Source organism: Xenopus laevis, chromosome 2S, assembly GCF_017654675.1.
Source record: "Xenopus laevis strain J_2021 chromosome 2S, Xenopus_laevis_v10.1, whole genome shotgun sequence".
NCBI classification, from domain to species: Eukaryota; Metazoa; Chordata; class Amphibia; order Anura; family Pipidae; genus Xenopus; species Xenopus laevis.
In genome coordinates, this window is record NC_054374.1 from 71,424,380 (window position 1) to 71,487,755 (window position 63,376).

At 37.9% G+C, this 63,376-nt stretch overlaps 3 protein-coding genes across 4 annotated transcripts; 1 reads left to right on the top strand and 2 right to left on the bottom strand.

Moving 5' to 3' along the window:
* The first annotated feature begins 16,344 nt into the window (after positions 1 to 16,344).
* pnrc2.S (proline rich nuclear receptor coactivator 2 S homeolog) lies at positions 16,345 to 20,926 on the top strand. The gene is made up of 3 exons (NM_001094782.1): positions 16,345 to 16,472; positions 18,182 to 18,370; positions 19,265 to 20,926. Exon 3 carries the CDS (start codon positions 19,283 to 19,285, stop codon positions 19,688 to 19,690), a length of 408 nt encoding a protein of 135 aa, NP_001088251.1. The 5' UTR covers positions 16,345 to 16,472; positions 18,182 to 18,370; positions 19,265 to 19,282; the 3' UTR covers positions 19,691 to 20,926.
* Positions 20,927 to 27,280: 6,354 nt separating this feature from the next.
* Positions 27,281 to 39,181, bottom strand: srsf10.S (serine/arginine-rich splicing factor 10 S homeolog). Of its 2 annotated transcripts, none has more exons than XM_041583946.1 (6): positions 38,943 to 39,181; positions 35,687 to 35,791; positions 31,504 to 31,607; positions 30,329 to 30,494; positions 30,173 to 30,220; positions 27,281 to 28,656 (listed from the first exon to the last, which is right to left on the bottom strand). In XM_041583946.1, the coding sequence occupies exons 1-6, from the start codon at positions 39,005 to 39,007 to the stop codon at positions 28,371 to 28,373; spliced, it is 774 nt and encodes a 257-aa protein (XP_041439880.1). In that variant the 5' UTR covers positions 39,008 to 39,181; the 3' UTR covers positions 27,281 to 28,370. The 2 variants fall into 2 exon arrangements, with proteins under 2 accessions (XP_041439880.1, XP_041439879.1); XM_041583945.1 differs by having other exon boundaries at positions 30,173 to 30,223; positions 38,943 to 39,177.
* A 6,529-nt stretch (positions 39,182 to 45,710) lies between these two features.
* Positions 45,711 to 49,433, bottom strand: XB5907626.S (provisional ortholog of fatty acid binding protein 1 S homeolog). The gene is made up of 4 exons (XM_018241315.2): positions 49,347 to 49,433; positions 47,816 to 47,988; positions 46,675 to 46,764; positions 45,711 to 45,851 (listed from the first exon to the last, which is right to left on the bottom strand). The coding sequence occupies exons 1-4, from the start codon at positions 49,411 to 49,413 to the stop codon at positions 45,801 to 45,803; spliced, it is 381 nt and encodes a 126-aa protein (XP_018096804.2). The 5' UTR covers positions 49,414 to 49,433; the 3' UTR covers positions 45,711 to 45,800.
* Positions 49,434 to 63,376: the final 13,943 nt, after the last annotated feature.

Below are 63,376 nucleotides of genomic sequence, written 5' to 3' on the forward strand. Positions count from 1 at the left end.
GCTCCACTGACAGACTTCCTATTTCTGAATAAGAGTCTAAAGGTAAATGGCTCAAATGTTAATTGGTATCCTGTATAATAGAAAGCCTCACTTGTGAATGTGTCCAGACAGACCTTCTTGACCCGTCCTATTCTGGTTCACAGATCCAGCAAGTTTCATAGGAAACTATTATTTGCTCAGCAAGTAATCAGTCACACGGACTGTTCCAAGTGATTACCCAGCAGGTTATTTAGTGGCCAAATAAGCAGACATTTCCATGTATAGGCAGGTTAAAACTTATTTCCACTGACCACTCTCAAGTTTAATGGTGCTCCACCTGTGAGTTTAGACCTCATCTGTGATCATGAGCAGGATCTTCTATGTCACACATCACTCTCATGCTCTTAGTTATGGCAGACCATTACATGCAATGCTGCACTACTCAGAAAAGAACCATACTCTCATACTCATGTACATAGAGGAGGAAAGGTAAATACTTTAGCTTGAGGAAAAAACAGGGTTTGTTGGACTGCGCACAACTAGTTGAATAAATCTGACTATAAGTGGGTTGATATAAACTGCTGACTTCACCCATTCAGCTTATTGGGTACTATGTGCCATATGGTGGGCTGCTAGAGTAATTTAACCAAATATCTGCATGCCCAGTTTAATATAAATAAATAAACAAGTACGTGACACGGCCTTCCTGTTACCAAGAAGGAATATACACAATCTGTCAATCTCATTTTACAAAAATAAATAAATAAATGTCATACCCAAATTTCAACAGCATGTTTCACAATCTATGTACAGGGTGGTAGAGGGGGTAATGCAGTCAGGGGTCCCATGCAACAACAAGGGGTATGACTGCAGTGGATCAGGAGCCCCATTCTGCTTGATGGCAGTCAGGCCTGGACTGGCAATCTGTGAATTCTGGCTCTCACTATTTATTGGGCCTCTGTATACTTGAAATGTCAAGGCTTATTTTGAATCTTAGTCCTGGCATGAATAAAGTCCCTGGGGTGCCAATTATGGGCTGTGATTACCTATTTGGTAGCCCCTATGTAGACTGGCAGCCTACAGAAAACTCTGTTTGGTGGTACACCTGGTTTTTATGCCACTAAAGCTTGCCTTTAAGCCAGGAATTCTAAAAATAAGCACCTGCTTTGTGGCCACTGGGAGCAACATTCAAGGGGTCAGTGAACAACATGTTGCTCACAAGCCAATGGTTGGGGATCAATGTCTATAGCATTAAAATCCCCCCTCCAGTGAGGGAGTTGGTTGTGGGCCAGGCCCGGACTGGCAATCTGTGGGTTCTGGCAAATGCCAGAGGGGCTGCTATAAGGTGCCATAGAAAGTCAGCATTTAGTGGGCTGGTGGAGGCTGTTTGGGCCTCTGCGTGGGCTGATTGGGCCTCTGTGTACCTGAAATGCCAGGGCCTATTTTCATTCTCAGTCCGGACCTGTTGTGGGCAGGATCAGCTATGTGCTCCAGGCCCCTCTGAAGATTTTTTTTGGCAGGGGGGCCCAATGCGCTCTTGCCAGTTGGAAAGCCCTGCTAGCTTGGTAGAATGGGGCTCTGAGCTTTCTGATGGCAGCTATAGTCTATGTTGTAATAAACACTTTACACTGTGAATGAAGTAGTCGCTGTTCCAACAGAGCTTGCAATCTACAGTTTCTATCATTTATCGCACAACACACACTACCAATTTCACATATTCTGAATGTTGGAGGAAACCCTAAATCAAATAATTTTTTTACCCCTAGAATATTCTCTCTCTGTATATATCTCTGCTGTACTATTTTGCAGCTTGTCCATTGTTATCTCATATATTTTGCATAGAGTTTGTGTCCCGTGTAAGCTAAATTCAATTCTAAAATGTTTACGTTTCTATTTTAACTGTGTTTTCTTCACGTTGCAGTGATCTCTTTGTGTAGCTTTTCTGGGAGAGGTTTCAGGTTCTGCCGCATCTCAACTGCCAGCAGCGCATGACTTCCCCCTTTGCTCAGAAAACACAGTGACATCATCATCCTTTTACTGCCCTGGGTCACCATGAAATCTGTTTATGTTGGAGCTACTTGCTCCCCCCCTCCAGCAGCTAAAGTAGGTCATTAAATATAGAGCACAGCTAGAATTGAAACCTATACAAGCACAGACTAGGTAAATAATATGACCCTTTACATAATGATTCCTTATGTATTTCCTTTATTCACCCAGCCATGCAGTGTGTGATAAATGTACTGTGCATGTGGTAATTTCATTCACAATTATTTTCCATAAACTTTAAAAAAATATATAGGTTCTTTTTTACAATCAGCTTAACCTGATCATACAAAATGGAGCTTCTATTCTCTTCTACAACAGGTTATATGTAATCAATGAACTGCTGTATAACTGGGTTTTGATGGCTATAAAAATGAATTTATCAATACGATTTAATGTTCCCCCCTTTACACATGGAAGCACCTTTTCTTTACTCAGCAATAGACGCTTCTGAATGTTTACTAGCTTGCCACTTAATCTTTAAAAACAAGGAGAATAAGCTTTATAGAGGCCTATTATTTGGGATTCTTCAGCCAGAGTTCTGTTACCTAACCCTGCAGTTTTATGCTAGTGTAATATCAGCATGGTCAATGATCCCCAACCCCTGGGATGTTGCACCTAGTGGCCTCAAGTAGGTGCTTATTTTTGGATCCCAGGCCTGGAAGCAATTTTAGTTGCATAAAAAACAGATGTACTGCCAAACAGAGCCTCCTGTAGGCTGCCAGTCCACATAGAGACTACAAAATAGCCAATCGCAGCCCTTATTTTGCACCACCCAGGAACATTTTTCATGCTTGTGTTGCTCCCCTACTCTTTTTACATCTGAATGTGGTTCACAGTAAAAAAAAAGGTTGGGGGACCTCTGAGCTAGGCCAACTGCAGCTGAACAGAAATATAGAAGTGTACATGTGTTACTTACAAGCTCAATAGTACATAAGCCATCTGATTGGTTGCTTTGAAATTATTGACAGTAGCACCATATATTTCTGACCTTTGTCAGTTCACTTTTTTGTGATGGGGGCACTGTACATGCTCAGTGTTCTCTAGGCTGCTGTAAATACATATTGGGCATATTCAAGTGAGGATCAGCACACATTTTTCAAGCTTGATATGACTATTAAGGGAAACCAGGGAAAAAAAGGAAAAAGACTAAAACTTCAAGATAAAGGGGATAGATAGGAATGGAACTCCATTACCAGATGTGTAGAGACTTAAAACGACACTATAAGCACAAAATGCAACATGAAAGAGCTGAAATTATAACAGAATAAAAGGGTTCCTTTTTTTTGTACACTGCATGTTGTTTTTGTCTACTTTTTGTTAAAATATGCAGCTTGTGTTGTCTTCTTTTGGGCCTGAAATTCAGTAATTTCATCCCACTGTGTTTGTTATGCAGTTAAAATGACAATGAAGATCTGAACTGAACTTGGTGGTGAATATAGGCACTGGGGTTTCGATTACAAGGATGAAGATCTAGGACTAATGATTCCACATATGGACCTCTACCCTGGCTGAGGAGGATTAGAATTAGAATTCAACAGCTGTTGTCTACCACTGGTCTCAAAGTTTGCCAAAATCTTACAGTAAGTTATAATAAATAACCTTTGTTTTACATTTAATGGCAATTACTGAAGAATACCCTTGACTAGCTCACCTATTAACTAGACACACAGACCAAGACAAAACAGATTTTTTTCAGGTCATGGAGAACTTCCTTAATTAAAAACAAAATCCAAACAGTCTAGGTCTACTGATCAGAGTGTCTGAACATTAGATATGTACACAATACATTTGGCAAATACAATCAACCGGCAAGTATGTAGAACAGAGGTCTATTTAATTCTTATTAACTGCTTATACTTTTTTTCCCCACTGTTTGCTGAGCAGATTTTAACTCAAGTTGCTATTGTTTGCAAAGTAGCGTCTACAGTCTCTGTGATAATAGATAATGGAGTCAGATGAAGCTTTTCCACTAATGGAAAAATCACTTTATGCCACAGAAATGGCACTTACCAGTCACTACAAACACAGGGCAGCTTGCATCCTGAAAAGGCATTTTTTGGGAGATTCGGTGGTTTCTCTCTTAGCATTTTACTATTCATGCATCATGGACTCATGGGCCTTTGTCATGGTGCTTGGTGTTGTCTGTCATATATTTTTCCACATTGCACCAACACAACATGGCACCAGTAGTTCTCTTACAATTTTCAGTCTTGATCTGGGGTTAAGAATCGCTTAAAAAAAGATCCCCTTGGCTAGTTATTATCTTTATACCTCAGCAGGTGCCACAATGCATTCCTGCTCCAGGAAATCACCCAACTTTCTGAAAAGAAATTATATCCCATTCATAAAAGGAGTTTTACTTTCAATTGATTTCTATACATACTCTTTAGAACACGGACATTTACATTCTCACACGAGAATACCCATTATTATTATTATTATAACTATTATTATTATTATTATTATTAAATTACATACAATGCAGCCACTAATGTATATATGAGATAAAAATGTCCTATCCAAAAGAGCTAAGAGCATTTTCAGCCCATGACTGCCGGCAGAGGTTAAAGAAAGCCAACAGGTGAAATGTTAAATAATGGGCCAAAGGCTTGGCTTTTAACAATAGCTGTTAAACATACAGTAAATGGCAGTGACAAATATGACACCTAGCCAAGAAGTTCAAAACAGAACACAGGAAAAGACTTCCCGCTGTTTTTCTGTTTCAAGTTGAACAGATAGATATCAGTCAGGCAGGATGGAATATCTGGTAAACCAATTATCATATTGGCCTATGTATGCTATAATCTCTTGCTGTAACTGCCTAGGACCCCCCTGTAATCTGATCATGTGTGGCTGACTCATTATCTAAGAACAGGGCAAACAGGAAGAAGCTCCACCCACTTTCTCTACCACAGCAATGAGCTCTCTATTTTGGCCTCATTGTTTGATTATAGCTACATGTGTGTGTCTTATATGAGCCAGTCTGCTAGGACAACAAATACAGTCTACTGACAACCATGTAGTGGCCTGAGCTTTACCTTACTCCACCTCTTATTAAGCTGTGCATGCTCAGCAATGTCTTTTGTCTGTTAAATTAAAATCCTTCGCCTCAAGGCATCAATTATTCTGGATATAAAATACCAAGGCTGAGATTAGGATGGCTGATGTTATACCCGAACACCCCCTTTTTTGCATACTTGTTTTGATTGTGTTTGCTATAAGTAGTGTGTACATATTTGATCTTCACTGGCAGGTGACACTCTAGCATAGAGAGCATTGACCTGTAGTTTTCAATTAAAAGAAAGGTTCCAGTAACCTAGAAGTAAATGTCTGTGGTACATTAGCCAGGGTATTCAGTTAAAGGACCTCTGCGCACTCAATTCTTTCTGCAAAATTGTTAAAAGTACAGAGAAATGTATATGTTTGCATAGTTTTATGGTATCTCTCTGTACAGGCAATGAGAAAGTATATGAAAAAACAGGACCGGCACACAAAATGACTTGTGGTTTAAAAATGAAAACCACAGGGGAACATTTCCATGAAAGTGCTTCTGTGTACGGGTCCTGTTTTTGTATATACATTGAGGAGGGGGCCACTCCCGCCAGGGTGTACCTGCGGACATTGCATATTACAGGCTATAAGAAAGCCCATGTACTTGTTCCTTCTATGGAGATTTCTATTTATGGCTGCTGCCACTGCCCCACTGTTACTACACTATGCCCTTGGAGTACTGTATCAAGAAGCTTGTTGACTGTTTTAGGAGACACAGACAATAGCAACATACGTCTGGATAAAAGTGTAAGACGACCCAGTAGTAAATGTATATTAAAAGTTATCTGACCAAACAAGATGGTCCAGCAAAGTTGAGAATTAATAGTGTCCAGTCATGATTCATAATACTGTTATCACAGATCAATCCTTGGCACTCAGAATGACAATGATTGGCAGAACTGTGACCTGCATATATGTCATGTGACATTAACGCAGTTTTCTACAGAAACTTTTTTCTTTCATTTTAGCTTTGAACCAGATGGTAGCAGGAAACACCTGTAGAGAGAACTATGCTGCTTAAAAAGATAGGGTATAGACTCTATTTTACTGGGTAATGTTGTTTTTGTTAAATGGATATATATTTTTATCTGCATGTTTATGGTGAAAATGTACATTAGTCAGTATCTACCTTATAAATTGTTCTGCTTTCAAGTTGCTATGCATCATACTAAATAATTCTAGGTACACTTAGGGGCACATTTACTATTGGTCGAATATCGAGGGTTAATTAACCCTCGATATTCGTCCTTCGAACTTAAATCCTTCGACTTCGAATATCGAAGTCGAAGGATTTAGCGCAATTCATTCGATCGAACAATCGAAGGAATAAACGTTTGATCGAACGATTAAATCCTTCGAATCGAACGATTCAAAGGATTTTAATCCATCGATCGAATGATTTTCCTTCTATCAGAAATTGGCTAGAAAGCCTATGGGGACCTTCCCCATAAGCTAACATTGGTGCTCGGTAAGTTTTAGGTGGCGAAGTAGGTGGTCGAAGTTTTTTTTAAAGAGACAGTACTTCGACTATCGAATGGTCGAATAGTCGAACGATTTTTATTTCGAATCGTTCGATTCATAGTCAAAGTTGTAGTTGAAGGTCGAAGTAGCCAAAAAAATAATTCAAAATTCGAAGTATTTTTTATTCTAATCCTTCACTCGAGCTAAGTAAATGTGCCCCTTAACCTAAAAGATATTTACTTAGATTTACATTCGGTTTAGACTGATAATTCAGTATTATGGAACAAAAGGAGCCTGCCTTTTGCTTACTTATAGAATATCCAGAGATCTAAAATGATTTGCAACATATGTTGACATCTAGCCAGTGTTTTCCTAGCCTAGTTGGAAAACGTACACTTGATTCCAATGTTAAGTAAGAAAGATAGAATTAAAGGAGGTGGGTTTTTTTGCAACTGTATCACAAAAGTAACTAACGGCAGGAGTCTACTCACTGAGATATGTTTGGAGCTCCACCCCAGCACTAAAGCTCTACCCGACAGGCAAGGTTGCTGAACTGAGAAAAATGTAGTGCAAGGTACAGTATACGTGACTCATGCCATGTATTGCAGATATTAAAAACAAACATTCTAGGAAGGGCCGTGGTGTAATATCTCGTTCTTTCTACTGCCTGGCTGATTAAGCAGTACTCTGTACATTGCTAATATAATTATATCCTGTATACAGTATGACATAGGCCTGTTAAACAATAACATAGTGTTAATCTATCCATTATAAGTAATTATAGAATAACTGGACTTGCTGGGTAATTATTGAAGATGTTTCACTACTCATCCGAGCAGCTTCTTCAGTAGAACTTCTTCAGTTGTTTTATTTTTACTTAAATTAGATACACCATGAACTGGATGAATGAAAATCTTAATAGTCATAGTGTTAATCTAGTTTGCAGCAGTAAACAATATGGGTAAAGCATTTATAAGATTACTTGTTAGCTAGACAAACATGGGGTAGCCAGGGTCTGCCTCCTTAAGTGGCAGATTGGCTCTGGGCAGAAGACCTGGGGTTGACATAGTAAGAACTGGTGCAAAAATCTACTACATGGTTTTTATTTTGTCTAGTCTTTTCGTTCTTTTAGTTTGGGAAAGGGTATGTTGCAGGATGGGTATAAGAGATATAAATGTTCTACAGATCAGGTCTATAATCTGTTTGCCAGTCTCACTCTGATTAAAGGGATTTTGTCATGAGTTTTATGATGTAGTTTTCATTTTTAAATTACACTGTTTACATTGCAAATAATTCACTCTACAATATAAAATTTAATTCCTGAACAAGCAAGTGTATTTTTTTAGTTGTAATATTGGTATGTAGGCAGCCATCTCAGGTCATTTTGCCTGGCCGTGTGCTTTCAGAAAGAGCCAGCACTTTGGATGGAACTGCTTTCTGGCAGGCTGTTGTTTCTCCTACTCAATGTAACTGAATGTGTTGCAGTGGCACCTGGATTTTACTATTGAGTGCTGTTCTTAGATCTACCAGACAGCTGTTATCTTGTGTTAGGGAGCTGTTATCTGGTTACCTTCCCATTGTTCTTTTGTTAGGCTGCTGAGGGGGGTGATATCACTCCAACTTGCAGTACAGCAGTAAAGAGTGACTGAAGTTTGTCAGAGCACAAGTCACATGACTGGGGGCAGCTGAGAAACTGACAATATGTCAAGCCCCATGTCAGATTTTAAAATTAAATCTAAAAAAATGTGTTTGCTCTTTTTAAAAACGGATTCAGAGCAGAATTTTGCTGGAAAAGTACTTATTAACTGATACGATTTGAAAAAAAAAATGTTCCCATGACATAATCCCTTTAAAGGAAAACTATACCCCAAAAATGAATACTTAAGCAACAGATAGTTTATATCAAATTGAATGACATATTAAAGAATCTTACCAAACTGGAATATACATTTACATAAATATTGCCCTTTTACATCTCTTGCCTTGAACCACCATTTCGTGACTCTATCTGTGCTGCCTCAGAGATCACCTGACCAGAAATAGCACAACACTAACTATAACAGGAAGAAGTATTGAAGCAAAAGGCAGAACTCTGTCTGTTAATTGGCTCATGTGACCTTACATGTGGTTTGTATGTGTACACAGTGAATCTTACGATCTCAGGGGGCGGCCCTTATTTTTTAAAATGGCAATTTTCTATTTATGATTACCCAATGGCACATACTACTAAAAAAGTATATTATTATGATAATAGTTCATTTACATGAAGCAGGGTTTTACACATGAGCTGTTTTACTCAGTATCTTTTAATAGAGACCTACATTGTTTTTGGGGGTATAGTTTTCCTTTAAGCACTCAAATGCAACTCGAGTGCAGGCACACGCTGCAGATTTTGGTGAAGAAATGTGAGAGTTTCGGGGCGTAACTACCGGGGGTGCAGGAGGTGCGATTGCACCGGGGTTCGAACCCCCCTTGGGGCCCGAAGGCACATGGAAAAACTGCATGGGGACTGACTGCAAGGCCTGCACCCCGGCCGACTCTGCTTGAGTTTGCATTCTTGCGCTGAAATCAACCACGTGCCTGCACCCCGGCCAACACAATGGTCCTGAACAGGAGGCTAATGCCCTTGTAGGGGCAGGCTCAGCCTTGATCAGCTCTCATCTGTTCCTGCACCCGAAACCACTGAGTCAGCCAAATGATTTGAATGCTATCTAACCATTCTCATAATGTATTGTGGAAATTCCCCCAGCCAAGACTCCAATTCCTACAATGCCTTTATGTTCTGTCATCAACATATATATGAACTGACTTAAGCAAGACATTGTAGGATTTGGCTTCTTGGCATGAGAGCAGCTGATTTCTGATACATTGTTTCTGTAGTCTGGCAAGCTGTGAAAAATGAATAGCAAAGGACAAACAGAGACTGCTTTCAATTACAATGGCATTTACAAGTTACTATAACATCCACTGAGCAGTTTTAATAAATGTGGATTGAAAAGTAACTTAGATTTACATTTTCTTTCAGAATGTCAAAAACAAATGTTTTCATTATTTGGGTGGACCCAGGGTTACCAACTGGCTGGTATTTTACCGGCCTGGCCGGTAAAAATTATGGTTGATCCCAATGTTATTAATAGGGAAAAAAGATAAATAGATAGGAAGGCCGGCATTTTTTTCCAGAAAAGCGGGCAACCCTAGGTGGTCCTCTCATGTTTATTAGAACTATTTAACTTCTCTTTTAATAGAATTTGTTCTTACATAAAAATGGTGTATAAAACATTTAATTAAAAAACGATGGTTGTGTGCCAATTTGAATCAATCTGAAGGTGATAACTTATCTTAATGAGTAAAAATAATAGTGTTATAATAAGTGATGAGTTACTGGTACAGATATGGGACCTGTTATCCAGAATGCTCAGGACCTGGGGTTTTCCGGATAATGGATCTTTTCGTGATTTGGATCTTCATACCTTAAGGGGAAAGCCTATGGGGAAGGTCCCCATAGGCTTTCTAGGCAATTTGTGATCGAAGGAAAATCGTTCGATCGATGAATTAAAATCGATTCAAAGGATTTAATTGTTTGAACGATTTTTCCTTTGATCGTTCGATTGAACGAATTGTGGTAAATCCTTTGACTTCGATATTCGAAGTAGAAGGATTTTACTTCGATGGTCGAATATCGAGGGTTAAATAACCCTCGATATTCGACCCTTAGTAAATGTGCCCCTAAGTCTACTAGAAAATCATGTAAACATTAAATAAACCCAATAGGCTGGTTCTGCTTCGAATAAGGAGCAATTACATTTTAGCTTGGATCAAGTACAAGGTACTGTTTTATTATAACAGCGGAAAGGGAAATCATTTTTTAAAATTTGGATTATTTGGATAAAAAGGGTTCTATGGGAGACAGTGTTTCCGGAAGTGTCTAAAATATACTTGATTTGTAATCACAAAATTAATTCTGATGCATATATATATCTTGCATCAGAATTAATATATTTTGATAACTAAACCACTCTAAATCTGAATACCAGTTCTACATTATATATCTTATTTCCCAAATACAGCTGCTGTTTTCTTTGTTATTCTTCTGAACCGCCCTCTCCTTTATATAGACAACACCCCCCTCTGTCCTTTCACATTGTCTGTTCTGAAAAGGAGATTTTAGTCAATACCCATCTACTCAGACATGTTCAGATTTGTGAAACAGCAGCTTACGGCAAAGCGTTTTCAATGTTTTTTGTTCATGCTCTTTATCATTAAAAAATGACTTAAATGTGCTTTATCTTAATATGTATTATACATATTGTACAGTTGTCAGGACTTACAATCTAGTCTGTACATAATATAGTTCTGTCATCATTTATATCAATGAAAAAAATATACATACTTAGGGGCAGATTTATCAAGGGTCAACTGAAAATTCCAATTTTTGATTTTTTTTTATGGTCAAAACTGTGAGATTCAAATTCGATTTGAGTTTTTTAAAAATTTTAATTAGATGTTCGAGATTTATTATACTCTGGCCCCTTAAGAACTCGAATTCAACTATTCGCCACCTAAAACCTGCCGTCAATGGAAGACGTCCAGGGATCAATTTGGAGTTGTTTGCAGTCTTCCTGACATTCGAGTTTTTTTCAGAGAAAAAACTGGAATCGAGTTTTTTTAAATGTAATCGTATATGGGTCGATTTAATTCATCCGAGTTTGAAAAATTCTATTTTTTTAATAAATTTAGATTGGTCGAAATTCAAATTTATGGGAGTTAAGGGGAGTTTTTATACGTGAAGATCAGAGATTGGGGAGCACCAACCATCAGTCATAGAGGATGGTGTGCAGGGTCAAGAAAATGTAACACATGTCAGAAGAGGAAAAGAACTGACCTACGTCGCTGCACCCTCCCATCCATTACATCTGAAGACTCATGTGTGTACTCATTTAATACAATTTAACTTTTAATAAATTATTAAAAATTAATGTCCAGTGTGCTTTGGTTAAAATAAAGGTTAGTAGCAGGAGGACAGATTGACAAGAGGCATTTGGTTGGTTATATGGATATGTGGTTATTCTACAGTCAAATTACCAATCCTCTGGTCAAAAGTACTATATTGCATACTTACTATGCCCTGGTAATAAATTATAAAACCAGCAGTGTTACCCATTCAATTCTGCTTCAAATGCCAACCCCTTCACCCGCTTAGAGTTCCCTCCCATAAAGTGCTTAGGTAGATGCATCCATGTGCGGTGACACGCTGCTGTTATTAAAACTGCCTAACAGATAAACTATACTGTGCCTCAGGCACAACTCGGCAGCTGAATATACCACTTTGAAAACACTGACCCTCGGAACTGATGGAGTCTCCAACCCCTTCACCCTCAGTGAGTCCCCTCCCAATCCGTAAAGCAATCCCCTTATTTTCAGTCACTATCAGACGTCCTGCCTAACCAATCACTTAAATTTTGCCTGCCGTGCATTTCACCTGCCACTTGTGGGCTTTGTCAAAGGTGTGCGAGAGCCGGGAGCACACCTCTCTTAGTAACCGCGGGACCAACAGTAGTGATTTGAACAGGCCAATCATCTAAATTTTTTTTGTAAAAAGTTTTTTTGTAAAAGGGTTGCAGTTGCATACTCAGTGTCGGACTGGCACACCAGGGGCCCACCAAAAACCTTAGACCAGGGGCCCACCATAAAACCTTAGACCAGGGGACACTCTCAGTACTATTATTCTTCATCTCCTCAATCAACCTCTATTCTCCTAGAGTCTTTTCTTTACATATTATAATCTATTATTTAATATATTTCACCTCTTTATTCTCATAGAAATAGGGAATTCCCATGAAATAGGCCAAAAGTTTAGCAGCATGAGGGCCCACTGACACCTGGGCCCACTGGGAGTTTTCCTGGTATCCCGGTGGGCCAATCCGACACTGTGCATACTCCACACAAGAAAGTTTTTGTTTTTATGGATTTTTGGGTAACAAATGTCCTGGTATGTGCCAGACTGTTTTGTAGTTTTTTTTTATCAACTACTGGCCCTAAATTACAACACTTTCAGTTTAAACACTCACCAGTACTTTAACCACAGACATAGACAATTCCATGCACTTTTTTCCCCCTATTTATAACATTGGCATCGAGCATTTGTCTTAGTTGCTAGGTATAAACCCTAGTGACATTATGAAAGCTAAACTCTAGTTTTATGCAGTGACAGGCCGAGTCGGCTAGGTGCTCCTAGTTCTGGCCCTGGTGTTATCTGACAATGTAGCAAAAGGCAACTTCTCAGGAAGACCTGGAAGAGAACTGACTTGAGCTATATTGTTTGAAGTGACACAACCAGAGAATAGAAAAGGACTGAGATACTGCTCATTGCAATGAATTTAACAAATAGCTTTTAAGTCACTGAAAATGTTTAATTTGTGTATGTTGGAAAATTGCTAACAATGAAAATGTACTTCAATGTGTAAATATTTGAGGGGGATGGAGTAATGATAACTGTTTTAGCCCGGTAATTTTAAGGGCTGCCCGGGTCAAAACTGCCTGCCCGGTTTTCCATATTTGGAAAACTGGGCAGGATTCTCTATGATTGACACGGCGACTGGCCAGTCTCCAATTGCTGCATCATAGCCCCTGTCCCTGACACCATGATCTGCCCCTTCACGTCCGGCCCCCTCCCCCTCCATGTCATAGCCCCGCCCCCTGCCCAGGTCTCCACCAGGCTCAGGGTTGCCATGTTGGCAGTTTTCCAGCCAAATTGGGCTACTAATTTAAAGCCTAGACCGGTTTTGAAAGTACAAACTAGCCAAGGTACAGATTTGGGCTACTTTTTGGGCCTTTGGCTGGTTTGTACTTTGGAAACCAGCCACTGTTTTTCTTGCCCTAATGTGCCAAGCCTGCATCTCCTAATGCATGTTGGGTAATGTAGTTTTTTGTTCAACAATTTGCCAACTGACAAGTTTAATGGAAGACTACAATACCCAGCATGCAATGGGACTGACTTATGTAGAAGCCAGGAGTTACCAGATGTTTGGGCTCTTTACACCAGTCTACCATCTAGGGTTGCCACCTCACCCCTTTAAAACCGAACACATATGGAATCCACAGCCTGCATGGCTAATTAGCAATTCATGTAGATGCATGATGCATGGCTGCACATAAATCAGTTCACTCTGCAGCATGCATCTAAATTATTTGTTAATTAGCCATGCAAGCTGTGAATTCCATGTGTTTGGCTTTAAAGGGATGAGGTGGCAACCCTACACCCATCCCTCTTAAAGGGGTGGTTCACCTTCAAACAACTAGTTGTTTTCATATATATCACCTGAAATAATGACTTTTTCCAATGACTTTCTATTTTCTATGTGTCACTGTTTTTTTAATATTGAAGTTTAAAGTGTCATGATTCACCTTCTGAAGCAGCTCTGGGAGGAGGGGTCACTGACCCTGTAAACTGTTCTAAATGGATAGATTTAGTTGATACATTTTTTAGCTTTGTCGCTGCTGAGCAGAATCTCTGAGTTTTATGACAGGCAGCTGTAAGAATTCATACAATAGCTGCTAATACTCCAGAGATGCTGCTGAGAAATGTATCAACTAAATGTTGCAAAATTGTAACAGTTTAGAGTCTGCACCTGAATTACTGAGCTGTCAGACTGAAACACCAGAGACAGGAACATTCAACTTTAAACTTAGATTTTGGAAACAGATAAATAATGGGAAGTATTGAAAAAAGTCTTTATTTCTGGGAAACAATCTAAAAACAACTGATTTGAAAAAAAGTTTTTGGAAGGTGAACAACCGGCTTTAAGCATTCTCACGTTTTCTGGTGACTTCTAAATTTCTGACAATTTTGGGGCAAAAATCTGTTGGCCACCAAAATGTCTAGAGGTTGAGCTATTTTACCAATATTTATTGAAATTGTATATGTATTAGTGCCTTATGGGGCCCCTATACCTCCTGGGCCCCCCTCTGTAGTTACACCCCTGGTGACGGGCAAATCTGTCCCAATTTACTTCATGGAAAAATTTGCAAATGTGAAAATTTGAAAAAGGAGTGTTTTCACATTTAGACTTTTTTTTCAATGCAAATATTGTGATATTTTTGAAGCGCCTCTTGGCTAGTTTTGGGCTGGTTTTGTAGCTGACTTGGCTGGTTTTGAAAATTAGACCTGGCAACCCTGACTGGGCTAAAAGGTGGCAACCCTAGAAAGTTAAGTCCAACTAATAGTAGTGACAGTCGCTCATTGGTATCATCAGGCAAGCAATACAAGCAGAGATATTATTGTTATCAGCCATAGACGCACAGATAATATCGTACGAAACAAATTTTCGTACGATATTCGGTGTGTATATGGTGGGAAAAGAACCGACCGATATTGGCAGAAGACTTGGATATTAGTCGGGCTGGACGGAAAGCTTTGATCGGGTGCCTTTGAAGGCAGCCAAACATTGGCCATTGTTAGTGGTGAATTGTCAGATACAGGTAGAATTCTATTGTTTCTACCTGTATATCTACCTGTATATCTAACAATTCAGCTCTACATGTGTGTATTGAAATGAACAAACTTTCTTGGAAAGATCTTTTCCAAGAAAGATCGTAATTGTTACGTCTATGGCCACCTTTAACCTGTCCAATAGGCTAAAAGACCTCACATCATAGTATGAAAACTATCGGGATGATCCACACACACACAATCCAAATATTGTACAAACCTTAGTTTCGTATGACATTATGTTTGTGTCTTCGGCCAGCTTTAAGATGGCCATAGACGCAAAGATCTGATCGTACGAATCGAGGATTCGTACGATTTTCGGACTGTGTGTGGAGAGTCCCGGCATTTTTCCTCCGGCGGAGATCAGTCGCTTGGTCGATCGGACAGGTTAAAAGATTTCTGTCGGCTGCAGGTAATATCTCTGCATTTATTGCCGATCGTACGATTTTCAGTGGGAGACTGTCACTAGCTTTGGTCGGTCATAACTTTCGTACGATTGCTGCCAGGGGCAGAACATCGGCTGATCTGTTCTTTTCTACTTTATTTGATCTGAATGGTTAGTGGCAGGTCAGGAGATGGGAAAGTCCGATTGTACGATGATTCATACGATCAGATCTTTGCGTCTATGGCCAGCTTTAGCAGGGCTTTGTCAGGTTTCTGATTCTGAGGGAGATCGTATATTGTACAACCAATCAACCCACTGCCCTTCAGATGTCTGACCAACCCCCCCATCACTCATCTCCTTCTGGGGGGCTATTTTTGCCACTATATAGTATAGTAAACATTATAGTTACTGCCCCACAGAACCGCTAGGACTGTTTCTGGGCAGACGAAAGTAGACCTTCTTCAAAGACCATTTATTATCCCCACAAATCCTTATATACGTCAGTGTCATTCGACACGACGACAGAAATTTGAAAGCGATTACTGTAAATTAATATTCTCGCTACATTTCATTATTAAAATTGGAAGGTGCCAATCGAAGTCGCTAAGATTCGGTGAAGCGACTAAAAGTGATAGTTTATTTCTTTGTGCCGGATGTCGCAACCAAATTGCAACTTTGTTCGTTGGTGACGCCAATGTTTTGCTTTCCATCCCCCTCACAATAACAAGGCTGGAAATGGAAACATGGGGGAGGGGAAAGGCTCCGAGCAGAAGTCTGACTCCGCACTGCAACAGGCTCGCGTTGATATTCGCGCGTTTCCATTGGCTGTCCCGCGGACGCCCAACCTGTTATTGGCTGCGTCGCTACGGGGCGGCGCTAGTGTTCCATTTTGTGCTGGATCTGAAAAGGTCTAATTGTGAGTTGCGAGTTGGAAGCGAAGGGTGGAAGTGGGAAGAAGGATTCGCAAGTCTGAGTGGTTTGTTTATCTGACCTTTTGCGTCGTCTGTTCACTCTCCGCTACGTTCGGTGGCGAGAGGAGACATTTGCCGAAAAGAAGTCTCGGTGAGTTTTGGGTGTATTTTTGTTTTCTGGTGGGAGCTCCTCCCCTGCTGGCGCCATGTTCTTTATTTCTAGGACCTATTCCTTTGTTATCCCTCTGCCAAGTTTCAGGAAGCCCTCAAACTTATAAACACCGCGAAACACGGCAATCGAGCTAAATATGGCTTTTCCGTCGGGTGTTTGATACTTTTTCATGATTTAAAACTGGGGCTATTAAACAATGGCTGCCATTGCGCAGCGTCCTGTCGTACTTCGGGTGTTTACTGTACGTGTAATATCTGCTTATGTGCAGTTGCACCGTCCAGTTTATGTCCGTGTGTGTTGCTATTAATTATATCGGGGGTGGAATGCTGCTGGGTAGTCGCTTGGAAACCCCCTCCCTTTTGGTAGACTTTGGTTTCGCCCGTCAAGATGCTAATCTTAGTCCATATGTTTGTTTTTATTCCTTTTATTGTACTCTTAGATTATCCATACCTTTATCACTGGGATATAGGCAGTTTAGGGATGTTCTTTTCCCCACGTAATAAGTAGGGGTTTTTTCTTTTTTCTTTTTTTTCATTGTAATGGAGCAAATGTAATATGATTCTTGCATTTTAAATACTTATGTCACTAGGTTATTTTTTTGTGGGAGCTGCTTCATATAGTACCATTGTAGAGAAAAGGAGTGGACACTTACTATGAGTAGTTTGGTGGTCAATGGCAACTCTTGTGAACCTGTCTCCCTAGTGTTAAAATCAGACCCTTGTTGGTCAAGTTTATCCCCCCCCCAAGTGTTAAAATCAGACCCTTGCTGGTCAAATATATCCCCTCCCAAGTGTTGAAATCAGACCCTTGCTGGTCAAATATATCCCCTCCCAAGTGTTGAAATCAGACCCTTTCTGGTCGTGTTTACCCCCCCCCCCTAATCTCCAAGTGTTAAAATCAGACCCTTGCTGGTCAAGTTTACCCCCCCCCCCCAATATCCAAGTGTTTAAAATTAGACCCTTGCTGGTCAATTTGATCTCCCCCCCCCCCCGATCTCCAAGTGTTGAAATCAGACCCTTTCTGGTCACGTTTATCCCCCCCGTCGGCAAGTGTTAAAATCAGATGAACAGTAATATTAAAAAAATGAAAGTGGTGTTTATAGTAATGAAAATATCATGTAGTGTTGCCCTGCACTGGTAAAACTGATCTGTTTGCTTCAGAAACACTAATATTGTTTATATAAATAGCCAGGGGGGGCAGCTATTCACAGGACAAAAGGCTCAAGTTAAGATGAACTCTGTAGAACATAATGGTGTTATCCACTAACCTGTACCCTATAGCCTTTTTTCAATTTACACCATTGCTACACAGCAGCATGTTTTATATGCACTATAGTAGTGTTTCTGAAGCAAACACGGCCGTTTTACCAGTGCAGGGCATTAATAAATTATTTTTATTACACTTTTTTTTTTTTGTTACTGTTCCTTTAAGGCTAGAGCACTTGCATTTCAATTGCACATATACCTACATACTGGCTTTCATTTTTATTTGATTTTCTTATCCTGTAAACAAAACTTTGCATAAAGGAATAAGGGTACCTATCCTAATATTTTATCAAGTCCTCGAGTACTGAATTCGGTTTGCTGTCAGCTTATATTTATTTTTTTAATGTTGGTATAGTGATGACTTTTGAATGCCTGCTTTCTTATGGGCTATTGCAAATAATTCATTTTTCTTTTCTTTCACAGTTCAGAGGACTTCTATTGAAATCCCCTGTTGCCTTGTGCCCAGGGGGATTCGATGTTTGTTTTGGATCTTGATAATCACATGCTTAAGAAAACTAGCAGATTAAAGAAGGCAACACAAAGAGAAGAGCGAGCCTTACTAGTTCGGAGACCTGGAAAGGCAGAGGTGGTTTGTGAGGAGTCAGTGGGAAGGTGAGCAATGTTACTAGCCAGCAGTATAAAATCTAGTCTTGTTATTTATATATGTAACCTAGAATTCTAACCTGAATTAAAAGCCTTCTGAGCCAACATCCTTGCCCTTAAAAGTGGGTTGGTCTTCAGTTTGCCAATTATAAATCTTTAATATGTTTCTTGTAAAGTCTGTTACCTACCTACATATTAATGTGGTTTCTTTGAAGGAGGGAGCCTCCTTTATAGGAATGTAAAATCAGCATTGCCTGTCTAAATAAACAGGGATATTCAGCACTTATGTAAGTCAGTGCTTGCCATATTTACAGCCTTAAGGTGGCCATACACGGATAGATCCGCTCGTTTGGCGATGTCGCCAAACGAGCGGATCTCCCTCCGATATGCCCACCTTGAGATGGGCAATATCGGGCTGATCCGATCGGGGGCCCTAGGGCCCAACGATCGGATCCTTCACGTTCGCAAACGGGCGGTCGGATCGCGGGACCGCATCAACGAACAGATGCGGCCGCGATCCGACGGGATTTTTAACCACATCCGATCGAGATCTGGCCGACTTTCGGCCAGATCTCGATCGGGGAAGCCCGTCGGGGGCCCCCATACACGGGCCAATAAGCTGCCGACTCGGTCTGTCGGCAGCTTTTATCGGCCCGTGTATGGCCACCTTTAGCATCTACAGGGAAAGGGTTCCAAGCACTGTTAAAGTTTGCAGTGTACCTTTTCTATTTCCTGTAAATGGAGATATTCTTAGACAGGGCTGCTGTATTAATGGAAACGAATCCACTCATGATACAATCACATAGATACATTTTTGTTTCTTTATTTTTTTTTTTTTATTTTTTTACATAACTGTGTGGTAAATAAGATCTTAATATGTGAGTTATACATTTTTTGTTTTAGGTGACATAAAAGTTGAAGATGGGCGGAGGTGAAAGATTTAACATTCCTGGTCAACACAGAAATAACCTTGGCAAACAGATTGCGCGTCAGAAGTTGTTTGATCGCAACAATCAAAAGATGAGCATGTCCCACACTAAGGACAGGAGCCGTGGTTGTGGGACATCTCTTGCATGGCAGGCCATGCAGAATGGAGTGAACAATAACACTCTATCTTCAAATCAAAACTGGAGCGCTGGGTTTCCAGCCTCCAATAACCTCTTCACCAATCAAGACAACCAGAATTATGCTGGAGCCAAATTTAGTGAACCCCCATCACCAAGTGTTCTTCCCAAACCACCAAGCCACTGGGTACTGCTTTCCTGTAGTCCAGCTGAGAAAGAGCTGATGTCCTTCCAGCTGAAAACCTTGCTAAAGGTGCAGGCTTGAGTAGGACCTGTCAAGACCATCGATTATAAATGCCTATAGGACACTTACAGGGTTCTAAGTTGAAGAATGCCCAACACTGTGTGTGAAACATGAGATCTTACTTGACTATGCCAGCATGGAATGGATCGTTTTTGCCTAAAATCCCTCAGGAGTTGAAATGAATGGTGGGTGAAGCTTCTGTGAAGAGTACTCCCGCATACAAAGCACTTTTTCCACAGCATAGCTGGTGCTTGATGCACTGAATTTCCAACTTGCACCCAAATTAATGATATACAACACTTTGCACTTGAAGTTAGCAGGTGAACAGCTTCACAAGTTGGCTTTGGATCCTTTTCTTCTGCTAGCTTAGAATGCTGTTTGCCTTCTCTTGTATAGCTTTAATTTGCAGCGTGTGCTGTGGTAGCTCTTAGTTTTGTCATCATTTTTATTAAGTTAATGGAGTCTAGCATTGTTTTAACCTTTGTTTTTAGTCTGTTTAGCCCTGACTATTTGCCAACCTTGCAAAATATATTAATTATTCCTTCCCTTACGACAGTGGGTTCAAGTAACCCCGCTGTGGCACATCTTTTGGTTAGACACTCTTTAATCCAGTGATCCCCAACCAGTAGCTCGTGAGCAACATGTTGCTCTCCAAACCCTTAGATGTTGCTCCCAGTGGCCTCAAAGCAGGTGCTTATTTTTAAATTCCAGACTTATAGGCAATTTTTGGCTGCATAAAAACCAGGTGCACTGCCAAACAGAGCCTCAATGTAGTTTGACAATCCACACAGGGGCTACAAAATGGCAGACACAGCCTTTATTTGGCACCCAGGAACATTTTTCATGCTAGTGTTGCTCCCCAACTCCTTTTACTTCTGAATGTTGCTCACGGGTTCTAAAGGTTGGGGATCCCTGCTTTAATCCATTACAGATATGTAGAAACTTAATTGTACCACCTTGATGTAGTTCTAGGAGTATCCTTAAAGACCATAAAAGAGCATTTATTTCACCTGTAGAACTAAACCTTGTTCCCCTGGAGTTCTGCTCTTCAGTTTGGGAAAGTGCCTTGAGGTTTTAAGTGGGATCATGAAAGACAATTTTTCTCCAAGCTATAGTTAAACAAACATGCTTTAACATTTTAACTTAAATCCTCCATCAACTTCTACTTGTTTGTATTACTTCTGCAGGGTGGAAATAACAGAGTTCAGAGTTTGTTTTTGTATTAAAATGGCCATTCTGTAAAAAAAAAAAAAAAAAAGTGCATGGACGTCACCAGGAGCGAAGCTAGCATGAAATTGAAAATGTAAAACAAAATAAAACTGAACTCTTCTCCTAGCAGAGTAAATACAATAGAAGCAAAGATATTTTGACTAACATCAGCACTGAAAATTAGGGGTGCCCCAAATCCACTATTTTGGATTTGCCCAAATACCGAACCAAATCGTAATTTGCATATGGGTAGGGGAAACCTTTTTTACTTCCTTGTTTTGTGACAGTCTTGTGATTTCCCTCCCGCCCCTAATCTGCATATGCAAATTTGGATTTGGCCGAATCTGATAAAGGCTGGATTCGGTGCATCCCTACTGAAAATCCAGTGGAGGGGGGTGGGGGGCTGAACATAAATATAGTGAAAGCTGTCCAAGATGTAGAATTGCATAGGCATGGGAAACAATATATAATATTTTTTTTTTTTAACTATAATACCCCATTAAACTTAATTTTATGCACAGACTGATCCTAACCTCCTGAGGTATAGTGAATAAGATTTCTTTAGAACAATCAATGTTTATTGTGCCAATGAGCGTATATTTGCACCTGGATCGCTGCCCGTGGCCTCCAATCATAATTTTGGTTTTGCCTGCTGCTTGTGGGGGGAAGGAAAGCTTATCATTGGTTGCTATGAGTTACTATCCAGGTGAAACTTTGCCCAGCATTGGCAGATAAGCCCAAGCACGTCTTGTCTCATAGGAAATAAAACGTCTTTGTAGCCAGCAATAGATCTTGGCATGATCCTAGCCTTATAATGGGACAAGCCCTGTTTTACACAACCCATCATCTTTTAAAGCTCTTACTGTGAATTTATACTTCAGGGTAATGGAGTTGCTTGCAGACTTTTTATCTGGTTAGTTGCAGAATGAGCACCCTTCAACTTGGCACCCTGTGATGTCTTCAAAATATAATATTGAATCCAGAACAACTAGTAGCCATGTATATAACTGTAAAAGTTGTAGAATATGTAAATGAATGCAGGGATTCCTGCAAAAGATAAAAGTATTTTTTAGTACAAACTGCTGAATGTAGTCACGCAAAAGCGGTGACTTTGTAAAACTATTTTCCTTAAGGAAAACCGTGCGCGTTTAAGTAGCCTTTGCACAAAGTGCCAGTGTATATATACGTACACGTTCTCGTGTTCAAGAATTGTAAACTGGTTCTGTTGTGGGATTGGTGCAAATGAAGCATTTAATGGTTTTATATAAACAAAAAAAAAAAACTTTAAAAAAAATATTATTGCTGCTCAGACCTTTTATTTGGTAAAAGACACATTGTGTATGTATAAATAGATGTATTTTTGATATTTCTGTCAGGGGTCCTGCTGCTGACGCTGTGATTTTGTAATGTGACTGCTGTATAGTACTTAATGTGACAGTTGCTTTGGATGCACTGGTTGGACATTCATTCCATTGTTAAAGTGTTTAGACCGAAGATGAATGGAGCCATATTGACTATTATGCAAAAGAGATTGTTTACATCTGTGTATGTAGAGGAAATCCTTTTCCCAAAATTGCCGAGACCAATTTGAGCACCTTCTTCTGCGACAGCCTTGCCTCTCTCCAACCAACTGGATTTCTTCTTTCAAGACTGCACATTCCTTTAGCCGTTTTTCTCTTGTATGCTTTAATAACAATACTGCCACAAGGGTAAGAATTGCCCGTACTGCTAGTATAGATATATCGAGGAGAGAGTACTGTGTATTGAAAAATGTGTTCAAATATTCGGCATCGAAACCTCACTGCTTTTTAACACTTGCCCTACAGTTTCTTTCTTTCATATTTTCCCATTGGGTAAAGCTGCCATTTGTTGTAGTAACTATACAACCAATATGTAAGCTGCAACTTCTGTTTTATATGAGATCAATTTTATGAAAAGTGTTTGGGCCAAGGCAGCTATTGGAAAAGGTCAACATCATTCTACTCTCCTCCCTCCTTCCTCTTTCTAAAGCTGCTGATTGTCTTGACAATGTTACCTTTTCCGCCATGTTTTGGTGGCAAACATTTCTGGAATACTGCAGTGCTGTATTCATTTTTAAAATAGTTTTTTATTTTTTAAATATACTCTACGGAGTTCATTTGGATCACAATGTGATATTTTTTTTTGTGCAAAAAGGATCTATTTATACATAGAGAATGTGTCAGCAGCACTTCTGGGTTAACCACACAGAAAATGGATTAACTACATGGAATTGTTTTCCAATACACAATTGGCCATTTCTAAAAGAATATAAAATAATTGAATCCCTGGTTTTATAAGTCACTGAAATGAATATTGATGTTACCCAAAACAAATTGGCAAACAAAAGTATGTATGAAATGTATTTTATGGCATTTTAGAATTTGAGACCAAAAAAAAATTACTACAAATAAATATCCTTTCCCCATCCCCAAAGTACCTGGTGTGTGTCTTTATTGTTTAATAATAAACATTATTCTCACTGCAGGGAGTCCAGACTCTCAGGGTCAGTATAGCAGGAATAGTTCAGCTATATAACCTGCATACCCACATATGTACTTGTTTACTCCCTGTATCTGTGTTTAGGTGGGGAAAGATCTAAATCTGGACTTCTAGTGTAACAAGACAACCATGTAGAAATGACCTGGATTTAATGACTAGAACTATTAAATTCAAATATACTCTAAATTAGATTGGTGGGTTATTTAATAAAAATTGTAAAGGGGTTGTTAACCTTTGAGAACTCTTAGTATGATGTAGTGATGTTCTGAGGCAACTTGCAATTAGTTTTCATTTATTGAGCAGGACAATTAGCATCTTATCCAATCTGGTAACCAGGCTCCAAACTACCCTAGCAACCATTTCTGTAAAGGTTGTGGAGAAAACAGGCTCAAACACAGAAACTTTGCTGCAATGTTTATTCAACACATGTTTTGAGCATTGTGGTTCTTTACCCTAGCAACCATGCATTGATTTGAATAAGAGTCCAGAATAGGAGAGGCCTGAATAGATAGAAGGATCAGTAATAAAAAGTAACAATACATATGTAGCTTTACAGAGAATTTTTTTTTTTTAGAAGGGAGCCAGTGACGCCCATTTGAAAGCTGCAAATCCGAGTCAGAAGAAAAAGGCAAATAACTAAAAATAAATAAATAATGAAAACCAATTGAAAAGTTGCTTACAATTGGTCATTCTATAACATACTAAAAGTTACCTTAAAGGTGAAGCGCCCCTAATGGCAAACTCACACTAATTTTACCGAATCAAACCCGACGGCTTGAATTCAAGTTTTTTTTTTTCTCGGTAAGGCTACTCCAAATTGATCCCTGGACCTCTTCTCAAAATTCTAATCAAAACTAATCGAATTGATGATTCACAATTTGAATTTGAGAGTTTTGACCATAATTTTTTTCCCCAATTTGACCCTTTATACATTTTGCCTCTTAGTGTGACTTTTCTTACTTTCCTGAGTCTTTCCAGCTTTCAAGGTGACACCATCTAAAAAAACATGCTTCATCACATTAATCCCTGAAAATGTCCTCCAGTGCATGCATGTAAAAATTTAACTGCAGCCTGAGAATATTTGTCCTGGATATTAATTGTCCAGGCCCCCCCTAAAGATCTTGATAGTCTGCCAATATCACTATAAAGAACCACCTAGGCTGCTTTTAATGGCATTTGTTTCTCAAGTTTAAAGGGGTGGGTTTTTTTTTTGCTGTTCTGTACAAATGATCATCAATAGCTCTAAGCCACTATGTAGACTGTTTATTAACCCCCCCCCCCAAAGAAAATCTTCAGTCAAAAGTTGCCTTTCATATAAACAGAGCTAATTATTCAATTCTGATGCAAATTGTGCCGATTTCTGAGCCTCCATATACCAATAATTATTTACAATTCAGCCTCTGCCTTATATTGTGACATTTTTATATAATATATATATGTAGTATATTGCAAATTGGTCCCTAAAGTAGAGTCCTGTCGCGGGTAGTAGTTCCAGGTGCAGGTATAGACGCGGGTCGGGCCGCAGGTCTTTTTTTCAGATCACGCCTACTTCCGATTTACAATGACAGCACTTCCTGATTCTTGATGGTCAGTGGGTTGCGGATAAGGTACTTGCGGGTCAGGTAGTGGGTAAGAATGCAGGTTACGGGTACCAAAAAAAGGACCCACGCAGGACTCTACCCTAAAGCTCATGTTCAATGAATGAGTAGAAAAGAAGATGGGGAGCCATTAGGTTCATCTTTGGTGGCAAAAATGTTCCCTGCGGCTGGTAATAAAAGCCCAAACATAATGTACAACATTTCTAGCCTATTTCTTAAACTATGCTTTAGTTCCCAGAACGCCACTGGAGATTGTGTAAGACCAGGTCAAAATACAATGGGACCAAAACAAAAATCTGACTACATGGAAAGTTTTCCATCCCATGCAACATGACTGTCAGTACAAACGCTACATCTTCATCCAACAAGATAAAATTTGATGGTGTCTGGCAGACCTTTTTTTTCCCCATTGACTATCGAATGTAGATGCATGAACAAACAACACCATCCGACGTTATCTGATCCAACAAGCTATAGGGGGGATCAAATCTCATACTGTTCTCACAAATTCAGTGTTATGATTTTATGATCTTATCACCCCCTTTAAAGCTAACTGGTCTATAGTTTCAGGCAGAAATGGAAGCCCTTTAGGAATAATGGCACCACATTAGCAATTCACCAATCTCCAAAGATTTCAGTATAGTAGTTTTGTCCTGGATTACTTTCTTATATTCCAGGCTAGTTCCCCAAACCACCAGGGCCTAGTATCAATACAAAATGCATAGCCATCGAGGTGCAGTCTTCATCGACACAGGTCAAAAATCTTCATAAAATGATATACTTTGTCTGGGCACATGTCAGGGAGGTGTAATATGTAGCTGGACGTAGGGCAGACTATTTATAAAAATGTCTACACACACTTCTACGGCTTTTTTGATATACTGAACAGTGAAAGGGACAGATAACATTTGTTCTAGGCCTGATAAACCTGTACAAATAAAAGGCCAATTGTATTTTGTTTTTAATAGAAGAATTAAAACATGCATCTGCAATCACTACATTCATGCAGTCAGAATTTTACTGCTCAGTGTATGAGTCAAGTATTTTTAAATGCACAACAATCAGTATGGGTCGTTTGTTTGCAGTAGAGAAAAAGGTTTGGTTACAGTAGCACATTAATATAATTTGTATAAAATGTACACAACCATGTAATAAAATAGTAACCTTTTTAGCGGTCCACTATCAATTGCCATTTTGGTACCCCAAAAGATTCCGCCACCATTGTTATAAAGGGAGAAAATATCAGCTGCGAAGGTGTATCCAAAGGGTGCTTGGATTCATTTTTTAGGGTTAAAGTTGTCTATTTTCTCCATCACCTTTCCTCTGATTTCTTATCCAATTCTACATTCAGCAAGTTTGAAGCCTTTTAAAGACGGCAGTGATTTTTCTAAATGACCAATATTATTTAGACCCTCCGGTTTGGTAAACATTCAGACCAATACAAAGACCTGGGACTAATGTGTGTACAAACATGTCCCTGACAGCACTGGTGCCTGCGGGTATATCCCCATCTATAAACAAATCTCCCAAAGGATAAGCCACCGATTTTAAGTTTCTAATATGACCCTTATCTGTAAGCTGCTCCTGCCCCACACCCTGCAGCAGACTACCATATGTCCATAAAACAAACAGAAAGCCAACAAGCAAAGAAACAACACTAGGTTAAGAGCTGGTATTTTCTAATGATTAACATGGAGTTTATAATTAAATTGATACTGTCATATGGGAAAACTTTTTTCCCCCCGCAAAACGCATCCGTTAATAGTGCTGCTCCATCAGAATTCTGCACGGATATCCATTTCTAAAAAGAGCAGATGTTTTTATATTTAATTTTGAAATCTGACATGGGGTTAGACATACTCTGTTTCCCAGCTGCCCCAGTCATGTGACTTGTGCTCTGATAAATTTCAGTCATTCTCTACTCCCTTCCCCCCCTAACAACAGTAAAATGGGAAGGTAACCAGATAGCAGCTGCCTGGTAGATCTAAGAACAGCACTCAATAGTAAAATCCAGGTTCATCTGCAACACATTCAGTTACAATGAGGAGAAACTACAGCCTGCCAGAAAGCAGTTCCATCATAAAGTGCTGGCTCTTTCTGAAAGCACATGACCAGGCATGGCGTCTACACACCAATATTACAACTTAAAAAAATAAATATTATAATACACTTGCTTCAGGAATGAAATTTTATATTGTAGAGTGAATTATTTGCAGTGTAAACCATGTACTTAAAAACAAAAACATCATGAAAATAATAACAGAATCCCTTTAAACTGCCAACAAAATGTTCTATATTTTTTATTACAGCTAATTTGCCATATATACAGCAAGCAGAATAGTGGACATATGCAGAACCTTTTGAGTGTTACCTTAATAGCATTGCTTAAAAAAAGAACATATAAAAATATTTTTTGTTTTACAGCCTTCTTTAAGAGAGGAAATACAAATTTCAATTCCACAACTGCATTCTACTGCTAGTATCACATATGAAATACACCTTTAATGTCTACAAAACAAAAACATGCTTATAAATGATTGCATAGCAATAGGAACATAAGAATTGTAAAATATACAAAGGTGATTTTAATTTAACAATGCAATCTTTAAAAAAAGGAAACCATGATAATGTAAATGAGAAATTAGAAACTGCATGAACATTTATTTGTACATGTGCCACTTCGAGGTTATACAAGGGGGGGGGGGGGGGGTTGCGATGAAGAACCTCACCTTTGTGCTGTACTAAATGAGATTGAGCCGCTCAATGAGGGGATAACATAGTAGCACCAATTGTCAGAATGAAACAATGCTACACATGCATCTCACCCAGCTGAATGTTAAGCAAAAACCCCTTCTTTAAAAAAATAATAAAAAGGTTAAGAAATAAAAAGTGTAAAAATATTGGGTTTCTTTGTTAATGATGTATTATATTAAATGCCAACATGGATTACTAAACTCCAGTCACACTACAATACAGTATCCAGATTGCTTATCAGTGCTGTGAACAACCGCAGTAACAGAAAATGGTACATTCCTCATGTAGCACTAATTCCCAACATTTTAGATTGGAGCCCAAGAACTTTTCATTCATACTTCAGTTAGAAATATAACTGGACAAAATCTCGGTTCAAAATGATTACAAGGAAAGTATGTCGTTTGGGGCAGGGCGTTTATCTAAAATGCTTAAAACACTTGCAGCCATTTTTCAAAACTTCAGGGTCTATAGCTCAAATGTATGTTAAGGAGAAAGCCACCCCCCCAAAAAAATTTAATGTTTTTTTTGATCACCCGCTGCAAAGAAAGAGTAATAAAACAACTGAGCATAATAGCTTCACTGTAATTCTAATGAGACATTCATATTAAACGGAAGCAGCATTAATGGCCACTCGATTTGTGGCTATTCCAAGACCGTGACCTCGATTTAGATCTTGATCGAGACACTGAGCGAGATGGCGATTTAGACGCTTGCTCCTCTCTCCTGGACTCCCGGTTGTACTTGGAACTCTCTCTACAACGAGACTTGGAATCTGCTTTTGAATGTCCCCTGGAATTGGATCTGGAGCCAGAACCTTGTTCTCTTACAGTTTTCTTTGGCTCAGATTTGGAACGAGACCGAGAGTTTGATCCAGATCTTGAGCGTGATCTATTCCGACGATTGAATCTGGGAAACAGAAGTCTAAATGTGAGAATTTCCCGCAACAGTTGCAAAATGATTATTCTGTGACTGGCTATGAAACCACCATCTTGTTTACAGCTAACGGAGATATTAAAAGAAATATAGGAAACCTATTTAGAAAGGTTTTGTAGCAATCAATCGACAGCTTTCACATTTCCGCCTTCTATTTTTGTAATTCCTGCTACCATTTCCTAATGACGAAATAAACATACAAATCTTAAGGGCTGTCAATTGATACAACTCAAGTGCAGCAAGCAAAAAGTTTGTTTAGTAGAAGTCCAACCACTTGTGCATGAAAGGGTTAAAATTAGTTCAGTCTGAATAAAGGGAGCTCAGTGCAGCAGGGTAAAGTACACCCATATGTTGAGTGCTTTTTAAAAGAAAGTTAGGTCAGTAAATCCTAACTTAAAGGGGTGGCTCACCTTTAAGGTAACTTTTTATGCTATAGAACGGCCAATTCTAAGCAATTTTTCAATTGGTTTTCATTATTTATTTTTTATAGTTTATAGTTATTTGCCCCTTTCTTCTGATTCTTTGCAGCTTTCAAATGGGCGTCGCTGACTCCCTTCTAAAAAACAAATGCTCTGTAAGGCTACAAATGTATTGTTACTTTTTATTACTGATCCTTCTATTCAGGCCCTCTCCTATTCATAGTCCAGTCTCCTATTCAAAATCAGTGCATGGTTGCTAGGGTAATTTGGACCCTAGTTACCAGCTTGCTTAAGATGCAAATTGAAGAGCTGCTGTATTTTATTTAAACAATTAAAACAAATTGCAAATTGTCTCAGAATATAACTCTCTACATCATACTAAAAGTTCTCAAAAGGTGCACAACCCCTTTAATAAGAAACAAAAAACAAGTTGATTCTTAAAAAAAAAAAAAAATATATGTTTTCTTACAATTGAATGTGGCTCATGAGTAAAAAGATTGGGGAACTCTGCTGTAGGGCTTTAAACATGTAACCAAGAGTTGGGGGGCAACACAAAAAAGAGAAAAGTTCTAGTGGGTGCCAAATGAGGGCTGTGATTAGCTATTTGGTAGCCCCTATGTGGACTGGCAGCCTGCAGGAGATTGTTTGTCAGTACATCTGGTCATGTACAAACAAAACTTGCCTCCAAGCCAGGAATTCAAAAAAAAAAAAAAAAAAAAAAAAAAAATTAAAAAAAAGCAGTAAAAAGTGAGTAAAAGCCAAGGGGTTGGCGAGAGACTTGTTGCTCACAAGCCACTGGTTGAGGGATCAATGCCCTGCAGCCTATGCTTAAATAGCCACTGCACTGAAATTAAAATGTAAGTTACAATGAACACATTACAGTGGTTTATTTAACCCAGTAAGAGGCTGCACAACCACATTTTATGGGGCCAGAGGGCTTTTGCACTATAGGCAAGAACTGCCAGTTTCTTTATCCCAGAAGCATATTTTCAGCCCCTCTCATATTTCACACTGGTGCAAAGTTTTAGTCTATTCATAAGCCATAACTGCAACCAATAAAGATTTCTTACCTGCCATGATCTGACCGGCTTCTGCTTCGACGTAATCTCTCTGCTCCTCTGCTAAGTAAGGAGGAAGAAAATAAATAAAATCATTTAACATTCTCTATAAATGCATAGCAAACCACCACTTTTGCAGTAATTAAATGATATTCTTGTTAGACTTACCCCCCTCTTGGACTGTTAGATCTGCCATAGTTCTGCTCAATAGAACGACTTCTGGACCTCCTCCTTTCATAACTGCGGCTCCTGGATCTTCTATTGTATCGGTCATCATCATACCGTGAGGAACCATATGTGCTACTCCCTTCTTTTGCCTTCATCTGATGTGGAGCTTCAGTTAAATAGGGAAAAGTTTTTTTTAATTCGAATTTCACAAACATTTTAAACAATATCTGAAGCGTCAATCAAGCAGGGTTTTTTCTGAAATGCTACTCCCCAGTCAGCAGCTATGTGCCAACTTAAGTTGAGGTTATGTGCATATGCCACCTCAAAAAGTTTTTTTAAAAAACGGTTCCAAAAGCTTTTTTTCTGTTTTTAAACCATCTTTATCGGTTTCTTATAAAATGTTTTGTTGGGGTAAGTGTGGGCTTTTAAAGATCAAAACGTGTCCCATCAAAGGAGCAGGCTCCATGGTTAGCCATTTAGAATATTGAACAAGCATTAAGTAATGTGCAGGAGAAAAGAAATTCAGGGTGGAAATCAGGTGGCAGTAAAAGGATTACAGTTAACTCTACAAATCTGAGTTGATCACTGGGTATGCCACTAAGCCTGCATTTCTCTATTACCCCATCACATCATACATTCAAAGGAAAACTATACCCCTGAACAATGTAAGTCTCAAAATGGATTGCATAAAATGGGTCATATGTAAAAGCCTGCTTCATGTCATTAAAACATTTTCACAATATACTTTTTTGTAGTTTGCACCATTGGGCAATCATAAATAGAAAATTGCCATTTTAATACATACAATACATGTTAGAACTGTCTGTTAATTGGCTCAATGTGACCTTTCTTTTGCTTCAACACTTCTTGTTACAATTAGAGTTGTAGTATTTCTGGTCAGGTGATCTCTGAGACAGCACACAGACAATCACAAAATGGTGGCTCAAGGCAAGAGATATAAAAGGTCAATATTTACTTAACTATATATACCAGTTTGGGAAGATTCTTTAATATTCCACTTAACAGATTTATATAAAATTAAGTATCCATTTTGGGGGTATAGTTTTCCTTTGAGAATTATGGGAGGGCAAGGGGGGGGGGAGGAGAAGTGAGTGGACTTTGAGAAAGACAAAAAGAGGTTATAAAAAAATTAGTTTATAAGACATTTGACTCACTTTTTCTGTCGCCTTGTGCAAACTGAATTTCGATTTGGCGGCCACATATCCATTTCTTATCCAAGTTATGTAAAGCATCCTCTGCATCACGGACATCTTCAAATGTGCCAGTAAGTTAAGGTTTATTTTCACAAAAGCAATAGTAGAGTGTTTACACCCCTGAGCATATACCTTTTCTGGTACCAGGTGCTACACTGTGTGCCACAAGGCCATCACTTTGTGAGCAATTTGTATTCATTCTATTTTATTAATTTAGCATAAACTATATTTATTCATGTTAAAAGGTTCCGCAGAGAAGCCCCAAATTCTGTCAGCCATCTCAGCAGTTACATGATAAAGTGAACATTTATTTAGGATTATTGCTTAAAAACAGCTCTTGGACACAAAAACAAAATGTTTAAAGATCATATCGGAGTCATTAATTAATTATTTTACATGCCAATATGGCACAATGGTTATTTATAAATAAGTACTAAAACAAAAGGGAATAGAACCCCCCCCCATTATAATTGCACCACCTTTTTATGGAAAGGATTTGTCCAAAAATGAAAACAGTTTTTAATTACTCCTATTAAAAACCCAAGTGCCTCATTACAAAGAGGGATTTGTTATATAGTGATGCTGTATCAAACTGTAGAAAAGCAACCATGACATAGGGGATATTTACTCATACTAAGGTCACAATGACAGAGTTACTGACCCTAACTCACTATACACACACACAAGATGCCTTTAAATACCTCAGTGTCTTGCTTCCCTCAGATTAATGCTGTCAGCCACCTAGGCCACATACATTAATTTATCAATCTTAACTTCATTTTTACATAATGCCCTCAGTTAAAATGAAAAACAAAAGGACTGCCTGGAGCGCATTTTTCTCTCGTCCAAGAGCTTTCACAAAGGCTAGCTTGCCCCAATCTGTGGCCAATTTAAATTATTGTTTTGTCATGTAACCAAGATATACCACCATCATCAATTTTAGACACAGGTGCAGACTATATTTCTCCCACAATTAAGGCACTTCAACTGTACACCAAAGATAGTCTTGCTTTCCCAAAAACGCCATTCATTAATCCAAATAAAGCATAGAAGCAGTCACAATAAATGGTTTTCCAGTATATCTTATGAACTGGCCTAGCGGTGAACAGTCACATATGATGCATTTAGGTCTACCAGCTAGTTGGCCAAATAGCGCGGTCTAATGAATGGACATTAAACAATCTGAACAGAGCATCTGCAAATCCCCATGGTACCATATTTTTATTTTTTTTTTAGCTTAGTTTAAAGGGATCCTGTCATGATTTTTATGGTTCACTTTTTACTTCTAAATGACACTGTTCTACCATCTAAAATGTTATTCTTGAACAAACAAATCTATTTTTTTGTTGTAATATTGGTGTGGAGGCAGCCATCTCCGTGCATTTACCATGACCTAGGTCATACCCCATATCCCCTTGTGATAGACACGAGAATAGCACTTAATCAGGAAAAAAGTAAGGCGCTATTCTCATGTCTACTACTAGGTGGGGCTAGGCAGCACATTTAGCAATGCAAACAAATCCTTCAGCAGAGGTGTCGGGTATCTATCTTTTTAGCTGCCTATTGTTCTGTTGATAGGCTGCTGAGGAAGGGGTGATATCACTCCAATTTGCATTGTAGCAGTAAAGAGTGACAAGTTTATCACAGCACAAGTCACATGACCTGAGGCCACCTGGGAAACTGACAATATGTCTAGCCCCATGCCAAATTTCAAAACTAAATATTAAAAAAAAAAAAAAAAAACCTGTTTGCCCTTTAAAAAAAAAATGGATTTCAGTGCAGAATTCTGCTAGAGCATCACTATTAACTGATGAGTTTTGAAGAAGAAAAAAAAAACGTTTTCCCATGAAACTATTACCTTTTAACTTAGTTCTGCAGCTTTACACTTACCCTAGAATCAGATCTAATTTTCAATATATAGTCACCCAGCTTCAAAATGAATTTGCTTTCTGGTTGCCTTTTTGGTTGTATTGCAATCAGCAGCAGAAACTGTTAAAAACTGTTCCAGGATAGAATAGTTATAATACCTTAAACTTCTGTTTCAACAAAAAAAAATTGCAATGTTATTCCTGACTTTGCCTAACTTTAAATGCCATCTTTGGAAGAAGATTTCAAAGATTAACATTTGAAGATAACAGATGAGCTGATGAAGTGAAATTGTGGTATAATTTAGGCATTTAAAAATCACTGACCAAAAACATCCTCTACCTATTACAAGTCACTACCTACTTGCTAAAAAGAGCTTTTTAGTGGTCTCAGATACCAGAAACGGCACATGCTGCAGACATGCTGACTCCCAATTAAAATGTCCTATGTGCCACTGCTCTCAAAATGAGAGATTTCCTATAATACCTAATACAAAAGTGATACTTTAAATACAAGAGTTTTGTCTTCACTAACACAACTATCCTGTGAATTTGACAGATTAAACATGTAAGAGGTATTCTGAGTGCTTTGAGTGCACCAGCTGTTTTGACAACTGTAAAAATGTCTCAAAGTGAACACACACCATGACCATATTACGTACTTACACCGGAAGGCAAACATCTTTGTATGCAGGATACATGAGGTATGACTTCTGTTAGCTTGGCAACAATTCATTCAACTTCATCTTGGCCTTTAACTCTAACAGCTTGTCAGAAGGACTTGTCATGAGGCGCTTGCCAATTATGAGAGATGGCGTTATCTTTAACTTTCAAAAATATACTTTTCCCCCTTTTGTGGATAAACCGAAGCTTTGTCTCCTATTATGGCTTGTCCTTCTTCCAGCTTTTCTGTACTTTTTCCCCACACCTTCCCTTTATATCTTCAAGCCTGATCATTTAGAGGTCTTTGCTTTGTCTACTTGTCTTTGAATTCTACTCTAATATGTAGATTCATGCTTTGTTGTTTCGCCTTTACTGTACATCTTTACAATGTCTGAGGTAATAAGAGGACAGTAGAATTAGGGACAATTTGAAATCGTAATAAATTTCCTCAATAATATCAATAGTGTACATAGTTAACCAATTTAACCAAAAAGGTGCAACAATTAACTTGTATTTGTCATTTAAAGTAATTTAGGAGTTAATACACATGGGAGGAGTTAATTGAACATATCAATCAAGTGCTAGTAAAACTGTTTTGGCATAGTTGCTTTCCTACAGCACTAACCTATTTGACTGGAAGATATTTAATACCCAATAATAAAAACAGTTTATTGCTGAGAGAAGCATGTCATTTGGAATACACCCTTCAAATCCACAATAAATGTGAAATTTAACATGAGTGTCAAATTTTAGTGACATAAGACAAAAGTTACCACAAAAGTGTTCTAAAGAAATTAAATATAATGTACTGCTGCCCTGCATTGGCAAAAGTGGTGTTTGCTTCAAACAGTACTAAAGGTTTATAAAGCTGTGTAGCCATGGATGAAGCCATTCAAACTGAGAAAAGGCACACATCACATTGCAGGTAAGCTATGTAATAATATATATAGGGGGATGCTATGCAGCTTATTTAACTATTTAGCCTGTGCCATTTCTATTTTTTCCATTTGAATGGATCCTCCATGGCTACGCAGAAGTGTATTTAAACTATAGTAGTGTTTCTAAAGCAAACACACACTAGGACAAGACAACAGTACATTATATTTTAATTCATTAAAACACTTTCATTTGTTGGTTTTACTGTTTCTTCCAAGTCACCGACCTGGAAGAGGACACTGGGAGGGAAAAAAGGTAATTAATGGATAACATCAGCAAAAAAACTCATATCAAAATGATCAGAGGATATTCAGGCTGCTGAAATACTTGGCAAATACGGATTTTGCCCCCATTTTATAGTTCGTCACACCCATCAATGTGATCAAAAGCCTCACTGACAAACAGATGTGCTCAGCAGTAATGGTTTGCAACAAAGTCCCATTATGGCTTATGGGGCACTGCTTTTTTTTTTCAATAACGTTTTGGCCAGAAAATGCCGAATAGTGCATTTTCTGCCTGAAATCGGGCCCTTTTAATCGACAGTGCTCACACATATGGGGCAGAGGGGCCGCAATTGATTTTTTTTTCCAGCTGGTTGAGAAAAAAGCAATGAAGCCTAAAGTTGAGAGCCAACACATTTATGTTAAATCTCACCTCACCAAAGATGCAAGAAAGGATATTGAACATAAGCAAATCCTCTGGGGCGACGGTTGTAATAATCTAGTGGAACATAGACATCAACGATAGGACCATAGCGACCAAACTCTCGACGTAGATCTTCAGATCTTAAAGATAAAAACAATTCCGTGTTGCAGTTTTTTTCTAGTTACACCAAACAAATATACTAGCATTCCCTAGATCCCCAGAGAATAAAAAAAAAAATAAAGCAAAATGGAGACAACTAACTATGCAGAACAGATATGAGTTGACAAAACTATAAAATGCTTCACCTTTACCTATGAGGACTATTAATAAAAAAAGACCCCAATACCTTAAAGTTTAGGCTGGCATTTTAATATTTATCTGTATAGGGTATGATTTTGTTATGCCTTCTGAAGCAAGTCAATTACTGGACTGGTGCAGAAGCCCAGAACATATTGTACAGCATTTCTAGCCTACTTCTATAGTTTACTCTTTAGGTCTACTTTAAAGTTACAATGTAGTTGCACACTTTAAGCTTGACCTCTCATGCACATCTGTGTGCCCAAAGATGGCCACCTGCACTGGGAGTTCACTCGAAATTTGATGCTGTGTCCCTCAACTGGAGTGTGACCTCCATTAGCTTGATAAAGGGCCATTAACGGGATAAAGGGCTATTGTTTGGCTTGAAACGTTGTATCTGCCCAGATTATGAAACCAAAAAGTAAAAAATAAAGGCTTTTTAACTGAATTCCTGGATGGTGCTACGTTTTGTTTTAGTTGTGACCTCCATTAGCCCACACCTCTGGTGGGAGAAAATACATTTTGTACGATGGAAGGACGGTGCAAAAACGCAGATGCCTGGAGATCTCAGGAGGAACATCTGGTTACTTTATTGAAGTTTTCTGCAAAAACCCTTCTAGTCCCACCCAGCCAACTGGCTCTCCCCTCCTGTGCTTTTGGCAGGGACTATTAGAACACTCCCACCCCTTATTTGAAACACACACAGGGACCAGAGAACATCTATGGGGAGCTACATTTTTGAAGATAATGACAAAATCAGGGGGGTTTTATTTATCCAATAGTCTAAAACAGAGGACCATAGACAAATGTGTAAAGTAGTAGCCAGAAGACAACTTCCTCCTTTACATGCCCCTAATCTGTTAGTCAGCAAGTTGAATGGGGGCCACATGGGAACTGTTCAGTTAAGATGGCCATAGATGTTGAGATTTTTAAAATATCCGATCGTCATCGTGAGACCACGATTATCTCGGAACGATCGTACGAATTGTCCATAAACTAAAAAGACCAATTTGCAAGGAAAACAAAGGGTAGCTGCCTGTTTGGCCCTGAAAACATAGATAGATTGCACTGGGACTGACAGATTTTTTAACCTGGCCTATCAATTTCCTGACAGATGTCGGCCGAAAAATCGTAAGATGTTCGAATCAAACTAACCACACGATAATTCTGAAGGATTGGTCGGACTTCGCTAAAATCGGTCGTTCGGCAAAAGAAATCTTCGCATCTATGGGGACCTTTAGTTTGCTTTTGTTGACCCTGACCTGTGTGCACAGCAAACTGAACTGTTTTGTCCAAGGTTGCCCCCCCCTTCCTTCAAGTCAACAAACAGGTTAGAAAGATGCAAAGAAGGAAGTTGCATGCTAGCCATTATGTTAGATATCTGTTCACTGCAGTCTTAACAGATTACATTTTTAGCTAACTAAATATATTAAAAACATTTTGCACAGCCCTGAACCTAGTTTTATTTTTGCAGTGAACAGTTTCAGAAATCTCCATGGCAACAATGCAAAATTCTTGGCAACGACATGTTTTACTGGGCAACAAAAAACCCTACAGCACTCACAAAACAAGTAACTTAGCTGGATAACCTGCAAAAGTTACAAAAAAGTACATGAAGCATAAGCCCTAAACTTTTCGACCATTTAAGGTCTACATCAGTGGCAAAAAATCAAATAGAAATAAAGAAAAGAAAATTTTTCTTCTCTTTATTGCACTTAGATTTTTGCCCCTGATGAAGAACATAAATGGCTGGAAAGTGTAGGGCGTATTTACATTTTGTAACTTTTGTAAGAAATAAAACAATTTGAATTTTTCTTTTTGAGTGTAAATCTTCATCTTTCTTGAATGGTCATTATGCTGTGGTGACTCTTGGGGAGTCCTGGTAGGATTGTGCGTCACTTGGTTGTTATTGGGAGTGTGCCTTTTAACCCTTTTTCTTTTTGGACAACCTGATTCAGATCCTGCTCTGGCATTAAAAATAGGAGGGGGGGGGGACTACAAAACATTAAGGATACTAAAAATAGTTTAAATGTTAAAAATACAATTGCAGTGGTACTTGACAGCGCTATATAAATAAATGATGATGATGGTACCAACATGGATTTAAGCAGCTTAGTATCATTAAGAAGAAGGTGCCATCATAACAGACAAAGCCCATATGTAAAAAGGATAAATGTTTTCTTAAAAAGGATTGTTCACCTTTGAGTTAACCTTTAGTATGATGTAGAGCGTGATATCCTTTGACAATTTGCAGTTGGTTTTGATTTTTTATTATTTGCAGTTTGAGTTTAGCTTTTTATCTGGCAGTGCTCCAGTTTGCAATTCCAGCACTCTGGTTGCAACCATGCATTGATTTGAATAAGAGACTGGAATATGAATGGGAGAGGGCCCGGATAGAAACATGAATAAAAAGTAGAAAAACATGTGTAGCTTTACAGAGCATTTGTTTCAAGATGGGGTCAGTGACCCAGTTTAAAAGAGTCAGAAGAAAAGGGCAAATCATGAATAAAAACCTAAAACTATAAAAATTAGATAACGAAGACCAATTGAAATGTTGCTTAGAATAGGTCAGTCTATAACATACTAAACATTAATTTAAAGGCAAACCACCCCTTTAAATTCAGTTCTATGGAAAATTGCAGGGCTTACATTGGATACATTGTAACTATATAATTGCGCAGTAGGAATGTTATGTACACAACATTTAACAGCCATCTCACAGAAACATGGTCCACGAATGTCTCGTCCAAGCGGCCACCATATTTCCTTCACACACACATAATCCCACTCACAACCCCAGCCTTATTCTCTCTCAGATACACACACAACAAGCGAGTCCACCATTTCACACGCGGCACGTTCTAAACCCCCAGCAGTAAACAGAACGCCTGGATGGGTCACACCCACCTCCATTTTGTTAAAGCCTTATGCCCCCAGCACACGAGAAACAAGGCGCCTTCGCCATGCAGCGGCCTTTCCAAAGGCCATACTCACCTGATATCATCCGCAATGTTCCGGACGAACAGCGAGCTGTTTGGAGGTCGTAGGTAGCGAGACATTGCAAAGAAAAAAATGAACAACGAAAGGCTACGGAAAGAGTCAAACCGAAAAGCGATGAACTAGAGAAATGAGAGAACACGTTAGCGAGGCATGCACGCAGATTATTGCCCTGGCGCTACTTCTCGCGAGACTGAAACAAGATGCCGGCTTTCGCGCGCGCGAGATAGAGAGTGTGGAGGGAAGGAGGGCTCGTACTGGAAGAATGGATGGGGGAGGGTAGCAATCAGTTGGCGGCAAAGTCAATATATTACCCCCATAAATATTTTCTGCAATGGCATAACTAGAAGGGGCTCGTTGTGCAGTAATGCTAGCGTCCAAAAAAAAATAAATAGAAAAAAAGAGATTTGTGGAAGAATATCCCTATATGATTATTATACATTTTCAATGCAATTCGTACAAACAAGTCCGGACTTAGAATTAAAACTGGCCCTGGAATTTCAGGTACTGAGGCCCAAACAGCCCCCATCAGCCCAAACTGATTAGTGACTTTCTGTAGCACCTTATAGCAGTCCCTCTGGCATTTGCCAGAACCCACAGATTTCCAGTCAGGGCCTGGTATAAAGCTTTGTATTGGTAGGGTTGCTGTGATGTGAAATTTGCATGGGGGACATACTCCGGCCTGGACTGGCAATCTGTGGCTTCTGGCAAATGCCAGAGGGGCTGCTGTAAGATGCGATAGAACGTGGGCCGGAGGCTATTTGGACCTCTGTGTACTAGGAATGCCAGGGCCTATTAGGAATCCCAGTCCAGTCCTGGACATACTAATGCTTTTTAATGAAAATGTTATTAATAGAGGAGAAAGATAAAACTATAGCAAGGGTGCCATTTATTTCCAGAAATAACAACATTATCTCTTGGCAGCCTTCCTAAGAGGGGTGTAACAACAGGGCTCGCATAGGGATTCCTGCACGGTCCCCAACCCCAGGCCCGGATTCGTGGAAAGCCTAGGGCGGCAGGATTTTAGAGGGCAACATGCTGCCCAACCACACCCACATTGGTTCAGAAACACGGGATGCGCAGGAGATACAATCGTTTTTTAAATTTTCTGTGCGCCAATCCCATTTGCTCCGGTCCCGGTGATAATAAGGGAGGGGATGAGGGTGACAAATGACAGCGGGCCTAGGGGTGCCCGCTAAGGTTGCCACCTGGCCGGTATTTCACCGGCAATGTAGCTGCCGGTACCTATTCCACGATCCACGACTCTGGCCCACCCCTTGATGGCATGGCCACACCCCCAGTGACAGTGCTATGCCACCCCGTGACATCACAGACCCGCCCATTTTTTTAGAACGATCCTCCACCTCGTGGACCTGCCCCCTTCCCTGGCCGGTAAAGATTTTTCAAAAAGGTGGATTGCTACCTGGCCGCTATTTACCGGCCTGACCGGTAAACATTATGGTTGAGCCCAATGTTATTAATAGGGAAAAAGAAAAATATATAGGAAGGCCGGAATTTTTTTCCAGAAAAGGTGGCAACCCTAGTGCCCGCTATGTAAATGCGTCCCTGCCTGACCCGCGCCATTCGCACACTCTGAGGCGTGAATGCATCAATTTAAAGAAGAAAGCAACTGGGATAGGGGATTTCTATGACTTTTTTAAGCAGCGTGACTTCCACTGGAATTTACTTACAGAGGCCTGAAACAATGTAAAATAATGACAGCAGATGTGGCTTTCACATGATGTAAACTAAAACACACCTTGATAAATGAATCATTTATTTGACCCAGCTTCTTTTTACACCTTTTTTTTCAGCTAATTTAGTTTTACACAGCATAATAAATAGGCCCCAAATGTCAGCTCCTTGGCTGGGGTTATTGAACCTGACGGAGCAGCCAACGTATCCAGTCTGTTGTATACAAAAGTTCTCTAGTGTACATACTTGAGAACCTCAAAACCTGAGGTTGTGTGTACTGTACATGCATTAATCTTCCTAGGACTATTCAAATCAGTGCTCTTCAAACTATTGTCATGGTTCATGTGAAGCTGAGCACACAAATAGCTCTGCTTGTTTGACAAGGTTGACAAATGAAGTGATTTTTGCCCAGTTTGACCACCCAAATAGGGCTAATTTAATCAATACAGGCCCCTCTGGAAGGAACTGCATGGATTCATATTAATGATTGTATGAGGTCAAATTTGTTTTTTATCAAGAAAATCACACACTGTATTTGCTTAAAGGACAAGGAAAGTCTTTATTTCATAGATTCCCGATATCATACATACCCTTTTGCTGTCACTGAAATAGTTTCCCTCAATAGTGGCTGGCTCCTTTTGCTTGCTTGACGCTTCTGAACCTTTTTCCCTACACTGTGGAAGCTGCTACCATGTTTCGTTGTGCCTCGTCATCAAGATTGCGCTGTTACTGCGCAATTACAGCCCGCTTATACAAAATGCATAATTCACGGTATTATTTTCTGTAGTGTAGTGGTACTAAAGCAAATGCAGGCAAGGAAGGAATGAACTCTGTAAATCACACATAATTTTCTTGTGTAAAAAAAAAAAGCAATTCTATGGCAACTGAATGCAACCTATGTGATTACTTACAGTATGATCGTGAGTATGTCCCAGTTCCCTGCTAGATTACAGTGAGCAGAATCACAGTCTTGGTCTTGGTACAGAGAACTCGTGTATGGGTATTTAACATTGCACTAGTCTGTGCTATTTTTCCAACAAAGCTTCTGCTGCACAAAAATGATGATGACTTAAAGGGGTTGTTCACCTTTAAATTAACGTTTAGTATGATGTAGAGAGTGATATTCTGAGACAATTTGCAATTGTTTTTCATCTTTTATTATTTGTGGCTTTTGAGATATTAAGCTTTTAAATCAGGAGCTCTACAGTTTGCAATAGGGTTGCCACCTTTTCGCCTGGTGCAATTCAGGCAGGGGACGGGGCCATGACTCAGCAGCCCTTCAAAAAACCGGGCTGTCCAGGTTAAAACTGGGCAGGTGGCAACCCTAGTTTGCAATTTTGCATTGTACTGACCCTGTTAGTTCTATGATTTATTATTCTGCTATACAGCACTGCATGCATAAGTAGCACTAAATAAAAATATACATACAAAAGTCTTCTGAATTGTTTAATAAGGGTTTCTTCTTGTAAGGTTAACATTTGGTTTAATATTATGCCTGGTTGCTAGGGTAAAAACATTAATTGCAAACTGTCATAATACTACTGAGCTATCTCTTTAAGAAATGTAATCAAACAACCCCTGGCAAAATTAACGGGTGATTCTGGCTCAATGATGGAACCTGACAAAAGGAGGTGTGGCAAAACTGGCTTAATAATAAGGGATTGCACCAACAAAAAGTGTTGAGAGTTGTGACTTCTTTCTTTAGCCAAGTTTTGACAACCAGAAATTGTTGCCTAATAAATTGTGAGGCCTAGTAAATTTGATTTAAGGTCAAGGAGTAATACAGTGAAATTAAAAGGCCTATTTACTGATAGAAAAAATTATAAAAAAGCACGAGCACCATGAAAAAATCTGCAACAAAACTGGTTTTTTTTCTGGAACGCTAGCTTATTAAATAAAAAACATGACAGAATATTCCCACAAGTGGATCTTATAAAAAAAAGTTGCACAGGGAAAATCACACTGTTCCATCCATTTTTCAGGATGCTAAAAAAACTTGAATGTTTTAAAGAACCAGGAAAATAAATGTATAATTAAAGCCGTTACAGACAATTCCCATTGACTTCTATCAAGTTTTTTCTGGCGAATTTTCTCGGTTCCATTATATAAAAATGTAAATATAAACAATACATTTAAAATGATAGTATACAAAGCTGTTATTATTTAATTGAGAAATCAGATGTACAAAAAATGGGTAACAAGGTAACCATACCTCATTTTAGTGTAACATTAAACTATAATTTTGAATTTGTCCAGCAAGTGGCATCATTGTGAAGTAAGCCAAATGCCAAAAAAGTTATTTTCTAACCAGCAATAGGAACTAGCATATTATGTTAAAAAAAAACCTTGCAAGAAGCTGCCTGAGCTATAGTACTTATTAAGCATTATGGAGTTTAAGGAGAAGGAAAGGCATAATTAATTGGGGGTGCCAAAATTTAGGCACCCCGAGGTGATTATATGTACTTACCTGACACCCTGGGCTGGTGCTCCTATCAGGAGAAAACTGCACCAGACCGGGGGTTCTGCCAGCGAGCCCCACGGAGCAATTGGCTTCCTTCTTCTTCTTTCTTCAAATTTCCCTTGTCAGAAGCATGCACATTAGAACGAAATAGCCGATCATCTTTTCATGCTACTGCGCATTAGTGCCAGCACAAAGAAAGAAGAAGCCTGAAGCCGATCGTTCCGTGATGCTAGCTGGAAGAATCCCCGGACTGGTGCAGGTTGGGAGGTAAGTATATGCAATCACTTGGGGGTGCCTAACGTTTGGCACCCCAAGAGTGCCTTTCCTTCTCCTTTAAATATTTTAAAAATATCAAAAAAAAATCAATTTATTATATTAGGTAAATAAACATTCATCTCTAGAATTAGATGAAATAATCTGGAAATTTGTCAGTTTCAAAAGTAGCATTATGCTTCCTAACAGGTATGGGACATGTTATCCAGAATGTTCAGATCCTGGGGGCAGTGGCAGAACCACCAGGGGTGCGGGTTCACACTCTTGCGAATCTGTAGCGATCTCCACTTCCGGAGTGTGGTTGGGGGGCCCGGGTGCAGATTATGCAGCCCCGTGCCGGGGAGTTCCGTTACTGCCTGGGGTTTTCGAGATAACAGACTTTAGATCTTTATTCTACATGTCTGCTAAAAATCATTTAAACATTAAATAAATCAATTTGATTACTTTGCCATTAATAAGGATTAATTATATCTTAGTTGAGATCAAGTACTGTTTTGTAGTTACAGAGAAAAAGGAAATGTTTTAACATGTAATTTTTTTTTATTTTAAATGGAGTCTACTGGAAATGTCCTTCCCGTAATTTGGAGCTTTCTGGATAATAGTTTTCTGGATACCAAATCCCTACTGACATCTTTTATTTCTGATAATAATCTGGTTAAGATCAATACCAGAAAAGCAACACGGCATTGTTTTTTAGTGTTTTGTAATCTTTCCAAAACCATCCCGGTAGTTAAAGGCCTTTGGCCTCTTGCTTTTATATGGTCATGTAACACCTCTGTTACTTATAATATCCTTATATTTTATAATAGGGGGTACTTCATTCACTATATTATATATATATATATATATATATATATATATATATATATATATATATATATATATATATATATATATATATATATATATATATATATATATATATATTGTTGTTGGGGGTGTAGTTATGCCATTGGCTCACCTTTACATGTGTCATATGACTGGAAACCAGTGTATTATAAAATTTTCTCATTGGATTTCTATAACAAGTGAGCATGGACACTCTGGTGCTGGCATTTCCCTGGATGCTACTCAACCGTCTAATGAACACTGAAATGACAAAGATCCACCAGCATGTTTATATTGTTGCCTATCAGCACTGCTAGTAGCACTGAGAGACCAGCATATCTATGCACATTGCTTTACAAGTATGTTGTTAATGATATGCAGCTACATAAATGCACTTTTAGGGGTAAATTTATCAAAGAGTGAAGTTCCGCCACTAGAGTGAAATTCCGCAGCTCTCAATTCATTTCTATGGGATTTTGAAAGGCGTATTTATCAATGGGTGAAAGTGAAAGTTCACCCTTTGATGAATACGCCTTTAAAAATCCCATAGAAATGAATGGAGAGTGGCGGAATTTCACTCTAGTGGCAGAACTTCACTATTAACTTCACTCTTTGATAAATATACCCCTTAGAAATTGCCCATGGCAATACCCATAGCAACCAATCAGTGATTGGCTTTTTTCAGCCAGCTGCTGGTCAAACAATGAAGGCAAGCATTTGGTTGCCATAGGTTATTGCCTGGGGCATATTTTCCTAGTGTTATAAATGAGTCCCAGAGTGTGTCTATGTTGCTGCATATCAACACAGTTATTAGCACTAAAATGGGCAAACTGTCAGACCACAGTAATGCTGAAGTAAAGTCAACAGTATGGGCTATTAGAAGTCACCTTAGACTTCTGTATATATAAATATTTAAAGTGTATAGTTTTTTTACAGAGTAGAAGGACCTATTTAGTTTTAACCATGAGTCTATATTTTGGCACCAATTTATTTCTTTGTGATTTTACTCTCTTTCTGACTTTCATAGAATCTTCCATCGACCATTAAAGAAGAAGGAAAGTCGTCTTGCACTTGGGGGTGCCAAATGTTAGGCACCCCAAGTAATTGTATTGACTTACCTGAAACCCCTGGCTGGTGTTCCTATCAGCAGAAAATTGCACCGGCCCGGGTTTATACCAGTGACCATCAAGGAGCAATCCTCTACCAGCTTCTTTTTTCTGTAAATTTCCCGGGGCAGACGCATGCGCAGTAGAATGAAATAGCCGACTTTTTAGTAAAATTTTGACTTTTCGCTCTACTGCGCATTTGCAGCCGCGCTAAGAAAGAGGAAGACAGAAGAGGATCGCTCTGTGGTGCTCACTGGAAGTAAATACAATCACTTGGGGGTGCCTAACATTTGGCATACCCAAGTGCAAGAAGACTTTCCTTCTTCTTTAAAACATGAAGAACATCTGGAATTTCTTTCATGAGTTCAATATAAAAGAAAGCGCTTTACCACCGCACATATAGACAGTTTATCAAATCTTTATTGGAGTAATGGACATGTCTGGTTTTAAAAGGTTACAAAATATTATAAGATAAAACTTTCAGTCTTCAGTTTAAACCCTCTTACTTTTCCTTTTCAGGGTTGTTGATGCAATTGTGATTGTCTGTAAGAAGAACAGAAAATAATGAGCAGTGACTTTACAAAGATGGTCTGAAAGCCAGTTTTCCAATTGCTGTAAACAAATCAAGCTGTGTATTTTATGGAAGACTATTTAAAATAATTAGAAGACACATAACTTCTAACCTCTAAATACCCTTAAGTTTGTCCTCTTTCCAAAGACTAAAAATGGCTGAAGTATGCTAAGTTTAAGAGTTAGTCATAGGTATTGCTGGGCAAATTGGCATTGGGGTTGTTGAGAAAAAACTGAATGGTGTTAAAGGAACAGTAACACCAAAAAAATAAAGTGTTTTAAGTAATGAAAATATAGTGTAGTGTTGTGCTGCACTGGTACAACTGGTGTGTTTGCTTTTATTGTAGTTTATATAAACAAGCTGCTGGATGGCTATGGGGTGGCCATTTAAGCTTTAAAAAGGAGAAAAGGCACAGGATACATAACAGATGACAGATAAGATCTGTTGTATACAATATGATTTTATAGTACTTATCTGTTATCTATTATGTATCCTGTGCTTGAATGGCTACCCCCATGGCTACACAGCAGCTTGTTTATATAAACTATAGTTTCTGAAGCAAACACATGAGTTTTACCAGTGCAGGGCGACAGTAGTTTATAATGTTGTTCATTTAAAACATTTAAATTTTTGGTGTAACTGTTCCTTTAATATCACATTTGCAAGTTATGTCTTTATCTGCCTGTAAGCCTAGGAGTATCACCTTAAATGAATGATTTTCTTACCAAATCCCACTTCTGTTTCTCCTTACTTAAATATTCCCCCAAATTCTTGGTAATTCAAGCTCCTGCTTACCTCAATCATTTCATCGCCTTGAACTTCTTGAATGTGGGAAAATGTGTCACTCTTGCAGATGAGTTTCCCCCCCTCCAAATTTACAGTAACCTAAAATGAAATCAAAGTGAAATCAGAGCATTCGTTTTAAATGGATGAAAAGCAAATTTTTACGGAATAACTTTTTTTGCCTATTCAAGCTGTCATTGAATTTACATGTAACTAATACACATAAAATGATTTTGGTGAGCATCATCTAGATCAGTGATCCCCAACCTTTTGAACCCTTGAGCAACATTTAGAAGTAAAAGGAGTTTGGGAGCAACACTAGCATGAAAAATATTCTGTTTGGCAGTGCACCTGATTTTTATGCAACCAAAACTTGCCTCCAAGCCTGGAATTGAAAAATAAGCACCTGCTTTGAGGCCACAGGGAGCAACATCCAAGGGGTTGGAGAGCAACATGTTGCTCACGAGCTACTGGTTGGGGATCACTGATCTAGATGGTATATAGTAGGTGGTAAATGTTAACTAAGCGAAATATATATAGCGAAATATATATACAAATGATTGAGGTCATGTCATAACATGGACGATATTTGCTCCAGTTATTGTAACATATGGAACCTTAGCAGCTGGTATCAGCAAATAAAGCAAACATCAGGTTGGTTGTCATGGGTTGCAAGACCTTGTAAACTCATTACAAGAACCTATTGTAATTTGCACTGATTTTCCTGAAATATCTAGAACAGCAAATCAATGTTTTCCTTAAATGTCATCCTGTCCATAACAACCACTACCACCTATTTTAAGCCCCTCATAGGGGGGAAAGCAAATCATTTGGGAACTTTTCATATTATTGAGAAACTCTCCCTCAAATAACCAGACAATTTGGTGGCATAATGGAAGCCTCCATGGGCCTAGGTTCAAAATGTGGGGTCAGTTGCCTATCTGTAAGTACAATGATTTCAGAACAAAGATTAATTCAGAGGCAAGTGTTTTGGATTGATCGTATAAGGCATTTTATTTAGAGTGACCTTCTACTAAGTTTGCTGTCAAGCAAAAAACAGTAATGTTTTTGTCATAATTATATAAAAAGTCACATGACTGCAATCATTGTGTGTAAATGTACCGCAGGGTACTAATCCAGTTACAAATATTACCTTTGCCTTCTTTCCACCCACTGTGGTGATTTCCGACTCCTTCCCAATAGTAAAAGTATTACTTTGAGACTGTTTAGGTGTCTTTGATGTTACAACGAAATTGTCCCCATTTTGCTGAATTTCAATCACTGGGTTGATGTCTTTGGCAACTTTAATAATTTCATCTGGCAAACCTACAACAAGAAGTATGATATACGATATTTGTCAAACGTGGTGTATATTAAAGGGGGCAGCTGGGAAACTGACAATATGTCTAGCCCCATATCAGATTTCAAAATTAAATATAAAAAAATCTGTTTGCTGTTTTGAGAAACGAATTTCAGTGCAGAAGTTTGCTGGAGCAGCACTATTTACTGATGCGTTTTGGAAAAAAAAAACAACATTTTTTCCCATGACAGTATCCCTTTAACTAACTTTTGTTCTACCTTAAAGTGACACAGTTGCTAAGGATCTTACAAGCAAGGCACAATGCATGTAGAAAAAAGGAGCCACAATGTAAAATGCTTATGCAGTAACAAGAGCAACACTTGCCAAAGACTAGTAGCACCTAGTAACCATATATTCATATTGTCAAAACATTCCTGGGCCAGTAAATGATAACAACTAATTTGTTGCTATGGGTTACTACTTCTAGTCAAACTTTCAGATTTTTATTCTGTGCATGTTAATGATAGTTTTTAATGCTGTGCTTCATTAGCATTGTAAACTAACTACTAGTTGAAGAAATGCAGCCACATTTTTTCACTGGCTTTTAATTTCTTATAGCTTGAACCTACTCTATTATTTCAAAATATTAAAGAGGATATATACACGCACAAACGAAACATAATATAATTTGCTCATAGTTCTCTGAGCACTGTTAAAACTTACATTATTCGAAAAAAAATTCGCCCATCATTAATTATTTTATTTATATTATTATTTTATTGTTGTTATTCTTGTTTCCATTTATTTAAACTTGCTAATATCAAGAAAGTGTAACAGCAGATGGACAGCACACATAGGACTTTTGTAAAAAATAAAACAAACATTTTTATCCAAGTTTTCATTTAAGTACGATTCAAGTTTTTAAGTAAATAAATATGATCTAGCTACTGAATGCACAGAGTACAGTAGTTGCAGTGCATCAGCAGAAAAGAAGATGGGGAGCTGTCATGATCAGATTCACAGATCTTCACCGCTGTGTTTGCCTTGGGCTGGTAAAGAACCCCAACACACAACAGCATTTCTACACTGCTTCTTAGTTACAATTAGTTCTCCTTTAAAATGTAGCTTTTTTATAACGTGTATGCATCCACAAATGTGCTTAAAACTATCATCTGATTGTTTTATTAGAAACAGATTGTACAGTATTTACACATAATCAACACAATAGATCCACTTTAATATCAAATTTACTATGACTCATTATAAAATAAGTTATGTTTAGTTAGCATGCATTATAACATCTTTAAAATCTATAAAGCTCTGTACATATGGCACTATTTAAATGAAAACATACACATACACATATATATCTAAGCATACTTACCCACTTGTTTTAAGAAGCTTTCATAGTTCTCTTGTGAATATACCTGCCAGGTTCCAGCAAAAGACATGGTGAGTCCTTATGGTGTTTAGAATACAGAGATCAAGAAAGCGGAGTGATGTGATCTTCTCACAAAAACCCAGTTTATATTTGCCTGACAATACTGACGTATGCTGTGCATATCATAATTATTAACAACCAAACTTTTAATTATTACAAGTGGTTTGATGGTCATGGGAATGACCTATGGTTCAGTGTCTTGACAGCTTCAGTTTTGATCAGTAAATAAGTCTGCTGTAAGATTTTCTTATCTTCTGTACGTTTTATAAAAGTTTTTGTAGAATTGTAATTTAGTTCAAACACTGACATGTCGAAATCTCACATGCAGCACATCCAACAGTACCAGCAATAAACTTAATTGTATATAAAGATTCATATTATCTTCCACTTAAAATCTTTCATTATATGATTATCAAGGGGTCTTTGGAAGAACCCTGTTATACATGAAGTCTGTTATTCAGTGTCCTATTCAAACAACTAACTTGCTTTTTTCTGTAATATGTCTTTATGTTAACTTATCTTAGCATAAATTAATTGGTAAAACAGACCTACTGTATGTTGTTTAAAGGAGTGGTTCACCTTTAAGCTACTTTGTATTATGTTATAGAATGACCATTTATAAGCACCTTTTCAACATTATTTATTTTGTATAGTTTTCTTTTAACTATGTACCCTTTTCTCCTGGCTCTTTCTAGCTTTCAAATGGGGTCACTGACCCCATCTAAAAACAAATGCTCTGTCAGGCTCCAGATGTTTTGTATTACTCATCTTTCAATTCAGGTCCTCTCCTATTGACATTCCAGTCTCTTATTCAAATCAGTGAATGGTTGCTAGGGTAGTATGGGCCCTAGCAACCAGACAGTTGAAATTGCAGACTGAAGAGCTGCTGAATACAAAGCTAAATAACTTGAAAACCACAGGTAATAAAAAATTAAAACCAATTGTACTCAGAATATCACTCTCTAAACTAAAACTAAAAGTTAAATTAAAGGTTAACAACCTTTTCCATTATAACATTGTTATGATCTGGTCTGTATCAGACTTTAATGTCAAAGTCTGCAAAAAAAAAATAAAACCCAAAAAAACATTTTAGTTGGAGGATCCCTTTCACCCACACATCAGCAAATGTATCCAGAGCCAAAAGTAAGCCATTATCACTGCCTTTACATGATGCATTCCTTCGTAGCCTTTCATCAGTGACATGTAGAATGATTACACTTACCAAGATGCACAGTGAAGTCTAAATATAAATGCCATTTATCTAATGTAAATGCTACTGTATCACTCAGTTCTGTGTCTCATTAACTTCAAATCAGAAATGTTTCAAAGAACTACAGGCACCTCTTTGGTTCCATCCAGAAACAGGAAATATAGTCCTTTATGGGAAGAATGAGGGCAAAGTGCTGCACACGGTGGCACTATTCTTGGGTGCTTTACCTGGGCTAGAGTTTGCACCCTTTTCCACACAGAAACCTCGGAAACCTAGAGTAAACCTTTGCCACATAAAAAAAATTCTGAACTTCATTGACACAATGGGAAAACACAGCAGCTTTTTACATCTGCAAATCATCTTATTTAGCTCTTAGTCACAATTCCCATTGCTCATGTATCTTTTTATATTGATCTGTGATTCATAATCATACAGTACTTTATAATAAATAAAAGGGACATATAATTCTACATTACTCACAAGAAATGTGTTGAACTTCAGCATATGCAAACATTTAACTAAGGCACTTCAAAAACCATGTATTTTGGGAAACTGCCCTTTTTTCAATTTGCTGTCATCTATAAATTTTACTTTTATAGCCTCTAGACTGAGAATAGCTAAATCTTGACTCTCCTTTAGTATTCGATTGAAGCAGTTGAAACATGAACTCAACTGAATTTCATTTAACCATAACCCTTCCAATATTATCCTTGACAAATGAGGTGAGGCTCTCCTGCAAAGGTGCTGAGACACTTTGATTGGGATGCTGCTTTTCTTTATGTTATCTTAGGACACCTTAATGTTTAGAGGCAACAGACTTTTTTGTTGAACTACAGTATAATTCGAACAAAATGTCTTACTTGTACCAAGATACATTGATGAAGTGCCCAGATCTCTCTTTTCAATTTTTTTTGTTTTTTTTCCAGCTTCTATCCCCTTTTCTCCACTTATTGATGTTTTTTCTTTATCTACTAGATTTGCTTTGCGCTCAACAATGAAAGCTGGAAGGATACCAGTTTTTCTTCTTATTGTCAATTCTTACTGTGACAAATTGATTGTACAGTTGTGTTAAAAAAAAAGCAAAAACGTTTTCAAATTAAACAAAAATGGTAAAATACTATTTTTTAAGAGCTCAGCAGTAGCAGCTAGAATTGGATGTCCACTATTGATTCATTACCTCAGTTGTGTCTAGGCTAGGGTCTTGAGTAAGAGTCCTTTGAGCAACAGCCCTTACAAGGTACATTCTTAGCAGACTAAAAGAGGAACACCTCTACCCCAAGTCTCCGTTCTAGTTTATCCGAAGAAAGACAAAAAACCCTCCCTCCATTAGTTAGTCCTCCTTCACAGGGTCCCTTTGACCACACTTGCACTCTTCAGAGGCCTCAGAGGACACCTTTTCTTTACTTTAGGCCTCCCCCCCAGTGAATGCATTACACCTTTAGGTATTTAAAGAGAAAGATGACAACTCGTGCTGGTTTTTGCACTCCAACTCTTGCCTAGAGAAAAACTATCATAGCAAGTAGGTTACACATTTTTTCTATCTATTGGGGGACTCATATACCTACATGTATATAAACACATTATAAAATATTCAAGTATGTGACTAAATGATTTGGAATATATGTTTGTAGAGAAGTTAACTTTGTGGTGCTTTGGAATGGATGCTTGAATACAGACACTTTTAACCAGCTCTGCTGTTTTATGCTTCTTTCTATTATGCCCTTTAGTGCGCTACTATACCCACCGGGAAGTCACCAGAAAATGCAGAAATGCCATTTGGAGGGCAGAAAGGATTTTTATATTTGGTATTGCTTATGAATTCGTGTTGACACAATATCTCAATGACCATTAAATTCTTACAAACTTTAATACCAATTGCATAGCGACACAGGCATAAGAATAATAACCACAGAATTACAGCAAGTGGCCAACTTTCCAGGTTATAGGTTGATCACAATTCTGATGTAAACATGGTCTCTTCTGGGTGCTGGAAACACGATACTCATTGTTCTTGCTTGAAATTATATCCAGATTTCTATTGGTGCTGTTAGTGCTTGTAACCCAGATACATGACTTTTTTTACTGATGCCTTTGTCCTTACGGTGATGCACTATAGGAAGTTCAAGTTTTTTATTGGTACATGCAGGCTCAGCTGCACACCTAAACAACAAGCTTGGTCTATGAGCCGTTCCTTGCCTTCAAAACTGCCATGCAGTCATTCTCTTTCACTAAAATAGTTGTATTCTTTTATATATCATATAACCTTTTATGTAGAACTGTTCACCATTAGAAACATTATACTTAGGCATGAATTGGGGTCAAAATAATGTTCACAACTTTTATTAAATTGACCACTGAACAAGAGGCATGCACATCTATATATTTACCTAAAAACAGATCTAACCAGTATAGGATATTTACATTCTAAGGAAAGTGCTGGGGCAGTGTTTAAGGAAGTCTAGGTAATTAATTAAATTAATTAATTTTACCACTTTAATTTCAATAAAAAAGTGTTTTCGGTAAGTGCAAATAACATTTCTGTTTATTTAAAAAAAAGTTGAATTTACGGTAGTTTAAATTAATATTTTCCTATATTTTTTCTTGAACCTTATTATGGGTTTTTAGTATAATTTATCAAAGCAATTTTCCTTCACCGTTTTTTTCAGCTAAAATTTTTGCCTGAGGTGGCATGTCTACATATAAGCAACTCTTAAAAAAGAGCAAGAAAGCTTAAAGTATTTTTCAGAGTTATAATAATAATAATGCCTCCAAATAAAGTAATGTTAGGCAATTGTCAGGGTGGTGACAGTAACCTAGCAAACTTGTCTACAAAAATGTTGGATAAATTGGCTGCAGCTTAAGCAGAATAATGCTGGATGCATGTAAACTAATAGGTTGGGCAAGTACAGGTAGTTTATTTTGTAAATCACTATATAAAGATACTCTTGTTTCAGTGTGCCTGCCATTTATTCTTCTTTCACAGATTAAAAAGAACTGTTTACAATTGCTGAATTAAATGTGCCTTTGGTTTAAGCTTCAATATTTCACTTAAGATGATGACAGTTGAACCAACTGGCTGAATTCTAAATGAAGCCTAGGTTAGTAACCCCTCGGCTTTACGTTGTGAAACTCTCAGTTCAATGACTCATCTTGAACTGGACAGGGTCACAACTTAGTAGCTAAAAATTAAGCTAAATTCAAAAATTTAGAACAGAAGTAAAAAAAAGAATTTCAGAAACTGGCATTTTCTTGAAACTGGTACTATATTTAAATAAAAACAATTAAAATGAAAACTTTTACCTGAATCAGTATGTACACACCTTTGAAAACCAATAAAACTTTTATAGAGAACAGCTATGTTTTATGAACTGAGCACTGAGCAACAACTGAGCAAGTATGTGAAAGTGCATATTATACCAATATAAACATTTCCTGCAGATGAATTTGATTTTGCAAATCCTTCATCAGATCTATATAAAGGGTTACAATTGTCAGATACCTTTCTTATTAAAGTAACGTTACACTAATTAAAATCAAGTAATCAAAAAGGCTCTTTAGAATATAAGTCAATATATATAAGGTGCCTTGTGTTATCCTTTTGGAGTTTGGTCTTGCAATTAGACTCAGAAACACATATGTCATGCAAGGTGCACCTCCTGCCACGGATGTCGTTTAAGACTTCAGAAATATTAGATCAATAATGTCCCTGAAGGTTGAAATCATTAAACACATTGGGAAGGCTGAGTTATCCATGGCCAAGCTGAGTAAAGGGTCTGGAACAATAGGCTGGTTACATTTAATACAAAGATGTGTCTTGGTCTCTAATTGAAGACAGATTCATAATTTGTTTTCTATGACAATAAAGCTTATACAGCTGTAGGTCTGTAATGTTTGCTTTACTTTATAGAATAGTTTTATGAACAGGTTGGAACCAAGTATAAACAAAAACTGTTATTGTTGTATTCATGGGTCTTGCTTATTACTTTTTCATTTTTACACAGAAAATATTTTAATCCTCAACATTAGTGAACAGAAATGATCATAATAGAGAATGGTTATGGATGAAATAAAGGAATGATTGTACTGAGTCATCTTAGAAACACACAGAAGCTTATTAACTTATAATCAAGGTTGAGGGAAAAAAACACACACAACTTTTTAATGTTTTTTTTTCATCAATTACTACCTTATTTTAGATAAAAATGCAACAGCATATTTGTGGTTGTTGTCATCAATAGCAACCTTCTAAAATTAGGGATAGAAATAATAATACAAACATTTTTAGGGATCTATTTATTAAACCTCACATTGTTCTGGTTGAGTTTTTAAAAGGGAAAAGCTTGAACTTTTTGAGGAAAATAAAAACTCAAGATTTATTTTTTGGAGTGACAATTCAAAAAAGTTGTACAATATGAACAGTTGCTCGATTTTGTCATTAGTTTTTTCTCTCAACGATGTTCTCGAGAAGTTTTATTGGTAAATTAAGGAGATTTGCCTTAGAGAGTTTGGTTTGGTTTAACAACCCCTTAGTATTCCCATGAAAAGCAGTGAGTGCTTTAGCAAAAACATCTTGTGAAGGGGTATAATTGTGCCAGAGAATGACAATTTCATAAACTAAAAAATGAAAAAGATGAATGTAAAATATGTAATATTTATTATAAGGGAGGACAACTGTTTTTAAACGTTTTAAAAATGTTTGCCAGTGGGTATTGGGTGTTAAAACTTGCTCTAGTTTAGTAATTACAAAAATAAATTTTCTTTTATTAGACATAAGCTAGAAGAAAAATGTGTGAACCACTTCAAAACATTATACAGGACACTTGTATTTCCATTTATTTCCACAAATATTTCCACACTTTCTATTCCAGCAGCTAAAAACAATGTTGTCAATATAGTATTGAGATTGTAATAGGCAAGGTTTGAATATATGTGTATTGGTTTTTAAAGGGGTTCTTTTCCTTCAAACACCTTTTTTTCAGTTTAATTGGTTTCAAATTGTTCACCAGAAGTAAAGACTTTTTCCAATTACTTTCTATTTTCTATTTGTGACTGTTTTTCTAATAATGAAAATTAAAGTTTACTGAGGTGCCAGGCTTAAACACTAGAGACACAAACATTGAAATTTAAACTTTGGGTGAAAAATAAAAGATGGAAAGCAATTGAAAAAAAGTCTTTATTTCTGGTGAACAATCTGAAAACAACTGAACTGTTAAAAGTGTTCGGAAGGGGAACAACCGCTTTACAAGAAGTTTGGAAAACTTTCCATAGATCTAATGAGCTAATAATACACGAATAAGCAAGGGGGTGTATGAAAAAGGTGGTTATTGGCTGAAAAGTAAAAGGAAAATGTATTTCAAAGTCGAAATGATAGATCTTTGTTGAAATTGTAAGCTTTTAATTCCTGCTCAGAGTATCTCATCTTAGCCAATAATTATCTTCCTAATTAAATAAAGTCCATTTCTTACATACAGTAACTACATTGAAAGCCATCTGAACATTTAAATAAGGGGTTTGTCCTTAACTGTGCTGTGGACGGCTTGTTGGATTTTGGGGTTTTGTCCGATTACTTTTTCATCTCTTTTGGTTTTTCTCCATGTTTGAAGACACTCACTTTTATCACTTTCAACAGACACTAGCTCTAACTTTATCATAAACTGCAAAAGCCACCAAACTTACCCAACTGTCAGTACTTATTAACATACTAATAAGGAAGTTGAATGTCATACCCTTTTTACAACTATATTAATCCCTCACTAACCTCTTTAATAAGACATAACATTTTGGACCTTGTAATTGCTGGATTCACACTTAGCTCACTACCATGCAGGTATAAGGCTAATGGCACATGGCACATATTGAGATATATATGCCAGCAAAGAAATGTTTGTGCTCTTATAAGCACATGATCAGCCCATCAGAACACACAGAGAGTGGATTTTGGCACAGAAATGCTGTCAGGAAATATACATTCAAGTAGCAGAAGGCAGTATATGTCAATGGAGAAAAAGGCTATGTGCCATTAGCCTTGGGATGAGGACACATAGAGCATTAGCTCCGCTGCTCTCAACCTGTCAGCCTGTGTTTTTGTTTTGTTTTCAACTTCATTGATCTGCACTGAAAAGTGCTTACTTGCAGGCACATGGAGCCCTGCAGATACACAGAGTGGAAGCTGTACTTTTCAATGCAGATCAATGAAGGTAGGGAAGAGAATGAATCCGCTTCTCTCATCCTGCAAACAAAAAAATGTAGGCGAAGAGTAGCAGAGCCAATGCTCAATGTACCCTCAGCCTTAAAGCCATTGGTGGAATATTTCAACATGATTGAGATTATGAGGTGATCAAGTGCGCCACTACTAGACAGGATGATGCCACAGGTCAACATAAATACATAAGACATAAAAAAGGCACTTGCATGATAGCATGCAGACAAATTATTATTGAATAAATGCATTTAAATACATCATTTAAATACATCATATATGTATTTATATATGTAGTAATGCACTTAATTTCATCAATAGGAACATTTGTAATGAATACCAATACCACCATTGCTCCATGAATCAATTCTCACCAACGCATTATAAGATTACCAAATTAGTTTAATTTAGAAATCTGGAATTCCAGAACAAATACTGAATTGTGGCTGAAAAAAACATGGAAATTTGCACTGTTTTTTGTAGGAAATGAGACATTAGAAACAGGCCTGGATTTGTGGAAAGGCCACCAAGGCCTGGGCCTAGGGCGGCAGGGTTTTAGGGGGCGGCTTGCTGCCCAACCACACCCACATTAGTTCACAAACATGGGGGATGCACAGGCGATACGATAGTTTTTTACATTTCCCATGTGCCAATCCCCAATGCTCTGGTCCCAATGAAAATTTGTGCAAATAAAAGGGAGGGGACAGTAAACGGCAGCGGGCCTAGGGGCACCTGCTATGTAAATCCAACCCTTAGAAACGCAAGGCCACAATGCCTTCAGTCTAAGCAAAAGCCTGCTCAGCTTAGAAGACATTAAAAAAAATCTCAATCTGATTTACTAAAACAGAACAGAAAATTGCAGACTGGAGCCCATAGTGCAGCACATAAACAAAATGTATCATGGCACATAGCTACAAAAATGCTAACTCCCAAGCCACAAGATTATTCATCCTTTTTAGAAGCCACCTGTTTCCCTGAGGGTTCTTGGCTCCACTGAGCACAAAAGACTAGGTGAGACTCTGTTTAGACAACAGATAAAAGACTGCAGAAAAAACAGAGCTAATAGCTCAGCGCAGTTAAAAAAAAACAGAAAAAGAAAACATTTTCCATCTACAGAATTCAAATACAGTTACTGATATTTCAGTCAAAATGAAGACATTTCATATTGTTGATGTTACTGCTCTTGGTCCCTGAAATAAAAATGGCACTGTTTAAACATTGAAATAGGAAATACCTGTGAAGATAATAAATAAAAAAGACAAAAGAACCACGTGTTTCTGCTGCTTTCCTGGGACACAGAAACAGATCTCTCTGGAACTAAACTACTACAAACTGATGATCGGACACTCAAGCAAGTGTCGTCACTTGTATCATTAAAATATGTGTATTGTAAAGGTCTTTGAAAAGCATTGCTAAATTATGATTTGGTATTCTGGAGCCCCTAACATCTAATTAAAAGACTATTTCTTTACTGGATTTCTTTGTAGTGTATGAATTTTATTCAGGGAATAAATGTTGTAAAATCAAACGTTAATAAAAGTCATCAAAGAGTTTTTAAAACCATATTAAGCAACAATGCTACTGGGCAAGTATTTTACATACTGCAAGTCACAAACCTTACTTGATTATTTTGATTATTTCAGTGAGTTATGTAAAACAAGTAGCTTCACTAAGCACAAGCGCCAGCTATAACCAATGACCTTACTTGCACCATTATAAAGACATTGTCGATTCATGGCTTTTTTGTATTAATGCTTGTTATTTTATTATATAATGATTAATGATTTAATTAAACACCCAGAAAATTTTAATTACTCTCAATGGGCTAGAATGCTATTGGAAAGGCTAAAATCAGGGGTGCATTTTTGCATCAATGTCTATCACGTGTTGCGTTAATTTATTGTATTATACTGCAATAAAACACGATTCATCTAAATAACCCATTGAAAAGTGCTGATAAGGGTAATCTTATGTCATGTATTTTCATTTATTCATTCATTCATGCATTCATTGCAGAATTTCCAGGTTTTAGGGTTCAGGATAGGGCAAACAGGAGTATATTTGAATATTATTTTAAATGTAGCAAAAATGTAAATGAAATCACAGGAATTTTGGAGAAAAAATAACACACCAAAGGGCCGATTCATCAATAGTCGAATATCGAGGGTTAATTAACCCTCGATATTCGACTGGGAACTAAAATCGTTCGACTTCGAATATCGAAGTCGAACGATTTTGCGCAAATCCTGCGATCGATCGAAGGATTTTTCGTTCGATCGAACGATTAAATCCTTCGAATCGAACGATTCGAAGGATTTTAATCCAACTATCGAAGGAAAATCCTTCGATCAAAAAATCACAGGCAAGCCTATGGGGACCTTCCCCGTAGGCTAACATTGACTTCGGTAGGTTTTATCTACCGAAGTAGGTGGTCGAAGTATTTTTTAAAGAGACAGTACTTCGATTATCGAATGGTCGAATAGTCGAACGATTTTTACTTTGAATCGTTCGAATCGTTCGAATTCGAACGAATTTAACCAATTCGATGGTCGAAGTACCCAAAAAATACTTCGAAATTCGAAGTTTTTTACATTCGAATTCTTCACTCGAATTTTGTAAATCTGCCCCTTAGTGAATATGTAGGAGAAGGGACAATGACCTGTCTGGTGCAGAATTATGTAAACAGAGGTCAGTGTGATTGTCAGTTCTTGCACAAACAGTGTAAGACACACATGCCCTGTTACAAATGAACTTTAGGAACAACTGCACACTCTGAACCAAAAAAGAGAAAACTTTCTGAAAGACCACTTTTAGTTGCCTAAATATAATTTATAATATGAAAATTGCATTTGTTTTCTCTGTTAAGATATGCTCCAGAAATGATGCATTCAGTCTGCGTGTCTGTCTAATTCCAAAAGGTCCTAATATCTGATGATAACCACTTGTACACATTAACATTTGGATGCAGCCTTAATGTACTGCCAGATGGTTTCATTTTGCATATACAGGCATATGAAAAAGTTTGGGAAACACTCTTAATTCTTTGGAGTTTTGTGGATCATTGGCTGAGCTTTCAAAGTAGCAACTTCCTTTTAATAGTTAACATGCCTTATGGAAACAGTAGTAGTTCAGCAGTGACATAAAGTTTATTGGATGAACAGAAAATATGCAATATGCATCATAACAAAATTAGACAGAGAACAAAGATATAACATCAATAGTTGAACCTCCTTTTGCAAATGTAACAGCCTCTAGACGCCTCCTATAGCCTTTGATGAGTGTCTGGATTCTGGATGACCATTCGTCCATACAAAATCTCTCCAGTTCAGTTAAATTTTGATGGCTGCCGAGCACAGACAGCCTGCTTCAAAGTCACGGGACTGTGACGTCCATTCCAGAATATTGTACTTCTCCCTCTGCATAAATGCCTTTGTAGATTTCCAAGTGTGTTTAGGGTCATTGTCTTGTGTGAATATACAACCCCTGTGTAACTTCAACTTTGTGACTGATACTTGAACATGTTCGCAAAAGCCATTTTTTGTTATTGAGGTCTCAAATTGCAAACAATGAAAATATTTGTCGCTAACGTTCGCAAAGGTGTTTAAGAATGTTTTTTGCGCATGCATATTATATCCCCCCATATATATATATATATACAGCATAATACAAAAGGGAACTGATATTTTTCTATCAGGCCTGATGAGAAATCTTTATGTCATGTGGCGTACCATACCTCAAGGATACAAAAAACATTCAAATATTAAAAAAGTGCATTGTTGACATCATCTTGAATTTATTACACTAGCTTAATTATTATTCCTTACAAGGTTTTTCATCTTCCTTTGATAGATTTTTTAGAAATCATTAATGTTTCCTTTAAAAAAAATCATTAATGTTTACAGTATCAGCCATTGTGATTTATTTGCAGGCATGGTAACCTAGGACTAATCTAGGACCTCTGACAGCTGCAAATTGTAAATGTTGGTGTTTTACAAGCTGGAGGCTGTTAACAGCTAGAAGGCCATTTCTTTGATTTATGGTCTGTGCGGATTTATTTTTTTCTCGCACTCTAAATTCTATGTCAGGTAAGCAGCTTTACACTGCAGAGAAGTGCAAAAAGAACAGAGGCACCAATGAAATAATAAATACCAAATTGATATGCAATCAATATAAAGAATAAACAGTACCTTTTTACCTGTGCCATTTAGGTCAAGGGTGTATTGGCCTTTGTCTGGTTCAGTAGGGCTGGCTATATGAAGCTAGACCTGGTTCACTATGCTTCCAGATTTTACTCTCTCAATACTAGACAGTTTTTTATCTCTGTAAAAAGCAGAGCAAGAAGAGCATTATGGAAATCTGTAAATGTCACTCTGTTTGGCTGCTAAAGGGGATCACCTCCAAGAAAAAGAAATTATAGGTTTATCCAAGATCAGTATGATTGTCGTCTTATCAAGGTTAATTTTTTTGTTGTTGTTGCAAAAAGAGACTTATCTTACATTTAAACCTGAAAATAATTATGTTAGAAATGCTGTATATTATGCTATCCTATATAGTAGAGACATTTCTCTAGTTCTACAGATTTGTGCAAAAGACAGTAACAGTATTTTGTTAGATTTTGTTTGTCCTGGAATCATTTATTTGAGTGAGCTTTAATACATCTGCTAGGAAAGGAAGCCCCCCTATAAGATATATTGGATTTAACTGTCAATGAATCCAACACCAAACTCCTGTATCAAGACAGGATGAAGAAAACAGAGGCTGAGAGAGGAATAGTCAGGATAAACTTGAATATTTCAGAAACAATACAGAATATTTAATTGATTGTATTTAGAATGGTTCTTATTTCAGTATGATGAGGCTTAAATACATTTTTTCTTTTTGCAATAATTCCCCTTTAAGAATCAAACAACAGTTGTGTGCTAATTGTTATTGTGATCATTTTACTTATGTTAATGTAAAATTCTAAACGTTGAATTGAAAGTATTATTCCCATTTGTAAATTCCACATTTTTATTTTGAATTTATGCCTTAATGCCAATACAAAACAGCATCAATTAAACCCCATAATATATCTGGCATTATATTGTCATTTTAGGATCCAATAATAATGCTACTTTACCTTTGTGAATAGTTCCTACTTGATCCCTGATTTAGTGGGAATTTAGTAAACCATTTAGTGGCAAAAAGTCTGGAAAAAATGTAAGATTTGTGCATATCTTTATTTTTTTGTCATGCATGACAGCAATATATCATAGGGGTAGTTTATAAAGTAACATGGGCAAAGATTATCGTAGTCTAGTTGCTTATTTCAGTCAATCAAGAGTTAGCTTGTACATAATGCAGCTAGAATAATGAAAGTAAATATCTAACTGGTTTGTTATTGTGTCAAAATTTGACTCTGTTTCTGCATGTATACTTAGCATACCACATGTGAAATAAAGCAAATCGGAACTAATAAAAGATAAAATGCAGTTGAACTGTAAGTAAAGCACTTCTTATCTATCTTACCATTAAAATATTTATTTCATAATATATTCAAAAACTTAGCAAAATAAAAAAAACAAATGAGCAAAAAACATTTTTGTCATCTAGTGAACATTGTTCCAAATGCTAATAACTTTATGCGTAGCACAGTATGGCAGATCATTTTATCTGTTTAACTGTCCCTTTACAATACTATACAAAAAAACATGACACAAGTCAATCTGTATTGACATAATATGGATCATGTATTCAGTGTCTTATATGGCATACTGGTATTCAGGATGCTCTAAAAACCAGGGCACTAAAAGAGGCCCACAACAAAAAGCAGCTCCAGGCCAGGATTATGCCAGATTTGAAAGCAGGTTGTGGGCATACAGGTATAATGATTTTTGGAATGCTCTGAATACTGGACTTCCAGTTAAGGGAAGAGTACTCTGTAAAGAGTACATTAGTAGGTATGGGATGTAATGCATAGCACAGAGACATAGTAGAACTTGTCATTGGTTTTTTTAGGCAGCCAGTAAACAAATCCTAGAAACTTTAAACCTTTTATAAGCAACATTTTTAAGAGACCGTGCCCTGCTTGAGAAGGAACAAATCCAGGATGGGCAGGTTGACCCCTGTACTGTTGACAATGGGCACCCTGAGCACACGCAGATCCCCTGACAGACTAAAAAGGTGTGTTGTAAGCAGGACCGCCATCAGAAATCGCAGGGCCCCATACGACAAAATTTCCTGGTCCCCCTGGGCTGCTCCCACCGCAAGCGCCACCTATAGGTCTGCCCTCCCCAAACCACAGGTCTGCCCCCCACCACACAGTAAAAAAACAAAAAAAATATTGGTGGCTAGGGTTCCCACATGTTAATAAAAAGATATTGGTGGTCAGGGCCCCCCATAAAAAAACATTTGTGGCCAGGGCCCCCCCATTAAAAAATATTGGTGGCTAGGACCCCACATGAGAAAAAAAATTGGTGGCCAGCCCCCCCACACACATTATAAGAAAATTGGAGGCCAGGGCCCCTTAAACGTCCATGCCTTCCCGAAGTCAGCAGCTCTCACAAAGATAGGGGGCCCGGCTAA

Excerpts from the sequence above, each read along its gene's own strand:
- pnrc2.S (NM_001094782.1), top strand. The coding sequence starts at position 19,283 with ATGGGCGGAGGTGAAAGATTTAACATTCCTGGTCAACACAGAAATAAC.
- srsf10.S (XM_041583945.1), bottom strand. The coding sequence starts at position 39,007 with ATGTCTCGCTACCTACGACCTCCAAACAGCTCGCTGTTCGTCCGGAAC. Across the intron at positions 31,608-35,686 it reads AGAGGATTTGCTTATGTTCA|ATTTGAAGATGTCCGTGATG; the intron begins ATATCCTTTCTT and ends ACTTACTGGCAC. Across the intron at positions 30,224-30,328 it reads TCTAACAGTCCAAGAGGGGG|CAGAGGAGCAGAGAGATTAC; the intron begins GTAAGTCTAACA and ends CTCCTTACTTAG.
- XB5907626.S (XM_018241315.2), bottom strand. The coding sequence starts at position 49,413 with ATGTCTTTTGCTGGAACCTGGCAGGTATATTCACAAGAGAACTATGAA. Across the intron at positions 46,765-47,815 it reads TGGGTGGAAAGAAGGCAAAG|GTTACTGTAAATTTGGAGGG; the intron begins GTAATATTTGTA and ends ATTTCATTTTAG. Across the intron at positions 45,852-46,674 it reads AAGGCGATGAAATGATTGAG|ACAATCACAATTGCATCAAC; the intron begins GTAAGCAGGAGC and ends TTCTTCTTACAG.